At 42.8% G+C, this 71,575-nt stretch overlaps 1 protein-coding gene across 4 annotated transcripts; it reads left to right on the top strand.

Annotated features, from left to right (window-relative positions):
• Positions 1 to 18,351: 18,351 nt before the first annotated feature.
• On the top strand, positions 18,352 to 53,831 carry Azin1 (antizyme inhibitor 1). Of its 4 annotated transcripts, none has more exons than XM_090339174.1 (13): positions 18,353 to 18,723; positions 23,562 to 23,699; positions 33,207 to 33,352; positions 39,167 to 39,363; positions 42,195 to 42,368; positions 43,311 to 43,483; positions 44,616 to 44,750; positions 46,527 to 46,608; positions 47,427 to 47,501; positions 48,122 to 48,284; positions 49,466 to 49,581; positions 50,390 to 50,604; positions 51,486 to 53,831. In XM_090339174.1, exons 4-13 carry the CDS (start codon positions 39,262 to 39,264, stop codon positions 51,595 to 51,597), a joined length of 1,347 nt encoding a protein of 448 aa, XP_090195300.1. In that variant the 5' UTR covers positions 18,353 to 18,723; positions 23,562 to 23,699; positions 33,207 to 33,352; positions 39,167 to 39,261; the 3' UTR covers positions 51,598 to 53,831. The 4 variants fall into 4 exon arrangements, with proteins under 4 accessions (XP_090195302.1, XP_090195300.1, XP_090195301.1 ...); XM_090339175.1 differs by having other exon boundaries at positions 33,207 to 33,364; XM_090339176.1 differs by lacking the exon at positions 33,207 to 33,352 and having other exon boundaries at positions 18,352 to 18,723; positions 49,469 to 49,581.
• The last annotated feature ends 17,744 nt before the right edge of the window (positions 53,832 to 71,575 follow it).

Raw genomic sequence — 71,575 nt, 5'->3', positions numbered from 1 at the left:
TAGATGTTCTCTAGTGTATGTGTTTACGGGAGCGGGGAGGAAGGGGGAGGATCTGAAAGGGAGTAGGGGATTATAATGAAGGAATGTAGAAGGAAGACATCAGATCGGTTGGGTTTAAAAGCTGAGCATAGTGGTAGTAACTCATACCTGTAATCCTTAGCTACTTAAGAGGCCATGATCTGAGGTTTATGGTTCAAACCCAGCTTGAGCAGGAAAGTCCCTAAGGTTCTTTATCTACAGCACACACACACACACACATACATGCATGCACACACACGCACACAGAAGAAACTGGAAGTGGAACTGGGATTCATGTGGTAGAGCACTAGATCTTGAGCGAAAAAACTTAGGGACAGCACCCAGGTCCTGAGTTCAAGCCCCACGACTGACCAAAACAAAAAGGAAAAGAAAGGTTAGATTTTCCCTTTTTACAGATGCCAAAATTGAGTCTCCAAATTATTTAATCACTCCTTAGGAAAAGTTTAATAAGTACTTTCTATGTAACAAACATAAAATTAGATAATGAAGATAGGAAGTCGAATACTCTCCAGTCCTTGCTCTTAGGGAATCTGTGGTCTGCTGGAGGGAAGCCCAGCAAGATAAGAAAACAAAATATGGCACCTGATCAGCCTACGGTTGACATGGGAGTTGAGGACATGGGTTTCAGCTTGTTTGCTTCCTCCCCTCCCCATAGCACCACTTCCGGTTTTCTGAGGGTGGGGTGTTAATTGGAGGTAAGGGCGGGCTTTGAACTGCGATCCTCAGATCTCAGCCTCCTGAGTAGGTAGGATTACAGGGGTGAGCCGCCAGCACCCAGATGAAAACCTAACCTTCTTAGATTGTGAGGCAAGGAGATTGTTTATGAAAACTAGTCAGTGCTTGATTAGCAAATTGCTTCCTTGCATTATATTAAACGCTGTTGTTCATCATTTGGTCATTCTAAAGCAAGGCCTCATAAAACCAAGCAACACTCTCTGAGAACATTGCCAGCTCTATATTGAATATTTTTTCTTCTACAGATTGCCTCTGAAGTTCATTGTCACTGGGGTTCCGCTCCATGGGCTTGTGTGGTAGAAAGAGGAACACATAAGGTAATGTGTCCCAGCTTTCCCTGAAGTCATTAGTTCTTGCAAAATAAGGCAGATAAAATGAATGACCTGTAATCCCAACGCTTGGGGTATCTCTCCCTGTCATGATTGGTTAAAAAATGTAGGACAGGACTTCCCATGAAAAATGGGAAGTTCCAAGAGTACTGTGTACTATACAGCATTCCAAAGCCATGATGACTGCTCCTTTGTAATCCTTAGAAAGTCCTTTGAGTAGGCTGTTATTATCCTCCTTGGAAGGGTGGTTGTTAGGAAACTTATAGCTGCTGAGCAGTGGCAGCCTTCAAGTCTACCAAACCAAAGCTTATACACCCAGAACTGCCTTCCCATGGTGGTCTTGGTATGGAAAATAAGATCTGCAATGATGTAGTGTGATTGCCATCTCCTGATCTGACTTTAAGAGGCAGGACACCACTGGGATCACACAGGACCTGGGCCATAGCAGGCTACCAAACATGACTGAGCTCAGTTATATCCGCCATGGTGGTCCCCTCTTTGGCCCCAACAGATGCTGATGCCTTACATTCAGCCTGACTATTTTGTACAGAGCAGCTTCACTGCTCACAAAGTTTCCTGTGTACCACCTATTCAGTTTTTTCCACTCTTCCTGAACCTCTGGCACAACTTTTCATGTATAAAGAACAAAAGAATTTTTTTTAACAAAACATACCAAGGGTATTATTTCATGAGACTTTTGTTTTAAAAATGTGTGGATTTTTCTTTTTTTGCCAGTCCTGGGGCTTCAATTCAGAGCCTAGGCACTGTCCTGGGCTTTCTCTACTCTAGTACTCTACTTGAGCCAGAGCACCACTTCTGGCTTTTTCTGTGTATGCTGTACTGAGGGATTGAACCCAGGGTATCATGTATGCAACACAAGCACTCTATCACTAGGACATGCTCCCAGCCCCTGTGTTAAAATTTTTAAAAATATATTTTTAAAAATCTATGTATAGGGCCGGGAGTTTGGCCTAGTGGTTAAAAGTGTTTGCCTAGCATGCATGAAGACCCGGGTTCGATTCCTTGGTACCACATAGATAGAAAAAAGCCGGAAGTGGTGCTGAGGCTCAAGTGGTAGAGCTCTAGCCTTGAGAAAGTCCAAGGACAGTGTTCAGGCCCTGAGCTCAAGCCCAGGCCTGGCAAAAAAATAAATAAAAAATAAAAATAAATAAAAATAAAAATCTATGTGTAGTTAGGATAACATATAATGTGTATTTTTCTTTTTCTTTCTTTTTTTTTGGTGGGTCATAGTGCTTGAACTCTGGACCTGGGCACTGTCCCTGACCTCTTCAGCTCAAGGCTACAGCCCAACCCCTTGGGCCACAGCTCCACTTCACATTTTGTAGTAATTGGAGATAAGAGTCTCTTGTTCTTTAGTGCCAAGCTGGCTTGACTTTGAACCATGCGACTTTGAATGGCTATGAACCTCGATCCTCAGATCTCAGCCTCTTGAGTAGTTAGGATTACAGGTGTGAGCCACCACGCCCGGCATAACATGTATTTTTCTTTTATTATGTATTTTTCTTATTGTTGGAATGCAACGAAGACTTTTACAGTTCTAGAAAATCCTCAAAGTAAATAAACAGATGTAACATTTCATATATGAAACCAAAACAAGAAAAAGAAAACATAACCAAGACACTAAATAAACAAACCAACCCACAACAATTTTCTAGAGTTACAAGAAGGTTAGAAGGTTAATGTTTTTTTTCCCTAAAAATCACTTTTCAGGGGCTGGGAGTTTGGTCTAGTGGTAAGAGTGCTTGCCTAGCATGCATGAAGACCCGGGTTTGATTCCTCGGTACCACATACATAGAAAAAAGCTGGAAATGGTGCTGAGGCTCAAGTGATAGAGCTCCAGCCTTGAGAAAGTCCAAGGACAGTGCTCAGGCCCTGAGTTCAAGCCCAGGACTGGCAAAAAAAAAATAACTTTTGATTTTGGCCTCTTCATTGGGCCTGTAAATCAAAACCCTCAAAGCTACCTTTAAAAGTCTCACAGTACAAGAAATGAAAAGTTTGTGGTGGGAGGAGGAGGAGGAGTGAGGGTTTCATCGCATATACCGAGTATGCTCAGAATTTCCAAAAATGTTGTCTCTGGATGGTAATCTACAAAGAAACATTTTCTAGACAGTTTGTTTGGGGGTTTTTGTTTGTTTTTAGATCTGCTTGGCTGTATGGATTCTTCTCACTTTTTCATCTGAAATGTCATGGAACTAAGAAGGATGCTATTGTATTTAATTTCACATTATGCCAAATATCTGAGAAACACTGAATGATTTTTCATTTATTCTTGTTATATTCAAGTTTTTGAAATCCCTCTTTTGTATATGGCAGGCCCTCACTAATCCAGGAGAGATTGTGAGTTCTGGCTGTCTAGTATTCAGAGAAACCCTGACTTCAAGCTATGGATCTCACTGGCCATTCATAATAACAATCTGCTCTGATAATTTCTCCAGGTATTGAATTCCCAGTTGTATTGCTGATCCTTTTGAGGTCCTGGAAAGAGATTTTTTTTCTTTGTGCCCCTTTCCAAGAATGATATAGAAAATGTGTGAATTAAATGAAGATCAAATTATTAGGAGCTTCTCTTTGTATGAATAATGCACTGGGTCCTATGAACATGTTTCTAATTCTATCAGTAATTCCATGGCATATAATCATTTTACCCAATTTAACAGATGAATACATTTAGGTCCAGAAAACAGAAAAGCAAATCATTGAGCAAGATTAGTTATACCAGATTGAAAATCATATCTAAAAGAGCATAGGTGTGTCCCCCCAAATCTGACATAGTGCAAGTTATGCAGTACATGCTCAATAAATCCTGGGTACTTAGTCATTTTTGCAGGATGACTGAAAAATAAAGGCTCAGCACAGGCCACTGGATAACAGTACTACATTTTTCTCTAATTCAATAAGTACTTCCTTAGAGCCAGCTATTATATAAAAGGCTTTACATATATTATCTTCCAGACACACAAAAGATGTAATACCAGGTTATGGTAATAAAAAGACTTCAGTGTTACCAATATCATTACCTATCAGTGTAATGGCAACATTATAATAAAAGAACATAACAATATTATTTTTTCTGATACCCTTAATACTTTTTTGTCAGTCCTGGCTTGAACTCAGGGCCTGAGCACTGTCCTTGGACTTTCTCAAGGCTAGAGCTCTACCATTTGAGTCACACTACCACTTACAGCTTTTAATATATATATATATGTGGTACTGAGGAATCGAACCTAGGTCTTCGTGCATGCTAGGCACGCACTCTACCACTAGGCCAAATTCTTGGTCTCCTACCCTTAATACTTTTGAGACTTACTGAATAACCCCTTCAGCAGTGAACCAGCTTCAAACTTGGTCCCTCCTTTCATATTCCTTTCACAGTATTGTTATCTCTAGATTACATAAGGAGCCCCCAGTGTACTTTTAGGTGGGAGGGAGAAAGGAGGTGGTGTTCTTGAGTTGGAAGTTTGCATAACACACTCTTCTCTTTCAGAGTGGATTCAGATAGGAGACCTGTGTTATGGTGGCTGCATCTGGAGGAGGGAGCCATGATTTAGCAGAGCTCTATGTAACAGTGCAGAACTGTTCTGGTGGCCAGCAAAGATCAGCTTGCCACAGACTATGAGGAAGATATAAGGTGTAAAGGAAGGAAGGGCCACAGGGGACCCGTGGTGGGACATGATAAGGCTTGGAGGAAGTGGGAAGACATCGTCCTGGTGCACTGGGCCATGTGGTACCACCCCAGCATTCTTTAAAGTGAGAAAGCACTGTATTGTCCACGGCATAGGAAAGATCTTAGGCTCACAGCCTTGAAATTAAATTTCCCATGCCCAGAGTTGTTCATAAAGCCCATGTTGCAGGCGTATGATGCATATTTTTAGGAATGTATTCTATAATGGGGCTGTGCCTCAGCCCCTATATTTGTGAGAAAGACAGCACTTTATTACAGCTGCAAATCTTCAATCCAGTGGTTCTACTACTGATCTCAGTATCAGTATATTTTGAGTAGGCCAGTGTGGTGGGACACACTTATAAATCTCACACTTAGGAGACTGCTGCGGGTGGACTGAGCGTTTACATCAGCCTGGGTGTATATAGTACAAATCGGTCTCAATTTTTTTTAAAGTTTCTCTTTGGATTTATTTTTAAGTATCTCTCAAGTTAACATAGATAAATGTTTTTTAAATGTAGTCTTATTGTGGTTACCATTAAAGTGTTGTACAGAGGGGGTTGCAATTCCATAGGTTAGATAATGAGTACAATTTCTTTTTTGGACAATATCATCTGTTCCTTTGCTTTCCCCCAGAGCGTGCGTGCGTGTGTGTGTGTGTGTGTGTGTGTGTGTGTGTGTGTGTGTGTCTCTCTCTCTCTCTCTCTCTCTCTCTCTCTCTCTCTCTCTCTCTCTCTCTCTCTCTCTCTCACTAGTTCTGGGGCTTGAACTCAGGGCCTGAATGCTATCCTTCGGCTTTTTCAATGCTAGAGCTCTGCCACTTGAGCCACAGCACCACTTCCAGCTTTTACTTTGTATGTGGTACAAAGAAATAGAATCTGGGTCTTCGTGCATGCTAGGCAAGCACTCTACCACTAGGCCAAACTCCCAGCCCCCTGTTTCTCCTTTCTGACCCTATCCAAAATGGGGGGGGGGGGGGAACCAGGGCACAGAAATGGAAGGAGGATGGGTAAAAAAATGCATCATGGTATTTAATATATACTGTATATAAAGGGACTGTGGTTAGGATTACAGGTGTGAGCCTCCAGTGCCCACTTTACCAAAAATAAGGTATTGTAGAGTTTATTTTTTTTGCCAGTAAAAAAGCTCAGAACCTGAGCACTGTCCTTGTGTCCTTGGGTTTTTTGCCTCAAGGCCAGAACCCTACCACTTGAGCCACAGCACTACTTCTGGCTTTTTCTATGTATGTGGTATGAGGACTTGAACCTGGGTCTTCATGCATGCTAGGCAAACACTCTAACACCAGGCCAAACTCCTGGCCCCTCATTCATCTTTTTTTTATCTATGCTTTCAGCTGATCTGCAAATATTTACCTTTTTTTTTCTTTTTGGTTGGTTGTGGGACTTGAACTGTGGGCTAAACTAAAAGTACCATTGTGGCTCAAAGTGGTAGCGTGCTAGTCTTGAGCAAAAAAGCTCAGGCACAATGCCTAGGCCCTGAGTTCAAGCCCCATGAGTGACAAAATAAGCACAGTGGCTCATTTGTGTAACAACAACTTTTCAGGAAGTGGAGATCAGAAGGAACATGGCTCAAAGCCAATGTCAGCAAAACATTAATATGACCCCCACCATCTCAATCAAGTACAATCAATATGATGTGATCTTAGCTACTATGAGAGGCCACAGTTAGGAGGCTCTTGGATTGAGGTGGCATCAGGACAAAAACTTGACCAACACAAATAACCAATAACAAAGCAAAAAAAAAGGGGGAGTGGGGTGGGGGGGGCAGAAGGCATAGGTCAAGGAATAGAGTCTGCCTTAGTTACTAAGCACAACTTCATGAGTTCAGACCTTAGTATTACCTCTTTAAAAGTTTTAATTTGAATCAGAAATTGTTTAAACACCTCAAATGTTGTTTTGGGTATTCAAAGTTCCTTGAGATTTTAAATTAATTCTAAGATAAGTTTTCCTATTTCTAAAAACAAAATAAAATGAACTATTACAGGGATTTTGATAGGTTTGCTATATGAGGCTATAGTCAGAGGGAGTGATATGGAGGTTGCCTCTCTAATCCAGAATAGTGGAGGGAGCAAAGGTCCTTGCAGTTAAGCATATAAAAGTGAGAATGCGAGGTGGGAGGAGGTGCTTTCCAGGTAACCCACAAGCACACTGATTTCACAGAAGACTCAGGACTGTGGTTCTGAAAGAACACACCCTGAGCGATAAATGGTGACATCACTGGAATGGGTGGGGATAGGTAGGCTTAGTATTATAGTACCTTTAAAGAAGAAAGGATAATAAAATTATTGGTTTAACTCTGTAATTTGGGAGAGAAAGATATAAACTAGATGTTCATAATGCTCATGAGAATGGCATGAATATGCTGGGTTGGTTGACACAGCACGGAAGTAATGGAGTAAGCAACCACACCTGTGTTGACAGGTCCATCCTTCCTTCCTCTGTCCTCTGTCCTTCCTTCCTTCTGTCCTTCCTCCCTCTCTGTTTTTTTTCCTTTTCCTTTAAAAAAAAAAAAATTTGTCATGAGGTTTGGACTCTGGGCCTGGATGTTGTCCCTGAGCTCTTCAGCTCAGGGCTACCGCCCTACCCTTGAGCCACACCACTACTTCTAGTTTTCTGGCGGTTAAATGGAGATAAGCGTTTCATGGTCTTTGTGCCCAAGGTGGCTTTGAACCATGATCCTCAGATCTCAGCCTCCTGAGTAGCTAATATTCTATGTGCCACCTCACCCAGCATCCTTCTTTTCTTCTTCCTCCGCCTCCTCTTCCTCCTTCCCCCTCCCCCCCCCACTCCCCGCTTCTCCTCCTCCTCCTCCTTGTCCTGTGTGTGCTAGTTCTGGGCTTCAATTCTGAGCATGGGTATTGTCCCTGAGCTTTATGCTCAGGGCTGGCACTCTATTGAGCCATAACTTTATTTTTGGCTTTTTGGTGGTTAACTGGTGTTAAGAGTCTCATAGACTCTTCTGCCTGGGCTGGCTTCTCAGCCTCCTGAGTAGCTAGGATTATCAGTGTAAATCACCAGCACCTGGCTTGTCTATTAATTTTTACATCAATGATCTGGCAGTAGCTTTGGGCAGGAGCCCAGGCTAGGCCAACCCTGCTTCTGAACCTTGCAGACTAGAAGTAAAAGAGCAAACACTACTCAGAGACAGTGGCAGGGGGAAGCTACATTTTTATTAGATAGCTACATTTTAGCTAAGGGAAGGAGAGATGGGCTAGCGATTAAGTGGGTTTGCTAACTGTGAATGGGTGGGTAGGAGATCACAGAAGACACAGAAGATGGATGTGACAAGGAGAAGTGGGGGGGGGAGGATGATACTGTATGAGGATTGCTTTAAAAATGCTATCCATGGAAGTGGAGCTGTGGCTCAGGGGTAGGGCAGTAGCCTTGAGCTATAGAGCTCAGGAACAACACCCATGCCCAGAGTTCAAGACCTACAAACTACCAAAAAGAAAAAAAATTTTGCAACAAACTCACCTACACTGAGTAATTCAGTAAGTATTGAGTTCACTAAGCTAGATAAACAATTGGGCACAACAAGGTCAGAAAATAATTTTACCTGACAAAAAAACAATTTTATCTAGAAGAAAAAAAACCATGTAAATTTCCAGAAGAAAATTATGCTTGCGCTGATTCTTAAAGAATAAACAATAATCTATCCACAGACAAGATATTGACATTTAAAGTTTATCAAATGATTGTAATTTGGAGTTTGTACTGGTGTAAACTCTGAGAGAGCTGGGTGTGGTGGCTCCCGCCTGTAACCCTAGCTGCTCAGGAGGTTAAGATCTGAGGAACAGGATTCAAAAGCCAGCCTGGACACTAAAGACCTGAGACTCTTATCTCCAATTAACCACTAGAAAACCTGAAGTGGCGCTGTGGCTCAAGGGGTAAGGTGGTGCACAGGGACAGTGCCCAGGACCAGAGTCCAAGCTCCACAACTGACAAAAAGACTGAGGGACGGGCTGGGAGTTTGGCCTAGTGGTTAAAGTGCTTGCCTAGCATGCACGAAGACCTGGGTCTGATTCCTTGGTACCACATACATAGAAAAAAGCCGGAAGTGGTGCTGAGACTCAAGTGGTAGAACTCTAGCCTTGAGAAAGTCCAAGGACAGTGCTCAGGTCCTGAGTACAAGGTCAGGACTGGCAAAACAATAATAATAATAATAATAATAATAATAATAATAATAATAATAATAATAAAAGATTGAGGGAAAATATGAAAGGCTTGGATCAATCTATTTTAAATATGATGAAAAATTGATGGGGCTACGAATGTGGCTTAGTGGTAGAGTGCTTGCCTAACACGAGTTCAATTCCTCAGTACCACATAAACAGAAAGCGCCAGAAGGAGTACTGTGGTAAGAGTGGTAGATTTATGGAAAGAAGCTCAGGGACAATGCCCAAGCCTTGAGTTAAAAAAAAAAATTGAGACACCATTTATAGCTCAGACTGGACTGGAACACACTAAGTAGCCTGGTCTAGTGTCAAATTTACAATATTCCTGCCTATGCCTCTTAAGTGCTCAGATTACATAAGTGTGTGCCCTGCTTAGTTCTATTTTTACTAATTCTGTGGGGTTTTCTTCTTACTCTAGTGCCTTTCTTCTTTCTTCAACTACACATTTGGTAATCTGGATGCTTAAGGTAAACAATATGAATGAATTCCCAGTAAGCACTTTAGCAATTTCCCAAAGTGACAATGAAGACAGAAATCTGTAGGTTTTCTTTTTTTTCCAGTCCTGGGGTTTGAATCCTGAGATCAAGACTCTAAGCCTGAACACTGCTCTTGGACTTTCTCAAGGTTGCAGCCCTACCACTTGAGCCACAGCACTACTTCTAGCTTTTTCTATGTATGTGGTACTCAACCGAGTCTTAGTGAATGGTAGGCAAGCACTCTACCACTAGACCTCCAAGCCCCAAATGTGTAGGTTTTCTAAGGGTTTCTCTTCCCCATCACTATAGAATATAATTGTCCCATAACCTTTACTGCATATCTGACTCTCTCTCTGAAGCTGTCAGATTGTCCAGGCTTTGACCCTATTTAACTGGGCTCCCCAACACCTAAGTAACCAGAAAGCAAAACCAAGGATCAGGAGGAGAACTTAAGGCAGCTAACAGTGTTTGAAGAATATTGTCATTCATTTTCTATTCATTTACTTTCTTTGAAAGCAAATACTTTTCTTAGTAATTAGGAACAAAAATAAACATGAAACACCCAGTAGGTTTTTTGTTTTTGTTTTCTTGCTGTTGTTTGATACTGGTGCTAAGGATCAACTGTAGGGCCCTGTACATTCTGAGCATCTGCTCTACCACTAAGCCACACCTCAGCCATGAAACACCCTATATTTTCTGTTTGACAGTTCATTCTCATTATATGATTAAAATTTAAAACTTATTAAAAAAAGAATGCTAGTTGTTCTCAAATTAGATCCAAGTTTTTTCCCTAATATAAGCAGTTAATTTATCTAGAAAGAAGTAGAAATCAATTAAATGGCCAATCACAGTTTAAAAGAATACTAGCAGGGCCAGGAGTTTGACCTAGTAATAGAGTGCTTGCCTAGCAAGCACGAACCCTTGGGTTGGACTCCTCGGTACCACATACATTGAAAAAAGCTGGAAATGGGTCCAGTGTGGCCTAGTGGTGGAGTGCTTGCCTAGCATGCACGAAGACCCAGGTTTGATTCCTCAGTACCACATATATAGAAAAAGCCAGAAGTGGTGTTGTGGCCCAAGTGAGGTGCTAGCCTTGAGGAACGCCCAAAGACAGTGATCAGGTCCTGAGTCCAACCCCTGGGACTGGCAAAACAAAACAAAACAAAACAAAAAAAGCAGCTGAAAGTGGTGCTGTGGCTCAAGTGGTAAAGTGTTAGCCTTGAGAACGCCCAAGGTCAGAGCCAGGTCTTCCAGGTTCGAAGGCAGCCCTGGCACAAAAGACCTGGAGACTCTTATCTTCAATTAACCTCTAGAAAACGGGAAGTAGGGCTCAAGGGGTAGGGAAGTAGTCTTGAGCTCAGGGACAGTGCCCAGGCCCAGAGTTCAAGTCCCAGGACCAACAACAATAAAATACATATATATATAATTATATATATGTATATTATATATATATATATATATAATTAGCTGGCTACCAGTGGCTCATACCTATAATAATGGTAACTCAGGAGACTGAGATCTAAGGATCATGGTTAAAAGCTATCCTAGGCAGAAAAGTCTATGAAACTCTTATCTCCTACTAATCAGGATGAAATGGTAGAGCATCAGGCTTGAGTGAAAAAGCTAAGGGATAGTACCCAATCCCTCAGTTCAAGCCCCAGTACCAGCACCTGCATACACATACACACACACACACACACACACACACACACACACACACACACACACGTGTGTATATGTATATGTATATATATATACACACATATGTGTATCTATATACGTATGTGTGTATGTGTATGTCACCATTCAAGGAGAAAAGGGTCTAAGGGACCCTCTGTGGTCCAGCATGCTCCCAATACAATTGTTGCCACTTCCCCAAGCAATATACCGTCTATTCTATATCATTGCTGGTAACACCACTGTTAGGAAGTCATTAGAGATTTGTGTGTAGGACACTGTACTGTGTGATTAAACAAAAACAAAACAATAACAAAAAAAAAAACAAGAAACTGAAGTCCTTATTTAAAGAGCCCAATATCTTGTTCAGAAAGTTCAGACAAAATTTTTAGAACTAGTGGTCCACAGGAAGGTACAAATCAAACAAATCTGATAAAAACTTAAGGGAGGGCCAGAAGTTTGGTCTCCTGGTGGAGTGCTTGCCTAGCATGCATGAAGGCCTGGGTTCGATTCTTCAGTACCACATACATAGACAAAAGCCAGAAGTGGTGCTGTGGCTCAAGTGTTACAGCTCTAGCCTTGAGAAAACCAAGGACAGTGCTCAGGCCCTGAGTTCAAGTCCAGGACTGCAAAAACAAAAACAAAAACAACAACAACAACAACAAACAAGGGAGATCAGATCATCTGTTTGACTGAGGAAGCCAACCTGTACCCTGCCTGTTTCTGACACTATAATTTTTTTGGGGGGGTGGGTCATGGGGCTTGAACTTGGCCTGGGCGCTGTCCCTGAGTTCTTCAGCTCAAGGCTACCAACCTACCCTTGAGTCAAGCCCCAATGCCTGTTTTCTAGAGGTTAATTGGAGATCAAGAGTCTCAGGTCCTTTTATTCCGGGGCTGGCTTTGAACCTTGATTCTCAGATCTCACCTCCTGAGTAGCTACAACTTTATCTACAACAAAACTTTACCCCAAACAGAAAAAACTACTGTTGGAGTCTGACCAACCATAGCAAGCTGCTACCTCCACCACTCTTCTGACTTGTTTACTAATGCAATCTAAACATTATTAAAGTGTTTCTCTCCCCCACTTCAGCAATTTTATGCTATGGTTAGCTCACAGCAAATCAGTGGTCCACATCTCTACCATCCCTAGGAACTTATGAAAGAATGAGGGTTGTTTTTTCCTGCCAAAGGTCATCTGGTATTTGTGACATCATTTGTGAGCCATACATAATTATCTATAAGGAGGTGGTTGAGGGCAGCCAACTGGAGGCATAAGGAAAGCACACTGATTTCTAGGGCTTTCTATGTCCCACAAGCCAGGTTTTTCCTATCATCTCTGTGTTTCTCTTGTACTTGTGCAACTGACCTTTTAAGCCCAAGGAAAGATCTTTTTCTGTTTGTGTAGTCCTGAACTCTTGGTTACAAGTAGTAACAGAAAGCTAGCTGAAACTATTTTCAGTAAGAAGTATAACTGGGCTAGGGTACATTCAAGCTTTTTGCTCAGTGGCAAAGCACTTGCCTATCAAGTGCAACACCCTGGGTTCTATCCTTAGTACCAAAAAAAGGAAAAGATACAGTTTAAAAGAAAAAGAAGGAAGGGGCACTGTGGCTCAAGTGGTAGAGTGCTAGTCTTGAGCTGAAGAGTTCAGGGACAGCACCTAGGCCCAGGGTTCAAGCCCCATGACCAACAATGACAAAAAATAAAGAAGATAGAAAGAAAGAGTATAACTGATGAACATGAAGAATGGAACAAGTGGTATACTATCTCTTTATCGCAAGCATGGCTTCATTGCTGCACATAGGTTTCTTCTGAGAATGTGGTCACTGGCAGACCCTAGGTCAAATTGTTTTAACTTCAATTCCTCACTTATAAATCAAAACATTTATACAAATTCCTATGACTGGAGGAGCTAAAGAAGATAGTAACTCTCAACAGATGTGAGTGTTAGCCAGGGGAAAGTTCTTCTAAAGTACTGGAGAATACGTTTTGTAAAGCAAATGGAGGTAGTTAAGAATTAAGTCACTGAGCTAACTAAGTAGAGATATGAAATAAACACTTTACTTCTTAGTTACATCCATCCATGACCATGTTACTATAGAATAGGTAGCTGACTAATCTTTTATTTTTCTGGTCCTGGGGCTTGAACTCGGGGCCTCGATGCTGCCCCTGAGCTTCTTTTTGTTCAAGGCTTTTTGCCACAGTGCTACTTTACCCTTTTTCTGAGTAGTTTATTGGGGTAAGTGTCTCATAGACTTTTCTGCCTGGGTTGATGAACTGTAATCCTCAAATCTAGCCTTCTGAGTAGCTAGGCTTATAGGTATGAGCCACAGTGCCACTTCCAGTTTTCTGGTGATTACTTGGAGATAAGAGTTTCGTGGACTAAAAATTTTTAGTGTGAGGACTGGCTTTGAACCTTAATCCTCATAATTCAGCCTCCTGAGTAGCTAGGCTTATAGGTATGAGCCACCACACCTAGCCAGGTTCGTCCTTCCTTCCTTCCTTTTTCTTTTCTTTTCCTTTCCCTTCCCTTCCCTTCCCTTTCCTTCCTTCCCTTTCTTTCTTTCTTTCTTTCTTTCTTTCTTTCTTTCTTTCTTTCTTTCTTTCTTTCTTTCTTTCTTTTTGTAGGTCTTGGGGCTTGAACTCTGGGCCTGGGTGCTGTCCCTGAGCTCCTCAGCTCAAGACTAGCCCCCTACCCCTGGACCTGGGTGTTGTCCCTGAGCTCCTCAGCTCAAGACTAGCCCCCTACCCCTGGACCTGGGTGTTGTCCCTGAGCTCTTCAGCTCAAGGGTTCCCATTTTCTAGAGGTTAATTGGAGATAAGAGTCTCAGGTTCTTTTGTGCTCAGGCTGGCTTTGAACCTTGATCCTCAGATCTCAGCCACCAGAGTAGCTAGGATTAAAGGCATGAGCCACCACACCCGGCTGCCAGGTTTCTTTTTGAGACCTTATCACATACCAAAAAAATGTGGTAACCTTAAATGTCATAGTTTTGGTTTGGTTTGGGGGCTGCTGGCAATCAAACTGAGGGCTTGTCACATGGCTAGGCAAGCATACTATCAATGAGTTATACCCCAAATGCTCATCATGTTTCAAAATATAAACTATTTAAAACAAAAATTTTATTCTTCTGTGTAATGGGTACTCTAGGAGATCATTTTAGCAATACAAATTCACATGATGCTATCTTTAACCAGGTGCCAATTGTTCAAGCTTATAATCCTAGCTAGTCAGGAAGCTGAGAAGTGAAGACTCTAGCAGTTCAAAGCCAGACTGGGCAGGAAAGTTTGTGAAGTCCTCATCTCCAATTAACCAGCAAAAAGCTGGAAGTTAAGGTGTGGCTTAAATGGAATGCTAGCCTAAGAAAAGGCTAAGCAAGAGAGGCAGACTCTGAGTTCATGCCCAATACCAGCGCCATTTTTTTTCAATTGTTCTAGTCCATCTGTTTTGTGTTGCAACAGAATAACACAGATTATATAATTTATAATAAATTTATTGTACTCACAAGGCAGAGATCTGAGGATCAGTGGTTTGAAGACTGTTCAGGCAGAAAACTCCTTGAGACTCATATCTGATTAAGCAGTAAAAAGCCAGAAGTGAAGGTATGGGTCAAATGGTAGAGCAGCAGCCTTGAATTAAAAAGCTAAGCAGCATGAAGACTCTGAGTTCATGTACTAGTATCAGCATGCACATACATGTGCACACACAGACACACACAGAAAAAGAAATTTATTAGCTCACAGTTCTGGAATCTGGAAGATCAACACTAAGGGGTTAGGATCTGATGAGGACATCCTTGTCCTGTCATCTCATGATAGAAGGGCAAAGAGAGAAGAGAGGGCTAAAGAACAAGAGGGTCAGAGGTACAGACTCTGGTTGTCCTTTGGTAAGGAGTGCCCTCCCTCCACAATGGCATTCATCCATATACTTTGCCCTCAGGACCTAACGATCTCTTATTAGGCCTCCCCTCCTAACACTGTTGCACTGAAATGGAAAAGCTTTTGAGCAGAAACACGGAAACCATAGCTCCCATTATATTGGGATATTTAATTCTATACCATCAGTTCATTTACCACGTTTATATCCATGACTATATGAAATTTCTAGTGAAGATGGTGATTTCAAATTTATCTGTTATTTCTGAATGACTTAGCTGTATCAATAATTGAATTAATTCAATCTTTTTGTTTTGTTTTGCTTTTTGCCAGTCCTGGTGCTTGAACTCAGGGTCTGGGCACTGTCCTTGGGCTTTCTGAGGGCTAACACTCTACCTTGAGCCACAGCACCACTTCCAACTTTTTCTGTGTATGTGGTACAGAGGAACTGAACCCAGGGCTTCATGCATGCTAGCTAGGCAAGCACTCTACAATTAGGTCACACTCCCCGCATAATTCAATGTTATATCTATTGGCAAGAAAGAAAATAGTTTAGAATGAACCAGGATGAGCTAAAGGTGAATGCTATTCTATCATTTAATCTTTGGGTTCTATTTTAATGATAATATTTTTGCTGGCAGTGGCTATGCATTTGTGTATGAGTAACCTGACTTGGCAAAATAACCAAAACCCCAAACCTCAAACGTAATTAAATATGCTGTTCTCATTAGGTAGCTATCACTCTGTTACAGTTATTACAGCATTGTCTGTTCCAGTGTAGTACAAGTTTCAAGGTTCTATTGTATTCATTAGAAGCCTGCATTATTCTTTCCTTTTGAATACATGAAAATAATACTCATCAAATTGCTAAACTGCTTCACAGTGTACATGATGTTGGGGTAGGCCTCGTCCTGTGCCCTCCACTTAAAGGGAGGTCAATGTTCCTCACTTCACTTCCCTGCTCCTCACTTGACCTCTACCACCTCATGCCTTTTACTCCACAGAAATTGTTTAATGGTCTTAGATAACTTATCTGGCCTTTAGCATTGTCCCTGAATGACTACAACTGCTTCTCAATGTACAAATACCCCAAATTCAAGTCTTTTCTTTCCCAACTCTATATTCTCCCCCCTTTTTAAAAAAAATAAAAATCACTCCCTCACTTGTCCCAATAACTTCAGGTTAAAAGCCCAAATATAACATAAGATTGGAGTTTACCAACTTGCTAAAATCAAAATCCCCTTTTCATCTTGTGTGAAGGATATGAATCTTGCTTGTTGATTCTATCTTTGATTTGACTTTTACTACATTGGTCAATAATCTTGGTCTTCTCTGCCAGCCTCTTATTCCTCTTATTTTTCTAGGTCCATTTTACATTCCTTTTTCCACCTATACACATTAGCAATTCCTTAATTATCATGTCTGCCAGAAAAACTCCCAAACTCATACCCAAAGAGCCCTGGATTTCTCCATCTCCTAGGAGGGCTTTACCTGGATTTCATCAATTGCTCAGATGAAGACATTTCCAACTGGATATTTTTTAATTTGGTTCATGGCTCCAGAACTCTTTTTTGGTAAGCTTAACAGCCCCAAGTCACTTGGCATTGTCTTATCTCCCTTCAGTCATCAGCAGTAATTCACCTTTTTATGTCCCCCCCCTCCATTATGCTTTCTGAAACCTTGGCACTTTTAAATTGTTCTAAGAATCTACCTCACTGTTTTTACCAAGCCATCTACCTTTTTTCAGGCCCTTTCACTGATGAGGGAGTCATCTTTTAAAACCTACCTTGGGCTAGGAGTTTGGCCTAGTGGTAGAGTGCTTGCTCAGCATGCACCAAGACCCAGATTCAATACACAGAAAAAGTCAAAGGTGGTGCTGCGGCTCAAGTGGTAGAGCTCTAGGCTTGAGAAAGCCCAAGGACTGTGTCCAGGCCCTGAGTTTAAGCCCCAAGACTGGCAAAACAAAACAAAAACCCCCACAAAAACAAAAAAACTACCTTTAGTTGGGCCTGTAATCTCAGTCCTAGGGAGGCTGCCAGCAGGAGTGTGGCAAGCTCCACACTAGCCTGGCTAGTGTGTGACAGAGTTATAGTCAACATGGACTGAAACCCTGTGTTAAAATTAACAATAGTAATAAATTCCACATGCGCTGCTCAATCTGAGTTGCAAATTATAGAGAGGACTGGATCGGATTGCATAAGACATATGTGCTGGGTGCCAGTGGCTCACACCTGTAATCCTAGCTATTCTAGAAGTCGAAGCTGAGATCTGAGAATCACGGTTCAAGGCCAGCCGGAGCAGGAAAGTCCGCAAGACTCTTCAATTAAGTACCAGAAAACCGGAAGTAGCACTGTGGCTCAAGGGGTCGGGCGGTAGCCCCTGAGCTGAAGAGCTCAGGAACAGCGCCCAGACCTGGAGTTCAAGCCCCACGACCGACAAAAATAAAATGTAGCACAGATATCTATGATGTCTACAATATACACAACATATGCTATGTATTCTGGGTATATAAGATCTAGGTGATGAAAAATAAATGTTACTAGGTCACTACCTTAGACAAGTTTGCTATAGAGTAGAAAAATCAAAATGATTAGGACAGTGAGAAATGGTGAAGACTGGTTCTGCATAAACAGGAATTGGTGTGATGGCAGCAGTGCTTTTTAAAAGGATATAAAACCGCCATTCCTTAAAAAAAAAAAAAAAAAAGAAAAGAAAATTTCCTGCTTTACCATATTGCCCTCTAAGGCGGTCACAGCCTCTAGCCAGACGACCACACCGGATCGGTTCTTCCAGGCCACGGGAATTCACTTTCTTCGCGTCTAAAGAAGCTCTGCACCCCTCTGGGGTTAGACATCGCCCGGGAACTGCAGTTCCCAGGCGTCTACCCAGTCCTAGAGAAAATAACGACAGAGGCGCCACGGACCGCCCCTACCGAGCAGGTGTCCCCGGGCCCGGGGCCCGTCATCAGGGCGGCGACGGCAGGGAAGCGAGCCGTGTCCAGCTCGCAGAAGACTTGGACCGCCGTGGACGTTGAGCGCAGGCGCCTCAGGGGCGCGGGACCGGAGCCGCGCGGCAGCCCAGGACCCAGCCCTTACCCTCGCCCTGGTCCGCGCGGCCACCGTCCGCCCACCGTCAAACTGAGAACTGCTCGAGAGCGGGAAGCCTGTCGTCCGCCCGCACCTGCGAGGCCTGCCCCGCCCCGCCCCGGTCCTCTCCAGCCCGCCTCGCGGAGCTCCTTCCTCTTCCGCCCCTCCCATCTCCTGAAGCGGCAGCGGGCCCCGCCCAGCTCGCGCGGCTGCCGGGCCGGCTATGACGTAACTAGACCACGCCCCCTCACTATAAATACTGGCATCTCCGGCGCCGCCTTCCCACACTCTCTGGCTCGTCTCTCGGTTCTAACGTTTCCCTTTTTCTCTTCCGCCCTTTTCGGTTTCTCTGCCTCTTCTCATCCCTCTCTGCTGCTCTGCGGTGTGACGAGGCCCGAATCCTCTTCCCGCCCAGCCCGCGCCTTTCTCCTCACGTAGCTCCATTTCTCTCCGGCCGCCGCCGCCACTGTTGCTCAGCTGGTGTCGGTGCCGCGCTTTACCTCCCACGTCGTCCCCGCAGCCTATGGCCCAGGCCGCCTTGGGTATTTCTGCTCAAGGTAACCACATCCCTCTTTAAAAATTCCGCCGAAAAAGAGAAGACGCTTTACCCGACTCTTTGGGCCGTTATCTCACGTGAGTACCGGGCTGAGGGGCGCGGGAGGGGCGGGCCTCGGGCGGCCGGGAGCCTTCGCTGGGCCGCGCCGTCCTCGGAGCTCCCCGCAGCGGCCGGCCGCCGCGAACATGGCGGACGGCGGCGTGTGTGGCGGCTGTCGGTGCCTCGGGCGGTGGGGCTGGGGCAGCGGGCAGCGCCTCCGGGCCCGCAGGCGTCGGCTCGGCGGAGCCCGAGCCGCCGAGGTGTCGGCCCGGAGGCTGGGGCGCGCGCGGGGGGTCTGGTCGCCGGGGGCGGGGAGGGGGTCTTCGCCTCTGCGGGCGGCGTGCGGCCCCCACCCCTCTCCCGTGGTGCTTTGCTGTTTCCAGGGAGGGGGCCCGGCCGCGAGCCATGAGGGGCTGGGGTCCCGCAGCCCCGGCACGCGCGGCGCCGCCGCTTCGGGCTCGAGAGCCGGCGTGCGGGCACGCTGCGAGACGGGCTGCAGCTGCGGGTGCGCTGGGTATGAATGGAGCGGGGAGGACCTCGCGCCGGCCTCGGGTGACAGCTGGGAGGAAGCCGGATTCTTGGGGCAGCGGGAGCGCGGTCCCCCTCTGGCGGAGGAAAGTTGACCTCACTCGGGGCCAGGCGGCGGGGAAGCCCCCGTGTCAAGTAGCGACCAGGAAGCCTTCGGCCCCTTCTGGAAACCTCTTGGCTGGTGCTCCGCCCCTGCGGCGCTCCTGATTGGGCCAAGTCGCCTTCACTCACCTCAGTCACCTCCTGAAGTCTGAGGATTAGTCACCATGGCTTCGTTTTCTGGTCCGTACCGAGATTCCGAGGCCTAAAGAGGGAGTGGGATGGACCTGAGTGGCTTACTTATCAAGTACTGCCTTGGTTGTCAACAGTTAATGGGGGTGACCACTTTTAACCCCGAAGCAGTGAGTTTTATCCTCTTAAACAGTCGAGGAAACTCGATTCCTAGCCCCATGCTGTTTCAGCAGATTTAACTGAATTTTGTGGTTGCTCCTGGGTGGTTTCGTTTAAGCTCTTGTCCTGCTGGAGCAAAGGGCACTGAAGGGAGCGCCTTCCCTCTGTGTGATAAAGAAAAGGTTGTTGCGGCCTGTAGACCAACCCGGTTAGTCTACTAGAATTGTGGTTAGTGGTTGGCTGGTGAGACCCTCTCCCCTGTTATCTATTTGTCTTTCACACACATTATATTGTACACTGTAGGGGATATTTTCATCCATGCATATAATGTACTTTGATTAAAATCACTCTCTCATGTTGTCTTAATTTTTTATACATTTGAGAACATGAACATGCTAATATGAAAACACTCCCCGAGGAGTTTAAATAGGAAATATTTAACTGCTTAAATTATCACAGGTGATAAAGATAACTGAAATCAAATAATCAGTGTCATTTTCCCAAGAGGTTCTACTATGTAAGTAATCAAATACAAGGCTTTCCTCCATTATCCATATTGTCTATCCATCTTACTGTTCCATGTAAATTTGAGACATCATAATGCTTCACTTCTTAATACGTCATTAAAGCTCTGTATGCTTACAGATTTTTTAAATTACAAATCAAATTTACAAATCTTAAGTATGCCCCTTTGACGGGTCTTGACAAAAATAAACTTTCTGTTGTCACACACACCTACACCTGTAAACTTTGCACATCTGGGAAGGTGAGGCAAGAGAGAATTGGAAGCCAAGGCTGGGCTAAGCAAGACCTTGTCAAAAACCAAGAACAGACAAAACAAAACCAACCGCTGTGTAACCTAAACCTCTGTCAAGATATTGATCATTGCTAACATCCCAGATAGCTCTCTTTTGGTTGTTACTGTCTCCTGTTTCCCTCAGAATACTCCCTGATTTTTTAAAAACGCTAAGCAATAGAATATTCTCTTTGGTGCTATTTATCAGTCCATTGTATGAATACCTTGCCTGATTTTTGGAAAAAGGAGCTTTAGTTCAGAATATTTTGTTATTTCCCTGCAAGCATACTGGCTGACCTTATTAGCATCTTGCTAATATTTTGAATTTAACCAATTTCTCTTTAATGTCTTGTTTGTTTTTGTTTTTGTTTTTTTTTTTAATAACCAGTTCTGGGGCTTGAGCTCAGGGCCTAAGTACTGTCATTGGGCTTTTTCCTCAAAGCTAGCACTCTGCCACTTGAGCCACAGCACCCCTTCTGGCTTTTTCTATGTATGTAGTACCAAGGAATCAAACCCAGGTCTTGTGCATGCTAGGCAAGCACTCTACCACTAGGCCAAACTCCCGGCCCTAATGTCCTTTTTTTTAATGCCAGAATTTGTTCCATGGTACCACATTGTATTTAGTTATAATGTCTCTCACAGCCTCAGCCTTCTCTGCCAATTCCCCAGTCTTTCCTTGCTTTGCAAGGCCTTCACAGTCTTAGAAGTATAGTGTTGGCTGTATATCTAGTAGAATACCCTTCAATTGACTTCTAATTACTAGACTGAGGTTTTGAATTTTTTAGAAATAGTATCATGGAGAAACTTTAGAATAGTTGGTAAAGACCTTGTGTTCAGATAAAAGATAAATTTCAGTTACTTTCAAGTGTGACTGTAAAAGTTTCTTGTGTCTGACTAGTAGTGAACATTTTCAGTCCAGTTCTGTCCTTACTATTATTCTCTTGAAGTGATTAAATGAAGGAACTTGGTTGAAGTATTGTTCCTGATCTAGGGGATTTACACAAACCATTCAAAATGAGAATAATTTATCTACATTTTAATTTCATCTTTATGCTTTCTCTCTTCTCCCTTTCTCTCCCCTTCTCCCCACACCGTTCCCCTCTCCCTTTTTCTTCTCTCTCTCCCATCTCTTCCCTCTGTTCTTTCTCTCTCTCTTCTCTCTCGCTTATCTTGGTGCTTGAACTCAGGGGCTGGCCTAGATACTCTCTCAGCTTTTCTGTTCAAGGGCAGTGTGCTCTACCAATTCAGCTACATCTCTGTTTGCAGCTTTTTCCGAGATAAGAAAATCTCACAGGTTTTTCTTACCTGGCTGGCTTTGAACATCCATCCTCAGATCTCAGACTCCTGAGTAGATAGGATTGCATATGTAAGCCACTGGTACCAGCCTTCATTCTTTTATTTAGTAGTAAAAGTTGTGAGATGCCTCTGGCTCACTTAGCTGCTCAGGAGGCTGATATTTAAGGGTCATGGTTCAAAGCCAGCCAGCCAAAGCAAGTTGTCCACGCGACCCTTTTCTCCAATTAGAAAAGGCCCTGGTGGTTCAAGTGGTAGAGTACTAGCTTTGAGCAAAAGGAGCCCAGGGACAGCACCCTGGCCCAGAATTCAACCCCTAGGCTGACAGAAAGAAAAACAACAAAGATAAACCTTTCATCTATCCTGTATGTAACTGTCTTCCTCTACTCCTATTAGTATCTCTGTGACATTGTTTCTTTCACATTTAGGGGGACCTTAATACTTTAAGAATGAATGCTTTCACTTTAAAACATTCTTGAATGTCTAAAGTTTAATGCCCTGAATATTTCACAACACTGGGTTTTTGGGTTATTTGAAGCAACAAAACTTTAGAGCAGGATAATTATCCTACTTAGGATAATTGATGAATTGTTCCCAACACAAGTAGTCATTTTGTTTCTTATAAATCAGCAAGGTTTGGGAAGAATTAGAATGTTTCGAGAGTGATATGTTATTTGAAATCTGGGATCATAATCCTTATTGAACATTGCTATAAGTTACTTTTTTTATGTGTGCACACAGCACACAACTGGTCTTGTATGGGGACATGACTAGGGCTTGAACTCAGTACCTCCAGTACTCTCAGCTTTTTCTATTCATACCTAGTGCTCTACCATGCATCAGCCTTTTGCTGATTAATTGGAGAAAAGAATCTCATGGATTTGGGATTTGTCTGCCCAGACTGGCTTTAGCCTCCTGAGTAGGGTTGTAAGTGTGTGCCCACCAGCTCAATTGTTAGGTTTTGTTTGTTTTTGCCAGTCCTGGGCTTAAGCTCAGAGCTTAAGCACTCTCCTTGAACTTTTTCAAGGCTTTACCACTTGAACCTCAGTACCACTTCTGGCTTTTTTCTATGTATGTGGTACTGCAGAATCGAACTTGGGTCTTTGTGCATGCTAGGCAAGCACTCTACCACTAGACCAAACTCCCGCCTCAATTGTTAGTTTTTATTCATGACTCTTGAGTGTCTTTAGGAGTGGTCTGTTTTTTCCTCCTAGATGAAACATTTTACTTCCCTTAACTAGGGGTAGCACCTTGGTTCTGGTTGAGGTAATAATAGGATTTAGGTACAAGAGTAGGTTTGAATCCTACAAACTCTTTTATTTCTAGTTTTATATTTCTCACTACTCATAATTCCAGCAGATACTCTGGTTATAATACTGTAAAGCAATAATCATTGAATTTAAATAGAAATGTAGGTGTAGCTAAAGCCTGTAACTTTTTTTTAGTGTTACAATAGGAATTCTAAGCTTTATTAAAAACATTTTGTTTATTTCCTAAGTTGGTGAGGATACTTAGTTTCAAATGTTAGCCAGAATAACAAATTTCTGTTTTGGATGGCAAAAAAATAGAATTAGATGAAAGCTGGAAACCCTTAAGTATGTAGATAAAGTAGGTGACTGAAGTCACATTCTGTGAATTTTGTAGCACAGCAGTTAGAAATGTTACCCACATTAAAAAGGTAATGAGGGGAGGGGGATAATTGGTACTTCAGTAGTAGTAAATGTTTTGAAAACATTTTTTAGAATGACCTTAAACAAAAATACTATTTCCACAAAAAAATTGTATAAGTTCATCTTTAAGTTAGTCTAAATAAATCGCAGCCTAAGTTTTTAAACATAGAATTATAATTCTGCTTTGACTTCCTCTTAGGGCGAACTTTCTGACCAAGTATACAACTACCCAGAGGGCCTAGGAGAAGTGCTGTATAGAGAGCAGTTCGACTTCAACGCTGAGCCACCTTGGGAACCTAGCTGATGATAGGGGGGTTCCATCTCCTAACTTGTCCATGTAAGTATCTTCATGTTGGACCAGATCTTAATAAAACTGAAGTAAACAAAATTCTGTGTTGATAGTGTTGTTCAAAATTTGAAATTGTATATTTATGTCTTTATACCTCTGAAATAGTCTTCAGCCTGAAGATGTTGAAATGGAGTGCCTGCCTGACAAATACAAGGCCTGTCAATGGTTTCCCTCGTTTGTAATAATTAGTACAAACTTTGGGCTCTCCTAACAGAGGATTGCAATAGCTCAGAACCTAGATACATAAGGCCATACAGGATGAGGCTAAAGGACCTCCAGGATATGGAAAAAAGAACTATATAATATGTGATTGTTCTTAATGTAATATGTTATTTCTCATCTCTTTTGTTGTCTCGGTTATTCTCATTGTTACAGTATCTTACCTTGTTATCTGGTATATTGTATATATGTTTTGTTTATTTGAAATAGGAGAGGGAAAGGGGAAAAACAAGATGGGGGGTGGAGGGAGGGAAATGGGGACAAAAAACATGAGGAAGGTGTATCAATGTGTGTGAAAGTAATGCATCTTCTATCTGGTGAATATAATTGTAACCCCTCTATTAATTACAATAAAAATATGAGAAAAGCAAACAACAAAAAAATCCAATACAAGGCCTGAGTGTAGACCTCAGGACTGCAAAAAAATAAACCACATTTTAGAATAGAATCAAGTGTTAGCCTTGACTGTTTTATGCATTATTAGTAACTATAAGTATTGGGGTTTGAAAAAAAGTAAACAACTTGATTATTGATTGCTTCTAGAGATCAAACCTAGGAATCCTTATATGCTAAGCATATGCTCCTGTACTGCAACTTCATCACTCAGCTACAAAAGACTTTTTTTTTTTTTTTTGTGGGTCATGGGACTTGTACTCTGCCTGGATGCTGTCTCTGAGCTGAAGAGCTCAGGGCTACCACACTACCCTTGAGCCAAGCCCCACTTGCCATTTTCTAGAGGTTAATTAGAGATAAAAATCTCAGGTCCTGAGCCGGGAGTTTGGCTTAGTGGTAGAGGGCTTGCCTAGCATGCATGAAGACCCGGGTTCGACGCCTCGGTACCACATATGTAGAAAAAAGCCAGAAGTGGTGCTGTGGCTCAAGTGGTAGAGCCCTAACCTTGAGAAAAATCCAGGGACAGTGCTCAGGCCCTGAGCCCAAGCCCAGGACTGGCAAAAAAGAAAGAAAAAAAAAATCTCAGGTCCTTTTGTTCCAGGGCTGGCTTTGAAACTTGACTCTCAGATCTCAGCCTCCTGAGTAGCTAGGATAATAGGTGTGAGCCACAGTGCCCAGCTAAAAGACATTCTTAATAGAGCAAAAAAATAATCTGCTGTCATTTCACTCACTGAAGCTGTACATAGGAATGGGAAATGAAGGGTGAGTCTGAGGATTTTTTTTTTGTTTTTTTTTTCCCCAGTTAGGAACATATTGCCAGACTAAATATGATTCTTCAGGAGTTGATGTTTCCACCAGCTAAGTACTTTTAAAGAAATAACTGGTTCTTGTTAAAGGATTTGCTGAAAAATCCTTTCTTTGCCTCCCAGTAAGCCACTGTCCAAAAAACAATTTTCAAGGACAGTTTTTATGTACTTAATATTCTATGTATGGATTAACTTCAGAATTGTGCAAAATGTAATTTGTCAATAAGCTATTTGTGTTGCTAGGTTTTGTGGTTGATTTTTTTTTTTTAAATGCATTGCATGGGAACTTATTACTGTTTATTATGTTGAAACTTAGGTGTTTTTCAGTTGGCTAGAGACTTTGAGAGAATAGCATTAGAAAGTGGAGAATATCAATTGAATATTTCCTTAGTGTATGTCAGAGGAAATCCTTAAAATGAATTTGATGCTTAACTCAAAATGGAAGTTTAGGCTCATTTTTAAGATGTAAAGAGAAGAAAAAAACATATAAACAGGATTTCTTGGAAGTTCTACGACCTAGAACCCTGATGGAAGGCCCTCATAACCCTGTAATGTTCTCTTACCTGTGTAAATTTGACCAAATTACTTACTTGAGTCACAGCTACAACATATAGGTAGTCCTGAACAGGCACAGTGATTTTTCTTTTCTGGGTGTACTTTTGCTTGGCATATATTACAGTCTTGGATGAGGAATGCAAATCCTATCCATTAACAGGAATCATAATTTGCATTATTTCCCCAGCTGGTTTGTGTGCATATTATAGTAGTATTGCCACCATTTTTAAAACCATGTTATTTTCATTTAGTATTTTGTTTTTGTTTTTGTTGTTGTTGTTGTTCTCCTTTTTATTAAGTAGATTTGTTAGTTTTGCAGGGGAGTTTTCATTGTGACATTTCCATAGAATACCCCACTCAAACTCACTTCTCCCATTCAAACTCCTCTCTTCTCATCTCCCTTCTCCCCTTAATATATGCATATAAAGTATTCCCCTTTTATTGGCTACTCTCCCTGCTTCCTTTAGCACTTGCTTGTTTTACTTTACCCCATATAAAAAATTTTTTTTGTTGTATGTATTAAAATTAAAAAAGGATTCCACCATTGTATTTCACATTTGTGCATTGTAATTTAGTCGGATTCATTTTATTCTCTTTCCGTTGTCTCTTGTACTTTGAACATATCAAGTATTTCCTTCCAGTTTGGCTTGAAGATTCAAAATCTTTTGAGGTGGGGTTTGGTTGACATAGTCATTAGTAGAGTCTTAAGGTAGAAATAAGAACAAGTTTGGAGAGGTGTGATAACTCATGCCTGTAATCCTAGTTACTCAGGAGTCTGAGATCCAAAAATCTTGGTTCAAAGCCAGCCTGGGCACTCAAGAACAGATTTAACTTAGAAAATGAGAAGTGGGGCTGTGGCTCCAGGGCTAGGGCGGTAGCCTTGAGATGAAGAGCTCAGGGACAGTGTGCAGGCCTAGAGTTCAAGCCACAAGACCCACAAAAAAAAAAAAAGGAGCAAGTTTGATCTTTAGGCAGACAGATCCATAGTCAGAGGTAACCTTTTTAGTTAAGTCTTATGTATTTAATATTTCTAGTGGTTTTTCTCTTAGACATTTGAAATTGACATCAGTAAGGTGGTATGTTTATGAATGATATTAACCAAATTTGGAAAACATGTCTTCATAATAATACTGTTGGGTGCAAGAGGCTTGCACCTGTAATTCCTACTCACTCAGGAGCCTGAGATCTGAGAATAGTGGTTTGAAGCCAGTCCAAGCATGACTCCCTTTTGCTCTCTTGCAGGGCCTGGGCACTGTCCTTGAGCTTCTTTGACTCAACATGTACTAACACTTGAGCTGCCCCAGTGCCACTTGCAGCTTTTTCTGGGTAGTTAATTGGAGATGAGTCTCATGGACTTCCCTGCCTTGACTGGCTTTGAACCACCGTCCTCAGATCTCAGCTTCCTGAATAGATAGGATTACAGGCATAAGCCACAGGTGCCCGGCTTAGGCTCTTATCCCCAACAAACTACTCAGAAAAAGCTGTATGTGGCTCAGGTAATAGAATGCTACCCTTGATCAAAAGAAGCATAAGGAGGGGCCAAGAGCATGGCCTAGTGGTAGAGTGCATGCCTAGCATGCATGAAGCTCTGGGTTCCATTCCTTGGTACCACATACACAGAAAAAGCCAGAAGTGGTACTGTGCTCAAGTGGTAGAAGCACTAGACATGAGAAAGCCCAAGGATAGTGCCCAGGCCCTGAGTTCAACCCCCAGGAGCAATACGCAACACACGCAAGCATAATACTGTAGAAGTTAGAACGTGTATGTGTCTCCTCCTTTAGGGAGTGGGGGAGGGGGGAAATGGGAACAGATGACATACAAAAATCATCTATTAATTCTGATAGCCTGAGTGACTTATTTCAGGGGGTAGAGTGCTAACCTTGAGGTAGCCCAAGGACAGTTCCCAGGCCCTGAGTTCAGGCGCCAGAACTGGCAAAAAAAAAAACCTCTATTACTTGAAACTTTGATTTAAAGCTACAGTTTTAATCCTTTATTCATACAAGTCTGAAATCCAAAAAGCTCTTAAAAATACTTTTATTACTTCTCTGATAATGATCTAAACTAATTAGGAAAAAAACTTGACCTGAATCTATATTCCTTTAGGCTTTTTTTGTCCTATTCCATTTAGTATTAATGTTTCAAGATTTTTCTATAAAATATTGTGATTATAGATAAATAACAAAATAACAGAAGAGAACGTTAAATAATATGTACCCAAAGAGAGAGGAGAGAAGGAGAGAATAGCTTTAAAAATTGCCAAGAGCCGGGCACAGTGACTCATGCCTGTACTGTAATCGTAGCTATTCAGGAGGCTGAGATCTGAGGATCACGGTTCAAAGCCAGTCCAGGCACTAAAGTTGGAAAGACTCATCTCCAATTAACTACCAAAAAACTGGAAGTGGCACTGTGTATGTGAGTGGCTCAAGGGGTAGGGCGGTTGTAGCCTTGAGCTAAAGATTTAGCTCAGGGACAATGCCCAGGCCCAGAGTTCAGGTGACAGGAAGCATGTAGCTATAGGGACTGTTTGAATTAAGTAATACTCTAGCACCCCAGTAGAATTTATTGGCAGGTGAGTTGGACAAACAAATGCCATTAGCTGACTTTGTTTAGGTAGGGACATTAAAGCATTTTAAATATTTGTGTAACCGCTTATACATGATTTTAATAGGACCTGCCCTACCTAATTTTAACTAGGAAAGTGTTCTTTATGAATTTGCTAATATGATTTTTTCCTCACATTGTCAGAAACATGTTGATTGACGGGGGACAAAGGATTTGGTAATTTAAGTACTGTGATATAAGCAAGCTAAATAGAACATTAATAGTGGTTGGTTCTCTTGGATGAAAAATATGATTAAAATGAGTCAGGCACTAGTAGCTCATATATGGAATCCTAGCTATTCAGGATGCTTGAGATCTAAGGTTTAAAGTAAGCCCAGACAGAAGTCCATGAGGCTCTTAACTCCAGTTCACCACTGAAAAGCAGGAAGTGGAGCTTTGGCTTCAGAGGTGGAGCTCTAGTCTTGAAGGAAAAAGCTAAGAGACAGTGCTCAGATCCAGAGTTCAAACCCCAGTAGTGGCAAACATACATAACCATAATTAAGCATACTTCTATAATCCTAGCTATTTCAGAAGGCTGAATATAATGTTAACTACTCCAGGAGTCGGTGCTCTGAAGATTAAAGTTTTGTAGCTATCCCAGACAGACAAATCTGAAAGATACCTTCCATTAAGCAGTAAGAAGCCAGATATGAAGACATGGCTCAAGTGGCAAGAGTACCTGCTGTCAGTGAAAGAGCTGAGCAAAAGCATGAGTCTTGAGTTCAAGCTCCCCTTTCAGTACCCCCCCCAACCAAAAAACCCCTCAAATATTAAGTATTTTAAGTACACTGATCATACATAAAGCAATTATGCCTTTCTTATTATATATAAACATAAAGGAAATGAATAGCATATTGATATATAACAAATTATTTAAGGCAAGATATTTTTTTTTTCTCCCCAGAGAAATAGTACTTTTATTTGTTGCTATTTTAATTTTAAATGGATTCTTGGACTGGTGGGTCCTATCTTACCAGTTTGTTTGCCTTTATAGCGTACTGCTTTTGTCCCTAGTAGCTGTTCTAGAGCTACCGCCTTCACCATGGAGCTGTATGAGTGTTCCCAGTTCAAATTTGGGCTTCTTCAGCATTTTTACTTTCATAACAAAGACATCAATTTACTAACTACCTTTTCAAATCATTTGTCTTTCTCTGGTCATGATTTCCATCAGCTTCTGAATTTGGTAGAACTGTTGATGCTGAGCCTAAGAGGTCTTACATATCTGATGGTTACATTTTTTAAGTAAAACCAGTACAGACAAAGCATCAATATGAGCTTCAATCGTGGTCTGCCACTTTTTTTTTTTTTTGGTTGGTCAGGGGGCTTGAAACGGCCTGGTGCTGTGCCTGAGCTCTTCAGCTCAAGCCGCCCTACCCCTTGAGCCACAGTGCCACATTCCATTTTCTGATGATTAATTGGAGAAGAGAGCCTCAACTGTGAGTTCATTTTGTCTCTGGTGAGATTCATGGAAATAGTTCTTGCCCTGATCATTCTTAGTAGTTAGCTTGAATTTTCTAAAGGCAGTTTTATAATTCTGCAGATCAGCAAGACTCATCAAACATTCAGCCCTTGAGGTCATCAAATGTGATTTCCATGAGTCTTTGTGACTAGTGTGTTTTCCCAGTATTTATGTTGGACATGGCCAGTGCTTTCATATAATACAGTCTTTCTTAGAAAATGAGTCAACCACTTTCTTCTTGGCTCCTTCCTTTTGTAAAGTGCTTGTTCTTGCCAACTGCAAGGTGATGCTCACAGAGACAAAAGGGCAGGATATTCTTTCCTTGAGAAAATTTTTCCCTCTCTAGGAGGACCAGAAAGATTACAACAAATAGTGTAATTTTGGGGATAGTTCTTGGATTTATTAGAGGAGAGCTGGGCTGAGAGAACTACCAATTTGTGTTTAATCATACTTCATCCAGTTTGGTCTTGTTCAGGTTTTTTAATTTGAAGTATCCCTATACTCCTCCCTGAAGAAAAATACCATTGTGGTAAAGTATTGACAGATAAAGTCGAGGAAACACGGACGTTTTGTCCTTCTACTTCATTAGAGGGTCATCTTTTTTTTTTTTTTTTTTTCTTTTTTGCCAGTCCTGGGCTTGAGCTCAGGGCCTGAGCACTGTCCTTGGACTTTCTCAAGGCTAGAGCTCTACCACTTGAGCCACAGCACCACTTCGGGGGTTTTTTCTATGTGTGTGGTACTGAGGAATCAAACCCAGGTCTTCTTGCAGGCTAGGCAAGCACTCTACCACTAGGCTAGGCTCCAGGGATGACCCCAGGGTCATCTTTTTAAAGCAAATGTCTACTAACTGAAGCAGACATTTAATAACTATGCTTTTTTTTATTAAAGAATTTATTAACATTGATTTTTACATCATATTTCAAATGACATGTTTAACGAATGAGTGTTCAAGAAGGGAATCTCATAATCACTGGCACTTAGTTTTTAGAACATAATCAAAATTAGGCTAAGGGTTTGTATATCATAGATACATATTAGTTTATGTAGTACAACATTATGTCTATAGAGTCATAGGTTTTTATGTCTTTGTAGTTATATTTATATTTCCAATACCATGTCCATAGCATTGGATATGCAAATATTGATGGTCGTGGGGCTTCAACTTTGGGCCTGGGTGCTTCCCTGGCCTACCTCTGGAGCCACAGTGCCACTTCCAGTTTTCTGGAAATAAGAGTCTCACGGACTTTAGTGCCAGAGCTGGCTTTGAACCAAGGTCCTCAGATCTCAGCTTCCTGAGTAGCTAAGATTACAGCACCCAGCTCCATGATTTTCTTTGATCCAATGGTCTCTCTTCATGACATGAATAGAATGGATTTGTTGTATCCAATATACTGAGTTACAAGAAGTAGACTGCCCAAGCAGTACTAGCTTCTATAAGGTTTAAAACGCCTGTAATAAATGACTTGCAGAAGTAGAACAAACTCCAGTGACTTGTTCTCTTTTTTTTCCCCTTATATGTAGAACCCCATACTTCAAATATTTATTCTGGACTTTTATTTGCTGTTAAATTTTGTTACTTTTTGATCATTTACTATTTAGCTTTGTCAGCTTATAAACTGCGATTTGTTACCTTTGTTACTCATTGTTACCTCCAGTAGACTTTTGGAGGATTTTATTGTTTCTTTTGCCGGTCCCAAGGCTTGAACTCAGGCCCTGAGCACTGTCTCAATGCTAATGCTTTGCCACTTGAGCTACAAGACCGCTTCCAGCTTTTTTTCTATGTATGTGGTACCAAGGAATTGAACTTGGGCCTTTTTTTTCTTTTTTCTTTTTTTTTTTTTGCCAGTTCTGGGGCTTGAACTCAGGGCCTATGCACTGTCCTTGAGCTTTCCTCAAGACCTGCACTCTATGACTTGAGCTGCAGCACCACTTCCAGCTTTTTTGTGTGTGTATGTGGTACCAAGGGATTGAACCCAGGGCTTCGTGCATGGAAGGCAAGCACTCTGCCACTAGGCTACATTTCTGATCCTCAAACCTGGGTCTTTGTGCATGCTAGGCAAGCACTCTGCCATTCTGCCAAAGCTCCCCCAGCCCCTTGGCGGATGTTTTATTTAATCTGTGAGGTGTGTGGAAAACAATATTTTCTAAAACTGCTCTGTTCAGAATAGTAGCCATTTGATAGGTGGCTATTTCAGTTTAATAAATTAGAACTAAACTAAATAAAAATTAGAGTCTGGGGTTGTAGTTTTGTAGTAGACTGCTTGTGTTGACTAGGTGAAGCTGCCCTGATTTAGATTTCACCAGCTCTGGGTGGTGGGGTAGGCAGTGTTATTAGTCATACTGGGATTTGAACTCAGGGCTCTACACTTGCTAATTATTTGCCATTCTGTTTAAACCATGCTTTGTACCCTTTTTGCTGTGTTTTTGTTTTACCAGTCCTGGGCTTGAGCTCAGGGCTTTTTCTTGGACTTTGTCAAAGCTAGAGCTCTGCCACTTGAGTCTCAGCACCACCTCCAGCTTTTTTCTATGTATATGGTACCGAGGAATCTAACCAGGAATCTAACCCATGTCTTCATTCATGCTAGGCAAGCATTCTACCACTAGGCAAAACTCCCAGCCCTGGTTATTTTTTTAAATTATTATTATTGTTACTATTATTATTATTACTATTATTGTAGGTAATGGGGCTTGAACTCTGGGCCTGGGAGTTGTCCCTGAGTTCTTCAGCTCAAGGCTACCGTCCTGCCCCTTGAGCCACAGCCCCACTTTCACTATTCTAGTGATTAATTGGAAATAAAAGTCTCAGGGTTTTCAGTGCCCCGGCTGGCTTTGAACCGTGATCCTTAGATCTCAGCCTCCTGAATATCTGACTAAAGGCATGAGCCTCCTCACCTGACAGCTCTGGTTATTTTTGAGATAGTCTTAATTTGGGCTAGCCTTGTGAGGACCCTCCCAATCTCAGCTTTCTGAGTAGCTGGGGTTATAAGCATTGCTTGGATAAAACTTACTATTTTCACTTTTTAAAAAAGTCAGAAAGTTTACTACAACTACTATACAGCTTCCTGTTGCTTTTTTTTTAAGCTGTTTAAAACACTTTTGGGCTTCATCTGTAGTGCCAGAGATCATCCTTTGGAAGCCTTTTCTAGAGGGCTTCTGGCCAAGTCTAAAGTTACTCTGTGTGGTAAGTAACTTTTTTTGTTGTTGAAGGTAGGATGTAAAGGGGGCTTTGAAATCATTTTCTTTTTTTAAAGTTGTGAGTTAACTGCTGAGTCATCCTTTGCTTGTATAAAAGTAAAGATAGAAATGCATCATCAGAATAAGTGTACATTTCAAAATATTTTTCATTTCTAGTGAGTAAAAGTCCTGTTAGAAACAAGGTTAATTTATTGAGGTTGCATTTCCTGCTTAGGTGTTTCTGAAACAATACTCTCAACCGTTCAGCTCTCCCTGTTCTACTTCCAGGGAGGTCTTCACTTCAGAAACCCAAGACTCATATTCATCCAGCTTGGTGTCAAGTGGGCTGTTGCTGCCAGAATTATCTTGTGATTATTTGAGAGATGTGTCAGTTTCTTCTGAAGTACATTCAACTGTAGAAGCCTTTGTAGCAGGTGTGTAACAAGGCAAGTGCCCAGCTGCTGCAGCCACTACTCTTGGAGCTACCTTCCCAGTGAACATGAGGACCCCACTGCCTCATGAAAGGCTCCAGGGAGCATTGTGGTTCTTGGGAACCTTTGTTTCTTTTGGCAGCTCTTCATGGAAAACTTATCAAAAACACCAATATAAAGGTGTAAATGAGGAATGCTACATATTTTTTTAACAGCTGTGAGTCCAAAAAGAAATGATTAATGAACATAGTATTGTGGTCACAGAAACTCCTACTAGTGTTAATTCCAAGTCTCTTAGCTATATATCAACATGGTGTTTGGTTGTTTAAATAGCTTTGAAAGTGCTTGTGAATAGACACAGCTTCTTTGTAATTATAACAAACATTGGGGCTTTTATTAATAAATTTGCTAGGATTTAGATGAAATAGTCAAAGCCTAACAACATGACTATTTCAAGGTCCAACAGAGGCCCATTAGAGCTAGTAAATCAGGCTTATTTCTGATGTGTGTATATGTAAACCAGACTTTCAGGAATTACTGCCACCCATCATTTCTAGAAACCCATGTAATACTTTCTTTTGAGATCTCATTCTTAGTGGTGAAGATGGAAAGGTTTGTGGAACGGGGAGTTTGGCCTAGTGGTAGAGTGCTTGCCTAGCATGCAAAGACCTGAAGAAAAGAAAACGCAAGGGCCCATAAAGGCCCGAAGTTTGGCCTAGTGGTTGAGTGCTTGCCTAGCATGCCCGAAGACCCGGGTTTGATTCCTCAGTACCACATACATAGAAAGAAGCCAGAAGTGGTGCTGAGGCTCAAGAGGTAAAGCTCTAGCCTTGAGAAAGTCCAAGGACAGTGCTCAGGCCCTGAGCTCAAGCCCAGGACTGCCAAAAAAAAAACCAACAAAAAACGCAAGCAGAGGCTGGGAGCATGAATGCTTGCCTAGCATGCACAAAGCCTTGGATTCGATTCCTTGGTACCACATACACAAAAAAGGCTGGAGGTAGCGCTGTGGCTCAAGTGGTAGTAGCCTTGAGAGAGTCTCGGAGACAGTGCCCAGGCCCTGAGTTCAGGTTGCAGAACTGGCAAAAAAAAAAAAAAAAAAAATACAAGCAGAGATTTCTGGAGTTTTTTTTACTCCTCTCTAGCACTACTTTAGTGAAATAGACATATATAATAGTGAAGGGTGGGAAGGGTTCCAGGTAAGCCTACCTTTACTTGTCTCTCTTTGATTGTTGGAAATATTGGGTTTCCACATTGCATTTCGTTTGAGTTTGATGGCTCGAAATATCTTAGAAAATGTGTATCTAACTTTTAGCTCTTTTTTTTTTTTCCCCTCTGTCTTGGGCTTGAGCTCAGGGCCTGAGCACTGTCCTTGGGCTTTCTCAAGGCTAGAGCTCTACCACTTGAGCCTCAGCACCACTTCCAGCTTTTTTCTATGTATGTTGTACCAAGGAATTGAACAAGGGTCTTCATGCATGCTAGGCAAGCACTCTTCCACTAGGCCTAACTCTCAGCCCTGCTTTTAGCTCTTTTAATTCAATTTGTAGTTCAGGTTTACATTTGCATGTGGATTACTTGGGTATAAAGATTTTTAGCTGTCTTTAAAAAAAATTATGTAATACAAAGAATTCTATAAGTTAGGTGATGAGTAGAGTGCATCTTGAGCAAGTAATGTAACCCTTTGGAACAACTTTGTATGTGTCTGTGTCTCCTGGGGGCTTGAACTCAGTTTCTGGGCATTGGTCCCTGAACTTGTGTGGTCAAGGCTCTACCACTTGAGCCACAGCTTCACTTCTGGCTTTTTTGGTAGTGTAGTAGAGATAAGAGTCTTCATAGCCATGTTGGCTTCAAAGCGCAGTGCTCAGATCTCAGTCTCCTAAGTAGCTAGGATTACAGGTGTGAGTTACTGATACCTGGCTTCTTTCAGCTGCTTTAAGAATGTGGTATCTCATAGCACAAGCCTAGTATCCTAGCTATTCAGGAGGCTGAGATCTAAGGAGCAGGGGGTAAAGTGGGTATTTATTAGTACAGGACCATGTAAGCTGTCTAATTAGATACAAAATGAAAAAAATACAACATTAGGGTCTCTAAGAATAAACTTCTTAATAAATATAGGAGTTTATATCAGAGTCATTATTTGACTGTGGAGATAAAGTCCTGTTAAAGAGATCTGCATTGTATTTCCACAAAGAGAGAGTACTGTGTTTTATAGGGATGAAGTACAGGGGAGACGGGCTTTTTGTGTTTTGTTTGAACTCAGTGTGATCACAAGAGTTTTTTGAGGGGAAGAACTGGGCTGTCGGGGGCGGGGGGAGGGAGTCAGTGGGTCATGGGACTTGAACTCTGGGCCTGGATGCTGTCCCTGAGCTCTTCAGCTCAAAACCACTGCCCTATCTCTTGAGCCACAGCCCACTTCCTGTTTTCTATTTTCTAGTGATTAATTGGAGATAAGTCTCACGTTCTTTAGTGTTCTTTAGTGCTCACTTGCGCTGGCTTTGAACCACGATCCTCCTCAGATCTCAGTCTTCTGAGTAGCTATGATTGCAGGCACGAGCCACTGCACCCACCTGGCTACACAAGAGTTTTTTAAGCAGTTCCTGGCATACTCCTTACTATAAATGCCTTTTAGATTTAAGCTACTTAAACTGACTACTAAAACTAAGTGTAGTAAGTCAGAACTGAATCTAGTAGATTATTTAGATAGCCTGAAAATATTGGAAAGAATGTTTTTCCCTATGGTGGTATTGTGGAAAAACTGAAAAGGGCTGAGTGTGTGGCCTACTGGTAGAGTGCTTGGCTTGCCTAGCATGCATGAAGCTCTGGATTCCATTCCTTGGAATGGAAAAAAAAAAAAAAAAAGCCAGAAATGGTGCTGTGGCTCAGATGTTAGAGCACTAGCCTTGAGAAAGCTGGGGGACAGTGTTCAAGCCCCAGGACTGGGGGGGGGGGGGGATTCTTCTCTTCTGGAGCTACCAGAAGTCCTGATTTTAAAAGCAGACCTTTTGCATTTAGCAGCAGTGGTGGTCCACAGTCAATACCCAATCAATACCCAAGGTTTTTAAGTACGTGCTACATGTAGAATAGAATACATTTTAAAAGACTTATGAACTGAGATTAGGGTTTTTTAAAAGTAGGTTGCATTTCAAAGTAAATTTTATTTTAAGGTAAAGATGTGGTTTTGAGAAAGTCTTATATTTAGCCTGGGCTGGCCTCAAACTCGTAATCCTCCCTCAGTCTCCTTAGAGTTCTGGAATTGCACACATGGACCCCTATATCTCTCTCTGCCAGAGATTTTGATGATTTTTTTCATCTAGTTGATAAAATAAATGAAAACTGATGCTTTTAGAACAGTTAGTAGTACTAAACTTAACAGGAAGTTCCTCCCTTACTCCTTCTTAATATTTACCATGGCATATTTATCTTTTCAGGTGATTTTCTTTTTATTACTAAGTGCCTCATTCAGTATCTAAAATGATGATTATATTGCTTGAAATAAGTCTTTATTCTTACCCTGCAATGTACTTTGGGGGCACAAAATAACAATCTAGCTATTGCATTTAAGAATATTTAGTCATTTGGGCAAAGAGTTTGACCTAGTGGTAGAGTGCTTGCCTAACATGCACGAAGACCCAAGTTCAATTCCTTGGTACCACATACATAGAAAAAGCTGGCAGTGGTGCTGTGGCTTAAGTGGTAGAGCTCTAGCCTTGAGAAAGTCCAAGGACAGTGTTCAGGCTTTAAGTTCAAGGCCCAGAACTGACAAGAAAAATTAGTGATTTGACCTCTTTATGTATTAGGTCTCATACAAACAGACCTAAATCACCCCCCACCTCCATAATGTAAATATTTTCAACATTTTAGTATGATATAGATTTGGTGAATTGAACAGAATGTAATTGGTTTCTTGGGAATTAAACTGTTACTTGAATAAAATCCCTTGGTGCATTTAGTACACATTAAAGAAAAAAATGAAAAGTAAAAAAGGGATCTGTTTGGGGAACTTGGGAAAAGGTATCAGTGGAAGGGAGGAGGTAGCAAGAGGAGAGCCTAAATAACAGTGAATTTCCCACTTCCAAGAAGAGAGTAAATAAGAGAGGAGGAGAAGTAAATTTGATTGTAATACATTGTATGCGTTATGGAAATGTTAAAATGATAGTTCTCTCTTGCATAACTAATATAAGCTAATTGCTTTTTAATTTAGTAGCTAGTTCAGGACATACAGTACCTAGCTTATACCTAGTTTCCATGTATGTCGCTTTTTGCAATTCTGGCAGTTGATAGCTCAGTTTTAACTATTAGGCTTTTTAATTCCTATTGTATATGGTGTTTTTACAAGAACCACTTGTTGCAAATTGGTTTGACTATGTTGCCTGGACTGGTCTCAAACTCCTGGGTTCAAGTAGATCTCCTATCTCACATTTTCCTGGCTACTGGGACTGCAGGTAAACATTCAGCCAACAACAGTTTGAGGACTTAAGGGAAGTTTAGAGATGTCTACTTTACTAGAAGGAATAGCCCTTAATCAGGTCTCATTTCTGTTTCAGTAATAGTAAGCAGTAGATTGTCTCCTAAAGTCACTCTCACTTTCCATCACTCTGACTTTCCATCCTGACCCATTTCAACTCTTTTTTTTGTTTGTTTTTGGTTGGTCATGGACCTTAAACTCTGGGCGTGGGCACTGTCCCTAAGATCTTCAGTTCTGAGATCTTCAGCTCAAGGCTCCCACCCTGCCTCTTGAGCCACAGCCCCACTTCCAGTTTTCTAATGGTTAATTGGATTTTTTTTTTAATCAGTCCCAAGGCTTGAACTCAGGGCCTGAGCACTGCCCTTGGATTTTCTCAAGGTTAGAACTCTACCACTTGAACCACAGTACCACTTCTGGCTTTTTCTACGTATGTGATACCAAGGAATCAAACCCCGGTCTTGGGGCATGCTAGGCAAACACTCTAGGCTAACCTCCTGGCCCCATTTAGTGGTTAATTGGAGATAACAGTCTCAAGGACTTTAGTGCCTGGGGGGCTGGCTTTGAACCACAATCACCAGTAGCTAGGATTACAGGCATAAGCCACTACCCCCAGCTTCTGCTTCTTTTTTGTGTGTTTGTTTAGTCAGTTGGGGGGCTTGAACTCTGGTCCTGGCTATCCCTGTGCTTCTTCAGCTCTAGGTTACCGCTCTACCCGTTGAGCCACAGCGCCACTTCTGGTTTTCTTGTGGTTGAACCTCACTCCTCAAATCTGAGCCTCCTGAGTAGATAGGATTATAGGTGTGAGCCCCACTGGTGCCTGGCCTATTTCTGCTTCTTTGACTTAAAAATTTATGAGACAGGGACCAGGAGTTTGGCCTAGTGATAGAGTGCTTGCCTAGGATATACAAAGACCCACGTAAGATTCCTTGGTACCACATACATAAAAAAGCCAGAAGCTATGACTAAGTGGTAGAGTTGTAGCCTTGAGAAAGCCCAAGGACCGTGCTCAAGCCATAACCTTACTTCCGGCTATTTTTTACATGTGCTAGGTTAGCATTCTCCCACTAAGCCACATTCCCAGCCCTGAGCTTTTTTTAAAAAAAAAAATTCAGAGACATACTTTTGATGGATGAGGGTGGCTCATATAAGCCCACCTACTAGAATGCTGAGTTCCAGACAATTGAAGTTTGAGCCCAGCCTATGGTTGCAGGAGGGGGATCCATCAAAGTAGAATCAGCAAAAGCAAGGCTGGAGGCATGGCTCAAGTGGTATGGAACACAAACTGAGTAAGTTCAAAGTCCTGAGTTTTAACTACTGAAATAATACAGACTTTGATATAACTTCTATTTTGACAGTTTGTTGCATATTCTGAGGACCCAGACATAGGCTTGGTGGCCCGTCTCTTGTTTTTCCTGGTTTATGACTTTCGGCTTTGTGGAATACGGCTGAGATGAAAGGATTTATTGACGATGCAAACTACTCCGTTGGCCTGTTGGATGAAGGAACAAACCTTGGAAATGTTATTGATAACTATGTTTATGAACATTCCCTGGTAAGTGTGCCACCTCAGACATTACAAATTGAAACATCAGTGTGTTAATTAGCACCAAAGCCTGGTCCCTATGTGTTTTTCTTTCTATACCACATTTTTTTTTTTTTTGTCAGTCGAGGGACTTGAATTCTGGGCCTGGGCACTGTCGTTGAGCTCTCATCACAAGGCTACCACCCTACCTACAGCTTGAGCCACAACCTTACTTCCAGTTTTCTAGTGGCTAATTGAAGATAAAAGTCTCACAGACTTTTTAGTGCCCAGGCTGGCTTTGAACCACAATTCTCAAATGTCAGTCTCCTGAGTAGCTAGGATTACAGGCATGAGCCACCATGTCCGACTAGACCATGTTACTTTTAAAAAATCATTATAATAAAGATAATATACAGAGAGGAATTAAAAATGTCAAGGCTGGGAATGTGGTTTAGTGATAAAAGTGCTTGCCTAACATGTATGAAGCCCTGTGTTTAATTCCTCAGTACCACATAAACAGAAAAAAACAAGTGGTGCTGTGGCTCAAATGGTAGAGTGTTAGCCTTGAGCAAAAGAAGCTTAAGGACGGTGTCCAGGCCCTGAGTTCAAGCCCCAGGACTACTCTCCCCCAACAATGTGCATTCTTTTTTGGAAGATGAATTTTAACTATTGAAATAATACACAGGATGTAACCCCTCTCTCCCAGTTTTTCCCCTCGAATCCAAACCACAAGTTATATAGTTCATTTTCTTTTTCTTTTTTTATCGCTTAAAGGACTTGAACTCTGGGCCTGGGCGCTGTCCCTGAGCTCTTCAGCTCAAGACTACTTCCCTACCCCTTGAGCCCTACTTCCCGTTTTCTAGAGGTTAATTGAAGATAAGTGTCTCCAGGTCTTTTGTGCCAGGGCTGCCTATGAACCTTGGTCCTCAGATTTCAGCCTCCTGAGTAGCTAGGATTACAGATGTGAGCCACTGCCCCCAGCTTGATATAGATCATTTTCAATGTAACAATTTATTTCCCTAAATTTATTCAGAAGTTGCTTTCATGTTGCTCTTATCTTTTTTTTTTCCCCCTGTTTATATGGTACCCAGGAATCAAACCCTGGTCTTTGTGCATGGTAGACAAGCACTCTACTACTAGGCCAAACTCCTGGTTCCTCATGTTGCTCCTATCTTTAGTAATAATGTACTCAAAATACTTAACATGTCCTTTAATTTTTTTTTTTTTCTTTTTGCCAGTCCTGGGCTTGAGCTCAGGGCCTAAGCCCTGTCCTTGGACTTTCTCAAGGCTAGAGCTCTTTTTTTCTATGCATGAGGTACCGAGGAATCGAACCCAGGTCTTCGTGCATGCTTCCCTAGGCAAGCACTCTACCACTAGGCAAAATTCCCGGCCCCAACATGTCCTCCTTTGGACTGTCAATTAGTAAATATTCGCATTGTTATCAAACTTGAATAAAAATGATACCACCTGGAAAGCCATTCTTTTTTTTTTTTCTGGTCTTGGGCTTGAACTCGTAGCCTGGGCTCTGCCTGAGCCACAGTGCCCCTTCTGACTTTTTCTATGTATAATAGTACAAGGAATCAAACCCAGGACTTTGTGCATGTTAGGCGAGCATTCTACCACTAGGCCAAACACCTGGCCCTGGAAAGCCATTCTGCAATGGATTCCTTCATACCTTCATAATATTGGGAAGCTCCTGGTCAATTTTTTCCCTCCATGGTCAGATTTTGGTAGACTTCTTTCTTTTTGTTCCTTTAAGATTTTATTGGCATTGGTTTGTTTGTTTTTTGGGTTTTTTTGATGGGTCATGGGGCTTGAACTGACCTGGGCGCTGTCCCTGTGCTCTTAGGAAGAAAACATTATCAGTTGAAGTTCTGTTTATTCTTTGATTGATTGATTGATTGATTGTGTGCATGGGTTATGGGGCTTGAACTTGGCCTGGGCGTTATCCTTGAGCTCTTTAAGCACTGTGCTACCCTTGAGCTAAGTCCCACTTCCTGTTTTTCTGGAGATTAATTGGAGTTGAGTGGTCCTTTTTGTGCCTTTGAACCTGGATCCTTAGATCTTAGCCTCCTGAGTAGCTACAGTTACAGACTTGAGCCACCACTATGGCAGAATATATCTTATTTGTTTTTTGTTTTTTGTTTTTTTTGGCTCTTCAGCCCAAGGCTAGCACTCTATCACTTAAGCCTAAGAGTTTGGGTGGGTGTGTGCTACTTCCAATTTTCAGGTGGTTAATTGGAGATTGTACCTGGAGTGGCTTTGAACCTTGACCCTTGGATCTTAGTCTGCTGAATAAGATTACAGGCATGAGCCACCATCACCCAGATTGTTTCCTCTTTTAACTCTTCCAGAACAGATAAAACCTTAGACTTAGCCCGGAGCTGGTAGTTGATGTCCTTAGTCCTTGTTATTCAGGAGGCTTAAGAGCTAAGGATCTCCATTCAAAACAGCCTAGGCAGAAAAGTCTTGGACACTGCAATTAACCAGCCAGAAAGCTGAAAGTGGAGCTGTGGCTCAAAGTGGTACAGCACTAGATTTGAGAGAAAAAGCTAAGGAACAATATTCAGGCTCTGAATTCAAGCCTTGATATTGGCACTCATGTACTTGTGCATACATGTCCACATACACATCTGTCTTTCTTTATTAAATACTTTACCTTAATTTTTTGAAGGAGTGGAGTTTGAGATCGGGACTCAAACTTGATACCTGATTGTTTCTCATATTGGCTACCAACTGAACCACACCTTTAATTTCTCTTAAGCTTTAAAAGTTAATGTAAATAGGAAGGGACTGGCCTTTTTCCTACTTATGGTAATCTATTTTCAATGTTTCTTTGGGTTTTTCCTCCCTTATGACAGACAGGGAAAAATGCATTTTTTGTGGGGGATCTTGGAAAGATTGTGAAGAAACACAGTCAGTGGCAGAATGTGGTGGCTCAGATAAAGCCATTTTACACTGTGAAGTGCAACTCTACTCCAGCTGTACTTGAGATTTTGGCAGCTCTTGGAACTGGGTTTGCTTGTTCTAGCAAAGTAAGTACTTTTTATTATTCTTTCTTGAGTAACAATGTATTAGAATTCATTCTTCTAGCTACTCCCCACCAATAGAATATGTGCAAGAGGCTTGGTTGGTATTTTTTATTTTTAAATAATTAAATGTTAGTCTAGTATTAATGAAAGCTTGTTTTTAAGTTTCAATATGACAAGTTTTTGAGTAGACTTTTTACTAAACAAAAACATAGTGGTTTATTTCTATAACCCTAGAGATGGGAGATTTCAGGCTAATCTTTGCCAAAATGATTAGGAAACCACATCTCAACTAATTAAACACTCTAGCTAAACCAGAAGCCAAAGTAGAACCAGTCTAGCCCCTCCCAGTTATAAACACAAGAGACTGTCCAAACAATAAAAGAGAAAAGGAGTGCTGCACAAGTGGTGGAGCACTTGCCTAGCAAGCAAAGTACCCGAGTTCCAACCCAAGACCACAATTTAGAAAGCTTTCGTTCTCTTTAGTAGCTGAAAACTTGAATTTATTTTTTCTTAGGCTTTAGCTAGCTATAAAACTAAGCTCCTGCTATAACAAATATTTAAGCAAAGTAGAAAAGCATTACTAGACTTTATCAAGTTGTATTTTTTTTTTTTTTTTTTTTGCCAGTCTTGGGCTTGAGCTCAGGGTCTGAGTACTGTCCTCGGACTTTTATCAAGGCCAGAGCTCTACCACTTGAGCCTCAGAACCACTTCTGGCTTTTTTCTATGTATGTGGTACGGAGGAATCAAACTAAGGTCTTTGTGCATGCTAGGCAAGCACTCTGCCACTAGGCCAAACTCCTGGCCCCAGGTGTAATCTAAATCTATTCAAGATGACTTGCAAGGCTCAAGGTAATTCAATGGTAGAGCCCCCCAGCACTGAGGGGTAGAAGGTATAGTGATGAAATTCTGCCTTTATATCACAGTATTCAAAATCCTTTTTAACAGAGTGAAATGGCTTTAGTACAAGAATTGGGTGTATCTCCGGAAAACATCATTTACATAAGTCCTTGCAAGCAAATCTCTCAGATAAAATATGCAGCAAAAGTTGGAGTAAATATCATGACATGTGACAATGAAATTGAATTGAAGAAAATTGCACGTAATCATCCAAATGCCAAGTAAGTTTAAGTACTTCAGAATATTACCACTACTACTTACTTAAGGGTTCAGTTTATCTTTAGCCTCAAAAATTAGTTTTGTAAGCCAGATGCTGGGGGCTCACACCTATAATCCTAGATACTCAGGAGATTGAGATCTAAGGATGAGATCTGAGGGTAATGGTTCGAAGTCAGCTCAGGCAGGGAAAATCCTTGAGACACTTATCTCTAGTATACTCAGGAAAAGCTGGAAATGGCACTATGGCCACTGCCCAGGCTCAGAGTTCAAGCCCCAGGACCTATAAAATATAAATAACTAAATCAGTATCCAGGTGGGTTTATGGAATAGCAGTGGTATATATTGTAATTATAAGTTAATCATATCTAGAGTTCCTAATTAGAAAATGCTAACTACAATCTATTGATTGCGTGCTTCTGATCCTTTATATGGAAGCTGGGTAAAGTAAGGGCAGTATGTTAATACCTTGTAATCTAACTTGAAAGAATTTGATGTGATCACCAAATTAGGGCTCTAGCTATATTATGAGTTACATGGTCTTACAATATATGTATTTATTCCCCTAAATTTCTTTGTATATCTATCATTTCTTACTAACTTTACTGGTGTTCTTAAGTTGTCCTTACAGCATAGCTATAAAGCTAATTTAAGCCCCAGAACTGGCACATACTAAAAACGATGGTGATAATGAGATCTAAGCAATTAATAAAAGAATGTTGAAAGTAGTGATTAAAAGTTATCTAGAAAGATCTAGGAAAAAGCCCTGGTATTTTTTTTTATTGAAAGACATCAATGACATTGCTATTCAATTTAGTCTTTCTAGGTGGATTTATGGACTGATGGACTTCATTTGAAAGTAATGTCGTCTTTCATTACAGAGCCCAACTGACTCTTCCAGCTACAACAGAGTCTTAACTTGCTGCATTTTCCAAAATCCCATCCTTGTAAGCTTCATGCCTTAGGCCCTAATTGCTAGTTTTTTCTCTATACAGGATTGTTTTTCATTAGGTTCATCCATCGCTGGATTTGGAGCACTGGCAACATAATCAACCCACTTCCACAATCTTCAGGCTTCACATGTGCTGATGATGATGTAAACCAACCTCTGCCCCAATCATCTTCCCCTTCTCTTAGGGTCTTACTTCATATTGCAACAGAAGAAAATATTGGAGGTGAAGAGGGTAACATGAAGTTTGGCACTACATTGAAGAACTGTAGGCATCTTTTGGAATGTGCTAAAGAACTTGCTGTCCAAATAATTGGGGTTAAGTGAGTATTTTTATATTTAAAATTTTGCAGTGATAAATCTGCTTATTAATGCTTGATGTGCATGAAATACAAAGGCAACTTCTTTTTGTTGTTGCTGCTGCTGCCGGTCATTGGGCTTAAACTCAGGGCCTATATGCTGAGCTTTTGTGCTCATGGCTAGTGCTCTACCACGTGAGCCACAACTCCATTGCTGGGGTTTGGTTTTGTTTTTTTTTTGATGTTTAATTGGAGATAATAGTTGCAGGGGTTTTCTGCCTGGGGTTGGTTTGGAACTATGATCTGGTAGTCTCCTCAGTAGCTAGAATTACAGAAATGAACGAGTGCCTGGTTTCTTTTGTTTTTATAAACATACAAGTTTATTTAGAAAAGACAAATTATACTTTGTCCTTTTTCATACTGATTTGTAAATTAGTAGTATATTCTCTCCTAGTAGACAAAATAATAAATGCAAAGCAATTTTACATTTCTTTTGTCGAGGGTAACGGGGTTGCTGGAACTTGACAATTGATAGGTATTAAAATTAAAGTGGCATTCAACATCTAGGCTACAGGCATCATTTTTTTTTTCATTTTTCCCCCCTTCTCCTTAATTCCTGCATTTTCAATAGATCAAACTTTGTTTTACCTTTATTATGTGAGGAAACCAGTACCTAAAGAGGTTTAATGATTTGATCATGGTCTCAACTAATGTGACACATTAATATCACATCCCAAATCCTCCAGATTGCATCCCAAAAAATTAATGGAAAGCCTGACTTGGTGGTTCATGCCTGTAATCCTAGTTACTCAGCAGGCTGAGATCTGAGGATTGAGATTCAAAGCCATCTGTGCACTAAAGTCCATGAGACTCTTACCAGAAAACCTGAAGTAGAGTTGGGGTTCAAGGGGCAGGGTGGTAGCCTTGAGCTAAACAGCTCAGGTACAGTGCCCAGGCCCAGAATTCAAGCCCCAAGACCAACCAAAAAAAGAAGAAAAAAAATGGAGGGCCAGGAGCATGGCCTCATGGTAGAGTGCTTTGCCTACACAAAGCCCTGGGTTCGATTCTATGGTACCACATACACAGAAAAATGCCAGAAGTAGTGCTTTGGCTAATGGAGCAGTTGGAGATACAGCCTATTTGGGTAGAGTGCAAAAGCATCAGGTACTGATTTTAATTCCTAGTCTAGGAACAAAAACAAAATTAATGGCAGCTATTCAGTTGAATTGATGTCTATTTGTTCAATAGACACATTTTTGTATTTGGTCAGATAGCATTCAGTGTTTAAAGATTTGGGGCTGGAGGCATAGCTTAGTGATGGAACACCTATCTAAACAAGCATGAGGGAGGCTGGGAGCATGGCCTAGTGATAGAATGCTTGCCCAACATGCACAGAGCCCTGGGGCTCTGAAGCCGGAAATGGTGCTGTGGCTCATATGGCAGAGTACTAGCCTTGAGCAAAAGTGACCAAGGACAGTGCCCAGGCCTTGTTCAAGCCCCAAAACTGGCTGGCACAAAGGAAAAAAAAAAAGTGTGAGGCCCTGAGTTAACAAAATCCAGAACTTCCAAGAAAAGAAATTCAAAGATATTGTGTCCTATTTTATAGCTATGAAGAATAGCTGACATTTTGCTTGTAACATTGGAGTATTAAAACCTTGCCATTTACAATAAAGCTGGTGTTGAAACTTGATAGTTGCTACTGTTCTATTAAATATTTGGTGATGTGAACATGTATAATTATGTCAGTGTAGCGAATAATTTAAAGGGAATTACAGGAAGTACCTTGTTATTCTATTGCAGATTTCATGTTTCAAGTGCTTGCAAAGAACCTCAAGTATATGTACATGCTCTGTCTGATGCTCGATGTGTGTTTGATATGGCTGTAAGTTGTTTACTTAAATCATTTCGATGTTTTAAGCCAGGATACTGTTTTAAGATCATGACTAGTATTCTACCAGTGTGAATTACCCTTACTGCATCTAATATAATATATAGCTCATTTTTAGTAATTGCATGATTCAGATCTCATACTTCCACATACTCTTTTATGCCCTTTTTTAGGTAGATGAAGGAATGAAATAGTAATTTACATCTCTATGTAAAAGACAGCCTGGAAAGGTGAAGACAATAGTATATATAACATTGAGCTAATATACTGTTTTGGGGGGTTTTTTTTGTATGTCATGGGCTTGAACTTGGCCTGGGCGTTGTCCCTGAATCTCAAGGCTGCCACCCTACCCTGTTTTGTAGAGGTTGGAGATAAGAGTCTCAGGTCCTTTTGAACCTTGATCCTCAGATCTCAGCCTCCTGAGTAGCTAGGATTACAGGCATGACACCATGCTCAGCTGTACTGTTACTTTAAAAACAAAAGCAACAGACTCCCAGTAAGACCCTTTCAAAAAACAAAACAAAAGCTGGATCCCAATTACTCATACCTATAATCCTAGGAGGCTGAGATGTGAGGATCACAGTTCATAGCCATCCAGTGTAGGAAAATCGTGAGACTCTTATCTCCATTTAACTACCAGAAAACTAGAAATGGAGCTGTGGCTCAGAGCTAAAAGCTCAGGAACAATGCCCAGCCCCTGAATTCATAAAATCTAAAGTATCTGATGACTAAAAGTTGGTTTGGTTTTGTTTTTTAAAAATCCTTAGAGGTTTTATGGTTTGGAAACACTTCAGTATTTTTTTTACTTCTAGGGAGAACTTGGCTTTACGATGAACATGTTAGACATTGGTGGAGGCTTCACAGGCACTGAATTTCAGCTGGAAGAGGTAACATTATTTCAATGGACTTGTTTTCTTCTGAGTTGAAGGGGATTTAGACTGTGACTTTTGCAATAGCAGAAAATAAAAGCCTGAAACATCTATCCTAGAACATCTAAAAATTACTTAGAACATGATCTAGTAACTAAAAGGCTTGAAATTTTTTGAAGTCTGTCAGATCATCACAGGACTTATTTATGTAGTGCTGAACACAAAACTCGGAACCTTACTCTGCACTTGGCCAGCCAAGTGTTCTATCACTGAGATATAATCCCTAGCTCCACCCAAAAAGAAAAAAAAATTTCCGCACCTTAGACTGAGTTTTCAAGCCCCAAGACAGACCAGAAAAAAAAAAAAAGAAGTTTGAAATTTTGTCCCACTGCTAAGCATTCTGGAACAGGGTTAGAGTTAAGTGGGGATTATGTGTATATCTATCTGTTTCTGTCATTGAGATAGTTCCAAAATAAGCTTTGACTTGAAAGCCTACCTAATTTCTTGGAGATACCTACCAAAATAGCTAGGCATTGTGCCACTTAATATTCCTGAGAAATTCCATTAATAGTTATCTCTTGGTGCTGAGAATTCTGTAATCCCATATTGAAACCGTAATATGAAATTTTAAACCATAGGTTAATCATGTTATCAGCCCTCTGTTGGATATCTACTTTCCTGAAAGCGCTGGCATTAAGATAATTTCAGAACCTGGGAGCTACTATGTGTCTTCTGCATTTACACTTGCAGTTAATATCATTGCTAAGAAAGTTGTTGAAAATGATAAATTTTCCTCTGGAGGTAAGTTACAACATTTTTGTTTTTGTTAATAGATAATAGCAATTAGTCAAAAAGTGATAGCAATTAGTCAAAAAGTGAATGAATAGGTGGTCATAAAGTTATTAGTAGTTTTTAGCCACTCTTGAGTTCAAGGTTTCATTTGATAAGACTTCATGAATTCAGCTGTTACTAATGTTTAGAGAATCCTCCAACAACAAAATATTTTTCATTGACCAGCACCACTGTAGGTTTGTGGAGTAATCACTGTGCATAGGAAAATTATTTACCTAATACTGTTCTACACAGCTTTTACCTGAATTAAAATCCAATCCTCTTGGCCCTTATTAAATAGCTTTCAGTGATACATCTTATGACTTTATAGACAATAGATTTCAATTCACCCTCCCATCATTCTTTATCTCTCATATGCACATACATGTATGTATAAATATATGTGGACACTTCATACTAAGGCTTGAGTTCCTGGCTGGAGTGGTCAAGTACCTGCCTAGCAAGCACTAAAACCTTTGTAGAAAGAAAAAGGGAAGTGAATAGAGGGAGAGAAATACATATCAGTTAATGCTGACTGAGGTCATAATGCTAACTGGTCGTACAACAGGCATTTCAAAGGTGTTGGTGTGTGGGCCGGGAGTTTGGCCTAGTGGTTAAAGTGCTTGCCTAGGATGCACAAAGACCCGGGTTCGATTCCTCGGTACCACATACATAGAAAAAAGCCGGAAGTGGTGCTGAGGCTCAAGTGGTAGAGCTCTAGCCTTGAGGAAGTCCAAGGACAGTGCTCAGGCCCTGAGCTCCAGCCCAGGACTGGCAAAAAAAAAAAAAAAAAAAAAGGTGTTGGTATATATTTTAACCCTCCCTCCAACTGGAGATGTGTACATCTCCCACTGGAAGTGTATACTTACCAGTTACTTTGTTTCCCCACTTTATATAATCAGTTTTTTATTACTATATATTTTATGTTTGATGTGGTAATATCACATTGAGGTTTTAAAATTATTTAGTGAACTGTCATGATACCAAACGTTTTTGTTTTTTTTAAGGTATATAAGGTCTCTAAATATTTTGAGAAGTATGAAAATCATGCTAATTGCTTTTACAGATGTTTTAGTCTATTTGAATAGTACCTTTTAAAAACTAACCATATATTAGGCATTTCACTGCAAATTCATCTTTCTTGTTTTCAGTAGGAGAAACCAGGAGTGATGAACCAGCCTTCATGTATTATATGAATGATGGTGTTTATGGTTCCTTTGCAAGTAAATTGTCTGAGGACTTAAATACCATCCCAGAGGTTCACAAGGCAAGTTTAATAATAATTAATATCAAATTTATTTGACAGTTTGTAAGAACAGACAAGCGAATTCAGTAGGAGAGCCTATTGTTTCCTTTGTGTAAGACCCTGAATTCGAGTCCAAGCAGACTCCCTCCCCCCACGGAAAAATAAAGCCAGACACTGGTGGCTTACACCTGTAACCCTTGCTACTCAGGAGGCTGAGATCTGAGGATCATGATTCAAAGCCAGTCCAGGCAGGAAAAGTACATGAGACTCATGGAAGTGGCACCTAAAACACTAGCCTTGAGCACAGAGACTCAGGGTCAGCAGCTAGACTCCGAGTTCAAGCCTCAAGACTGGCAAATACATGCATACTGCAGCCCTACAAGTGCCCCACTTTTTTGAGGAATATATCAAAATGGAAAGATCCTTTTAAATTTATATACTTTTCTGCCTGTGGCCCTTCAGTTTGTTGCCTTCATGTGGAATTAGTGATACTTGAGCCAGGAGTTTGGCTTAATGGTAGAGTGCTTGCCTAGCAATGCACCAAGACCCAGTTGGACCCGGTTGGATTCCTCAGTACCATATACATAGAAAAATCTGGAAGCGATGTTGTGACTCAAGTGGTAGAGCTCTAGCTTTGAAAAAGTCCAAGGACAGTGCTCAGGCCCTGAGTTCAAGTTCCAATACTGGCCAGACAAAAGGAAGAGGGAATTAGTAGTGTCATTGATGCTTAATAGTACTGTTTTCCTTGTGCCCATGAACATGTGAGATCTGAGATACTGAAAATTGCTTCTGAGTAAAGTTTTTAAATAACACATGATTTTTCTTTCAGAAGTACAAGGAAGATGAGCCTCTGTTTACAAGCAGCCTTTGGGGTCCATCCTGTGATGAGCTTGATCAAATTGTGGAACGCTGTCTTCTTCCTGAGCTGAATGTGGGAGACTGGCTTATCTTCGATAACATGGGAGCAGATTCCTTCCACGAACCATCTGCTTTTAATGATTTTCCGAGGCCAGCTATTTATTACATGATGTCATTCAGTGATTGGTAAGGTGTTTTTATTTTAACAACGATATGATGTTTGAAGGCACTTTCATTTTATTTTGTGGATCTGGGGCCTAGGTGCTGTCCCTGAGCTATCCCTGAGTGATTCAGCTCAAGACTACCACTCTATCCCTGGGCCTGGGTGTTGTCCCTGAGCTCTTCAGCTCAAGATTACCACCCTACCCTTGAGCCAAGCCTCACTTCTGTTTTCTAGAGGTTAATTAGAGATGAGTCTCCGGTCCTTTTGTGCCCAGACTGGCTTTGAACCTTGATCCTCAGATCTCAGCCTCCTGAGTAACTAGGATTACAGATGTGAGCCACCTGCCCAGCTTATACTTTTAAAATTAGCATATATTAGTTGCATGAGAACCACACATGTATGCAATGTATCTCATTCAACCTCAAACCCCTCCAGCTCTCATTTATAAATCCCTTCTATCCTTTTTGTTGCCAGTCCTGGGGCTTGAACTTGGGCCTGGGCTGCCCTTGGACACTTTTTGCTCAAGGCTAGGGTTCTGCCACTTGAGCCACAGCACCACTTCCAGCTTTTTCTGTGTATGTGGTATCCAGGAATCAAACCCAGGGTTTCATGCATACAAGGCAAGCACTCTACCAGTAGGCTACACTCCCAGCCCCTTCTACCCCTTCTTAAAACCATTTCAGCAAATTTCATTGTTCTCTTTTCATGCAAACAAGCTACTTCTGCCATATTCATTCTCTTCATTAGTTAATAACTTCTTAATATATGTAATTTAAGGTGGTAAAAATGATCATCTTTAAGGATTATTGCAAGGCTGGCTATTGCTTTAATCCATTGTTAATGTGGTTGTATGGTCTTTGCAAAGGCTCAACTTGAAACTGGCATATTTCTTCCTTACATGTAGGTATGAGATGCAAGATGCTGGAATTACTTCAGACACAATGATGAAGAACTTCTTCTTTGCACCGTCTTGCATTCAGCTAAGCCAAGAAGACAGCTTTTCCACTGAAGCTTAAACAGGCGTTAATGCTTCTTTAGATCTCAAATTTCAGGTTAAGCTTGTCTGGTCTACATTCCAGTTTGGGGGAAAAAATTCAATCTATTCTATTATTCTTGGAAACAAAATTTAATAGTAATCGCTATTTGGGACCAGACAAAATCAGCTTCATCTATAATTCATTGGGGCAAATGGGGAATTAGGTAATGTATCCAGATTTTAAACTTACCAGTTTGTCCTACCCCTTAAGAATTTAAAATAAAATATGCAACAAAATGGATGACTTAGTGGAGATGGAAGCCCACTAATTGGGTTCCCCAACCGTTTACATACAAGTACACAGTTTTTATACTAAGGATTCGTGTTAAAAAGTCTTGTAAAGTTAATGTCTTTCACCCAGATATATCCAGATGTCAGTGAAAGACCAGTGTGACTTCATTAGATACGTTTAGTGTATTTAGAATGTGTAAATTTGTGCTTTGAACTGTAGTTTAATAAATGTAAAATTGCATCATAGTATTTGTTGTATTTGACCTGATGTGACCCTTGTATGATTGCAATAAATTTTTGTGTAGGTTTTACTGTTTTTTCAGGTTAAAACTTGGAAAAGGGGCTAGCTAGCAAAGATAGTTTTGAAATAGATGTGTATATGGTCTGTTTTGAGGGTTGTTTTTCCTTATAGTCCACTTAAGTTTGGTTTGGCTCAGTATATTTTTCAGTTATTTAATTAGTAATTTAAGTAAAGTGTTTGGTAAATCATTGTGAAGTTCAGATTTATTACGGAGAGTTGATGTGCAGTAAGCATGATGTTTTAACAATTTTAACACCAAAAAATGTTAATCCTGCATAAGCCAATTGTAATAATTAATAGGTGTTTTCTGTATAGATAGAATGCATAGAGTACTTACCTTAGTAAATCTTTAAATCACAAGTCTTTGGCTGACATGGAAGACTCTATTAAATACTTAACTTGGTGGGGGGAGGGAAATAAAATTGCAGAAAATGCAGAGCACTAAAACTTAAAGAAGGGCTACATCTATATTCTGAAATCTGCTGCTCTTTTGCACAGAAAATTTAAATTCAGAATGTGGTAGGGATGGGTTAAAGCACACTTACTTTCTTCAGTTTCTCAATGCAATGATTTCAAGGTTAGGATTTTCTTTGGTTTGAGCTATTGCTATCCCATTAGTTTCTTGTTATTACCCATTTGTTCAGCTTAGCAATTATAATTCTTTTCATACTAGACTTTAGTGGTGGTTGGGGGGGTAGGGAGTTAGCATAACTAACCTGACAATTTTGTCAGGAATTTGCTTTGTTCACTGCTAGTATATTAGTAATCCTAGATCTCGGAATCACAATAGTAATAATAATAAACTACAGGGGTCATTGTTTCCTAATTTACTCTGTGTTCACATGTGGAATTTCTGTCTTCCAAGAGGAAATGTGACTTCACTTTGGTGCCAATGGACAGCAAATTCTACCTGTGCTACATAGAAGTTTGGAATGCACTTAAATATCTGGTTTTTACACCTTGATTTCAAGGTGGAGAGAAATTGATCATGAATCTCTAATTTAAATCTCAAACCAGTAGGTGCTTACTATTTTTTGATTTTATCAAAGCCCATTTGAATATCATGGGTTCTTTTAATTGAAAAATAAAAATTCAGGGCCCCAGTCCATTACCATCTCATTGCCCTTGGACTTTCCCAAGGAATAGTGTGGGGTTTTATGGAAAATTCCAAGCTACCATGTAACTTTGTTTTGTTTTTTTGTTGTTTTTTTTTTTTTAACCTTAATGAGGAGGAAATGTTTCCTACCTCCTTCATATGTTGTGCATTGTTGTGGTCCATAAATGCCAAACCTTTTCAAAGATGGTACAACTTTGAGCCCTTGGCTTGACTATCCAGGCTTGAGTTTCATGGCATTATCAGTTTTGCCATTTTCTTAGGAGGGCTGTTTTATGTGAAACAGCTCAGAATTGCAAATATTATATGGGAATGATACAGTAACTAAGAAATGTCTGTTGTATTTGGAGACTGCCATAAATCTGAAGTTTGAACCTATGTATTTCAATTTGGTATGCTAAAAAAAAATACTGAATTAATGTAAAATCTTTTTATATAATATTGTAATCTCAGTTCAAAATTTAACTGACAATTTAAAACCCTAATGATTTCTATATATAGTAAATTGAACTGTAAAGGCAACTTGTGTGTGATTCTGAATACGCAGATAAAATGTTTTTATTCCTCATGTTTTACTTTGGCTTCTATCATGAAATAGAGATGAAGTTTTACATAGCAGTTACTGTATATTAGGAACATTTCAGAATCTTTGTTATAAGGGAAACTGAATCTAGTAAGGTGACACTGGGAGTTATATATGGAACCGTGGTATTTTGGGTGAAATCAGTATACACTTAAAAATTAAGCTACAAACTACAGATTTCCACATGTTACACCATTCGGAAAGCCTTATTTACTTACTAAACCTGTCTTGGCTCTAAGAAGTTTTCTGAAATTCTTGTTTCAGTGTTTTGTAACACTTTGATGAGCTGGGTAACTTGATAGATTCATTGAACAATATTGTTGATCCTTGTTTTAACGTATTACTAGCAGATAACTCATTCTCCTTTGGCCTGCTGGAGTTAAATTGGTGGGTATTAGGGGATGGATGGCTACCAGTGCCAGCACTGCTGTCTTGCATTTAAGTCGTTGTCTATATTTTTTTAATGTTTTGTCTGTTGTGAGGCTTGAGGTTGGGTGCTTTCTCTGAGCTCTTTTGTCCAAAGCTAGCACTCTACCACTTTGAACCACACCTCCACTTCTGCTTTTCTCTTGGTTAATTAAGTAAGAGTCTCACAGACTTTCCTGCCCTGGCTGGAAGGTCTAATCATGATCCTTATATCTCAGCCTCTTAATTAGCTAGGATTATAGGTATGAGTCAGCAGTGCCTGGCATTATCTTTCATTATTATCTTAGAATTATAACAATTTGAGAACCACTTAAAACATGAAAAAAAGCCTTCCACATTGAAATTTGGGGAAATTACATTTTCTCACCTATCCATCCTCATGGTATACAAGGCATTTTGCAGGTGCAGACTTTCATAATATATATCTGGCCAGGAATAAGAAACAAAACTTTAGGTCTTGACTGGCAATGTGTATTATTTTATAACTGCATCTGGGGGCAGGGTTCAGCAGTCTAAGGCTTGGCTAGCAAGTGCATGGCTCTGAGTTTAAGCCTCCGTGCTGCAAAATCAAAGTTCAGTTTAAAAGAGCTGGCTGGGACCAGGAGTGTGACCTAGTGATAGAGTGCTTGCCTAGCATGCACAAAGCCCTGTGTTTGACTCCTTGGTACCACATACACAGGAAAAAGCCAAACGTCGTGCTCTGGTTCACTATTCTTGATGAGAAAGCTCAAGGACAGTGCCCAGACCCTGAGTTCAAGCCCCAAGACTAGCAAAAACAAACCTGAAAATAATTCAGGTTACATTTTCAGTTGCACTTCTGCTGTTAACATACAGAGAGGAATTGTTCCTTTGATTTTAATGTATGTGGATGCTATATACCTTTGTTACCCAGGAAAGAATATAAATTAAGAACTCTGAAACCATCTAGGCTCACAAAGCAGCCAGACTTTAGTATTAATAGCTGAGGGGTTTGTTCTGTCCCTTAGAAATCAGGGCTGGTCAAACTTAGTTTAAATTGGTGCTAATCTGCTCAACATTTCTCTGCCTGTCCTTGTCATGTACCCAAAGGGGAATGTAAGTCCCAACAAGGTCACTGTATAATGGTCCTATCCAAAGAGCCAAACTATGGAATCAATACTGTGTCTATCAGTTGAAGTGGTAAAGTGTGTCTGTGTATGTGTCTGTCTGTGTATTACATATATACATACTATGAAGGATTATCCATAGAGAAGGGAATTATAGGAAAATGGAAGGGGGAGGATGTTGTGATTGAAATAACTTCATTATATACATGTATGAAAATAGTGAAACCCATTGAAGGGGGCCAAAAAACCATAATGGGTGGATTGAAACTGTAGTACATAGATAGTGAAAACAAAAAAAGACTATAAAGAGACCAAACTACCCCTTAGGTCTAACTTTAGGAAGAATTTTAAAGGTATTTTTCTTTCTAGAATGCGTTTTAAAAGATCTGTAGGTATAGGCACTGGTGGCTTGCATCTGTAATTCTACTTACTAGGATATAAGATGCAGGGAATAGCAGTTTGAGGCAAGCCTAGAATGAAAAGCCTTGAGACTTTAACCCCAGAATAACCGGCAAAAAAGCTGAACTGGAGATAGAGCTCAAGTGGAGAGTACATTTGAGCACATAAGCCAACTAAGAGTACTCTTAAGTCCTTCATGTGATTTCCTGGAAGTGATGCAAATTCCCGGCCTAGTGGCTCACACCTGTGATCCTAGCTACTCAGGAGAGGGATTCTTATCTCCAAGTAACAACTAGGAAAGCTGAAGTGGCACTGTGGCTCAAAGGGGTGTAGGGTGGTAGTCTTGAGCTGAAGAGCTCAGGGACAATGCCAGGCCCAGAGTTCAAGGCCCAGGACCAACCACACACAAAAAGTCATGCAGATTTCACAATGGAAAGGGGTTGGAGACAATACTCAAGAGTCAGTACATCAGGAAACTAAAAGAAGTTAAAAATACAGACTATAGTAAGTGTAGCATCTTACATGGAAAAAGAAAGTGGAAAGTGAGCAATTTTTTGGTCAAGTAGCAATAAAATGTATCAAAGTTCAGAATCCATTTTGAGGCTCCTTTGCCCCCAGTCCTACCCTATCTTTTCCATCTCCCTCCCCCCACACACACACCCGTGTGCTTTATATTCTTCAGTGTAAAGCAGAGTTCTCCCCAGCAACTTAATTACAACTGTTATCTACCAACTGGCTTCCTTTGATAGAGTGCAAAGGCCCCAATTCAAAATGAGCTCTGGGCTTGGGCAGCTGTAGCGGGTCTTCCCACTAGATGGCACCCACAGATCTTTGTTCATATCTGGGAGAGTTGGAGAAACTGTTACTTGGTATACAGAGCTGATTTCACCTCTGAATTTCCCATGTCCCTGTCTCCCAGGCCTTGCATCACTACAGTGCATTTTGAGATAGGAAGGAGCTAGGATTACTGCCTCACTTTCTACTTCATCCCAGATTCCTGCACATTTCTAGTTCATGCTACCATATCCAAATCCAAAGTACTAGTTTCCAGCTACCAAGGAAACAACTCAGAATGAGGAGTGGAGACTGTAGAGGGATTCAGGTCTCAGTGTCACCAAAAACTAGAAAGTCAAAACTAGAAAAAAACAGGGTGTGTGCTTTTGGATGTAGTTCAGTGATACAGCATGTCCTTGACTTTAGTCCCTAATAGAGGAGGTGGGGGCCGGGGGGGGGGGGCAGGGTAGGGAATTAAAGCACTAGCTTTTTGCAGTGGCAATGTACTACTTAGTTTGATGCCATCAAAGCAACTCAGGTTCAGTACTTTTGATGGGACTGGGTGTGGGGCCCAGAGGTTGAGGTGCCAGAGCATATTGGTTGTCATTGCTTGTTGGGAGAAAGGGGGCTTTTACTGATTTCAGGCTTAAAACAGGGAACACTTGCTCTTGTATGACTGTTAGGCCTAGAAAAACCAGAGAACTACTATGAAGAGGGCAGAAAAAGTACCCTAACTGAGCAATCAAGGCAAAGGATCACTCCTAAAAAAGTCCTGCATCCCTTACCATTATCTGGGCCTGGGTGCTGTCCCTAAACTCTTCAACTCAAGGCTAGTGCTCTACCACTTGAGCCACAGCACCGCTTCCAGTTTTCCAGTGGTTAATTGGAGATAAGAGTCTCACAGACTAGTGCCCAGGCTGGCTTTGAACCATAATCCTCAGATCTCAGCCTCCTGAGTAGCTAGGATTATGGGAGCATGAACCTGGCTAATTGCTATTCTTGTGGGGTGGGGGAGTTGTGGGGCTTGAACTCTGGGCCTGGGCGCTGTCCCTGAGCTCTTCAGCTCAAGGCTACTGCCCTACTCCCTGGAGCCTCAGCACCACTTCTGGTTTTCTAGTGGTTAATTGGAACCTCAGAGTACCTGGGCTGCCTTTGAACTGTGATCCTTAGATCTCAGCCTCCTCAGTTCATTTAACAGTTGTACTTTATTGTTGTGGTGATGTATAGAGGGGTTACAGTTTGCCTTTTTTTTTTTGGTCAGTTCTGGGGCTTAAACTCAGGGCCTGAGCACTGTCCTTGGGCTTTCTCAAGGCCAGAGCTCTACCACTTAAGCCACAACACCACTTCTGGCTTTTTCTATGTATGTGGTATCAAGGAATCAAACCTGGGTCTTCGTGCATACTAGGCAAGCACTCTACCACTAGGCCAAACTTTCGGCCCCTTAATTACTATTCTTTCTTCTAAGAAATCTTTTTTTTTTTTTTGACTAGTGTATTAGTTTTGAGGGAAGGTTCATTTCTTAAGCTCCTTGGGTATTTTGGATATTAAGTCTTTTTCTGATTTATTGCTGCTAAAGCTTTGCCAGTCATAGCCAGATGCTGTGGCTCACACCACCAGAAAACTGGAAGTGGGTCGGTGGCTCAAGGGGTAGGGTGGTAGCTTTGAGCTAAAGAGCTCAAGGACAATTCCCATGCCCAGAGTTCAAGTCCTATGACCAACAACAGCAGCAAAAAGCTCTCCCAGTCTGTTAACTGTTTTTCTAGTGTAGTAATTATGATCTTTGCTGTGTAAAAACTTCTTTTTGATGTAACCCCATTTTGTCGTCTATTTGTTTTGAGCTTGGGACTCTTCAGAAAGTTCCTGCCTATGTCTATAAATTCTAATGTTTCTCCTACTCCATCTTGCACTAGATTCAAAGCTTCAGGTCTGCTATTGTCTTTGATCCACTTTGAGTTGATAATTGTTCATGGTGAGAAATAAGGATACAATAAGGATATCCACTTTTCCCAACACCAATTATTGAAGAAGCTATCTTACTTGGACCCCTTGTCAAGTGTCAGATAACTGCAAGTATATGGTTTTATTCAGAAATAAAGTCTTCTAGTCTGTGCCATGACCTTAGAGCCTATTTTTGTTGTGCTAGTACCAAGCTTTTTTTTTTTGTGGGTCGTGGGGCTTGAACTCAGCCTGGGGGTTGTCCCTGAGCTCTTCAGCTCAAGATTACCACCCCACCCAAGTGAGCCAAGCCTCACTTCCTGTTTTCTATAGGTTAATTAGAAGAGTCTTGGGTCCTTTTTTTTTTTTTTTTTTTTGCCAGTCCTGGGCTTGAGCTCAGGGCCTGAGCACTGTCCTTGGACTTTCTCAAGGCTAGCGCTCTACCACTTGAGCCTCAGCACCATTTTCAGCTTTTTTCTATGTGGTACCGAAGAATCGAACCCGGGTCTTCATGCATGCTAGGCAAGCACTCTACCACTAGGCCAAACTCCCGGCCCCTCTCAGGGGCTTTTGTTCCTGGGCTGACTTTGAACCTTGATCCTCAGATCTCAGCCTCCTGAGTAGCTAGGAGTAGCTCGTGCCTAGCCCAAGCTCTTTTTTTATAGTTCTGTAGCAAAGTCAAAGAATGTCTTAAATGATGTGTGCTTTTCCTCCCAAACAGCTTTCTGATTTACACCGAAAATAATAGATTTTACCAAAGTGAGTATTATCTCTTGTCCTCCATCTCCCAGAATGCATTGCATTCCCTTCCCACCCATGCTGGTTCTCTCTCCCTCCCTCCCCGCCCTGTAATCTCTATTCATCCTCCACATTTCCATTTGAATGTTCCTACTAGGTTTAGTCCTTTGCAGTCTTCCATTGATGGTTTTGAGATGAGGGTTATACCATGCCCAGGCTGGCCTCCAATTCCTAGGCTCAAGTGATCTTCTTGCCTTAGTGAATAGCTTGCACCACCATGTTCTGCTTTATGATTTTTGTTTTGCCATGCCAGGATTGGCCCAAGAGCCTTGTCCATGCCAGTCAGGTGCCTCACCCGCTGAGCTACACTGCTAACCCCTAGTTCTCCATTTTGAGAATCTGGGTGAGGCAGACCTTCCTTTTCTCTGATTTAAACTTACTGGAAATCATTGAGGTTCTAAAGTGAGAAGGTAATTTGCCTAGTCCTGAATCATCAAGTTCATATCACAAAAAAAGAATTTTGGAACCTCTTAGTCAGAAATTGAAAAAGTTGATTAATAAAGCAATAAAGCAAAGCAAAGCGAATATTATATGACCCAGACAGGCATGGTGCAGGTACGTCTGATAACAGGTGCAGTGAGTGCTCTAACATCTTAGGTATTTGGGTTTGGTTCAAATTTGCCTTTGGATAGGTGCTCCTTGTAATCACACCTCATGTATTTCATCCCTGCTGTTCTGTTCTACTGAGCTCAGAGGTGATGTCAAGGCTGGCCCATTCATTACATTGGGGTCATCATGATGTGGATGTCTGGACATTCCATAAAAAGGGTGGGTTCTGCCAGTTGCTCCATTCAGGGTGATGTCCATCCTTTAGTTTTCCTTTTCCTCAAGGTTGTGCATTATTGAAGAAATGTAAAGTTTTTTGTTTTTTTTAAATAGCACTGATGTGCTTTGGTGTGTGTGCTGGTACTGGAGCTTGAAGTCAGGACTTCTCATGCACTTGCTTTTTCACTCAAGGGTAGCACTCTTACCACTTAAGCCACAACTCTACTTCCAGCCTTTTCCTGATAAATTAGAAGAGTCTTGGATTTGTCAGCCTAGGCTGGCTTCCAACCAGCATCCTCAGATCTCAGCCCAATCAAGCTATTCATCAGTGCAGTGTTTGTCTTTTAATTTCTGACTGCCATTTCTCATGTCTAATTTTCTCTGACCTATCATGCCTTGAATTTACGCAAGCTCTGACTTTACAATATGTTGTATTTTAAGATGGATGCCAGTGGCTCTTGCATGTAATCCTAGCTACTCAGGAAACTGAAGTCTGGAAGATTAAAGGTTCAAAGCCAGGGCAGGCAGAAAAGTCCACAAGATGTCTCCAAAATAATGAGCAAAAAATGCTAAGCAGGAGACTTGGCTCAGATTAGAGTGACAGCCAAGTGAACAAGTGGAAGCCTTGAGTTCACATTTTTTTTTTTTTGCATGCTCTTCACGTTCTTTCCCTCCTCCCATTTAAATTAGCAGTGATCCTAGCCCTTCACCGTCTTCCAGGCTCCTGGCTGCCAGTCTCACCCACTCTCACCTTGCTCACTCAGGAAGCTGGGCTGCAGGGTGCTGTCCCTGGGTTTCAGGGAGAGCAGGGAACCTGGGGAGAAAGGATGGTGGATAGTCAGTTTTTGCTTTGCTGCCCCTGCCTGACCATCTTTCACATCTCTAGGTTCTAGCACAGAGCTGGGCACACATAGCAGATTTTTGTTGTTGTTAGATATGGAACTACCCTTGTTTCTATGATTTTACTGCTCCTGGTCTTGTCTTGAGATGAGGTGACCAGAACTACACACATTACCATAGCAACAAACAAGCAAAATAAACTCCCTTCCTCTCTTCCCCCCCCCTCACTCTCTCTCTCTCTTTTTTTTTTGCCTGTCCTGGGCTTGAGCTCAGGGCCTGAGCACTGTCCTTGGACTTTCTCAAGGTTAGAGCTCTACCACTTGAGCCTCAGCACCACTTCAGGCTTTTTTCTATGTATGTGGTACCGAGGAATTGAACCCGGGTCTTCATGCATGCTAGGCAAGCACTTTAACCACTAGGCCAAACTCCTGGCCCCTCTCTTTCTCTCTTTCTTTCTCTCTCTTTCTCTCTCTCAGCTCAGGGCCTGAGCCCTGTCCTTGGACTTTCTCAAGGCTAGAGCTCTAACACTTGAGCCTCAGGGTGGGGGGGAGGGAGGTGGTCATGGAGCTTGAACTCTGGGCCTGCCTGGGCGCTGTCCCTGAGCTCTTCAGCTCAAAGCTACCACCCTACCCTTGAGCCACTGCGTCACTTCCGGTTTTCTAGTGGTTAAGTGGAGATGAGAGTCTTACAGACTTTAGTACCCAAGCTGGCTTTGAACCATGATCCTCAGATCTCAGCCTCCTGAGTAGCTAGGATTACAGGCATGAGCCACCCAACCCAGCCATATTTTTCTTTCACACATTTACTAAATAACTTGTTTATAGAAGTTATGGAATATCCATGACAGTCCACCATGGCAGACAAGTCAGACATGACAATTTCTCGAAGTTGGCAAGTGTAAGACAGGAGGAAAGTGTAAGGAGGAAAGAGTGTAAGACAGAGTAACCCGGGGTGCTGACAAGCATAGGGTGGGGCCTTTGACCTGTATCAAGATTCCCTGGAGAAATGCCAACTGCACTGACTGAGTTATGAATGAAGAGCAGAATTAACAAGATGATATGGACAGAATGCCTGGTGCAAGGAGTATAACATGTGCAAAGGCCATGCCATGGCAATTGAGGAGCTTGAGAAAGTGGCTAGTATCAGAATGTGGAGATTCACAACGTGTGAAGACGACAGGCCAGGCATAATCCAGAGGGCTTTTTATCTCCCCCAAGAGAAACAGGAGCAGTGCTACTGCCTTGATGGCTGAGCTGGTGACTGCAAGTGTGTTTGAGGCAGTGTTGGAGGCGGAATTGTAGGGGTTGGGGGATGCTGGAGTCAGGCCCTGGCATTGGATCAGATGGGGGGAAGGAAGAGAAGGGCCACGCACTGGTGGCTCATACCTGCCATGCTAGCTACTTAGGAGCCTGAGATATGGAGGATCATTTTTCGAAGCAGTATGGACATAAAAGAACTAACCAACAAACGGAATGGAGGCGTGGCTCCAGTGATACAGTGCTAGCCTTGAATGAGGAAGCAGGCTACCGCCCTACCCCTTGAGCCACACAGCACTTCCGGTTTTCTAATGGTTAATTAGAGATGAGTCTCTCGGACTTGAGTGCCCGGGCTGGCTTTGAACCACGATCCACAGATCTCAGCCTCCTTAGTCGCTAGGATTACAGGCGTGTGCCATCGGCACTCGGCCTTTTTTTTTTTTTTAAGGTATGAGATGGGAACTCGAACCCGCTACCTGTCGCTCTCGCTCATCGGCTAGCACTCTACCAATGAGCCATGACTCCACCGCCAAATTTCCTTGTTCTAAGGAAATTGTGCCATTTACTGAACGGGTCCCTTCTGCTAGCCCTCCCCAGTGCGTCCTTGCTTATTAGTCCGGGTGCAGTCTCATGCAGCTCCGCGGACGCATCAGCAGGGGGCGCTGCGCCCTCGGGGCGGGGCCGCGGCCGGGTTTTTCTACCCTAGCAACAGGGGCCCGCGCTGTGTTCTCGGGCGCGGCGTGTCAGGGACGGGGCCTGGCGGCTTCCCCGCCGCGCCCACAGCGCTGGGGCCCCGCTGGGCGGTGGCTGCAAAGCCGAGTCACCGCCTGCGCCGAGCCTCGCCGCCCTGGGCGGACCCGGGGTTCCCCGCCCCCGCCCCGCCTCCGGCGCCGCTCTCCCCCTCCCCCGCCCCGCCTTTCCGGGAGCTGGAGCGGACCGGGGAGACGTGACCGCCGAGCCAACCCGCTGAGCCGGGAACGGTCCCGGGGGTGGGAGGGGGCCCGACTCTAGGGCACCTGGAGGTCGTGGGGGCCCGGCCGGGCTCCTGGGGGAGGAAGGGAAAGGGAACCAGGCGCCTGGGGACCCCGCCTGGCCACGTGCAGGCGGAGGCCGAGTCCTGGGGGGCTCCCTGGCGTGGCGCCAGGCCGCGTGGAGAGTCTGTTTCCAAGACCAGGGGAGCTGTATGCTTTGGAACAGATCCAGAATTCAACCCCAACCCTCTTCCTCCGAAAAATGGGGAAATGAATAGCCACTTCCCTGAAGCTCCAGGCCCTTGCCTCTGGACGCTGGGGATGCTTGCAAGCAAAGGGAAAGGGGACAGAATCTAGACCAAAATTACTAGTACTTGACTGTGCTGCAGCTTCCTAAGGGAGAGTCATTCCTAACTCCAGCAAGGACCTTTGAAGGTGCACACCTACCCCTCCCCAAAGCCCCGAGCTCATTTCCCAAGGCCTGTACAGTCATTTGCCTTTGTGTGCTGGCTCTAAGGCTAGAGCTCCCACATGGCTTTATTCCATTCAAGGCTGGCTCTCTACCACTTGGCTCTGGCTTTTTGGTGGTCAATTGAAGGTAAGAGGCTTGTGAACTTTTCTGATGGGGCTGGTTTTGAACTGTAATCCTCAGATTTCAGTCTCCTGAGTAGGATTACAGGCATGAACCCCATAGATGCCTAGCAACTTGCCTTTAATTTTTTTTTTCTTTTTAAGCCATGAACCTACTTCAGGCTGGATGCCCTAAGCTAAATTTTCTTTCCATGAGTAGGATTACAGGCATGAACCCCATAGATGCCTAGCAACTTGCCTTTAATTTTTTTTTTCTTTTTAAGCCATGAACCTACTTCAGGCTGGATGCCCTAAGCTAAATTTTCTTTCCATGAAAACGATTGAAAGTATACCCTCTCATCGATGCCCAAACTAGGATTAGAAACCTTGAGAGTCAGTCTTAAAAACACAAAATCCCAGCACCTCAGAACCAGGACTTGTCCACTGCTCTCCCTCCCCCACCCCTCTCTTTAGCTGTTGGTCTTTCTGCTTCCAGTCCCAGCTGTGGCCCTTTGCAAGCTGTTGTGGCCCAGATGTTAATGAATGGCTCTCAGCTGTTAAGTGGAAACCACATTGTTGATGACCACAGGGACTGGGTCTCAGGAGTGGGCTCCTGCTTTTACAAGCCTTCCAGAGTCCTTTCCATAGTATCATAGGTTAAGAAATGAGTCCTATAGTTCTCTAGATCCTTCCCAGGCTCAAGGCCAGAATTTCTGTTTTGCAGTCCTGGGAGAGGACAGCTGGTCACCCACTTGGTAGCCAGTGTCATTTCCCTGGCAGCATCTGGCATTGAGGCCACTGCCAAGTTTCTCTGCCAGGGTCCTCCACAAGCCCTGTTGAGTTGGGGGAGGGAAGGGAATTACTGAGAGAGAAGGTCTTCAGGCCCAGTTACAGCACAACAGGACGAAGGATGCAGTTACTGAAAATATCCTTGTGCTAGATTACATCTCAACACCTAGAGCCTTTGGGGTGGGAATCCTCAGAGGACCGGTTCTCTGACCTTAGCCTGGTCCTCATGCACTTCAGGCACTCTGTATAGTAGGTGGGAAAAGCCTGCAGCCCTCCTATGCCCCAGTTCTCCAGGCAGGAAGTCCCGGTGGTTATCACTAGCCTGAAAGGTCATTTAGCTCTAGGGAGCAGAGGCGTCACTCTCCCTTCCTGTCAGAACCTTTGGCCCTGGCTGCAGTGGATGCCTGGGAAAGACAGGACAACTAATCTCAGGGGAGTCCAGCTGGCCTTCAGAGGCTTTCCAACATGTGTGGCAGAGTGATGGGGATGAAGAATCTGAAGGCCAAGAGTCCTCCTGTGTAGCTCGGCCCAAGGGATAGTTTTGATTGTAGCCTTTTACATTTGGGGTGTCCACCCCCCAGATTTGTGAATTTGTATATCCGGGGAGATGTTTGTTCTCTACAGTAGTAATTCTCATTGCTGTTGGGGTTGAGAAACCTTGTTATACAGCAATATAAATAGTGATGAAAGGACAGAATTGGAAAGGTGACTGCAATCGGAATGGAAAATGGAGCTGCATTTTGGCATCAAGTAATAAAATGCCATCCAAGGCCAAGTCTCAGGCAGCTGTGAGTGAGCAGGACAGTGGAATCCTTGGAAGGAATCTTTCGGGGAGTTGGCATGACTCTGCGGCCGAGACCGGGGAGGAGGGAACTCATGACTCCAGGTCCTTCTGGGCCTGTGTGCCTGCTTAGAGCCACATCTGTTTGACTGAGCCAGGCAGGCAGCCTCAGTTCTTCCAGTCAAAGGGGCCTTCTTGCCATTCCCGGAATTTTCTCTGCTCTTTCCTGTTGACTCTCTCTGGAGGCCAGAGGGGGTGTGTGTGTATAGTCTACCTGCCCTCATGCCAGCCTCACCAGGGCTTCTGTATGTGACACCCCCTCTCCCCTTTTCCAAGTGTGCCAGGGTGACACGGGCCAGAGGGTAAACGAAGGCACCATGGATTCTACCAGCCCCATTTATGTGGCCTCCGTTCCCGCGGGTAGTGGGGGAGGCCTTGCACAGACGAGCCCCCCCCCCCAGTCCCTTGATTTTTATGGATTTTGTCCCCGCGGCAGACTGGGTGTCAGGCTGAGAACAACTCCAGGCCCACACCCCTTCCTGGGAATTCTCTGGTTCCTCTCGTGCATTTGCTGAGTGGGCTTCGTGACCCCTTAGCCATCAGTGACAGGAAAGCTCTGGAACCCAGCAGGTCTGCTGCCCCAGAGAGAGGCGGGGTGGAAAGGGCCGGGGGCACGGAGGAACGCAGCCGGGCCCGGGGAGGTGGGCCAGGGGTGGGGACCCAGCTCCCGGCGCCCCGGGCCGGCTTCCAGGACTTTTCCCGCGCGCCTCACACGACCCCGGGGCGGCGCACGGCGTCAGCCGCAGCCCCGAGCCCCGGGCCGCCGCCGGCAGCGGCTCCGTGACGCACCGTGAGTCACGGGCGGCCGCAGAGCGCGCGGCGCCGCCCCCACGGACACCGCGGCGCCCACCCGGCCGCCCGGCCCGGCGCCCGCAGCGGCCCGCGCGCCCGCCGCCCGGGCCCGGCTCCAGGCTGACCTCAGAACCGCGCGGCGCCCGGCCACCCTCCGAGCCAGCCGGCCCCGCCGCGCGGCCCGCAGCCGCCTCCCGGGCGGGCGGGGAGGAGCCGGGGGCGGCGCCCTTACCAGAAGTCACGGGGGACGGGGGAAGGGCGGGGGCCGCCACCCCGCAGAGCCGAGGAGCCCGCGCCCCACAGCCACGTGCTGGCCTGCCTCGGTGGCGGCTGGCCAGCAGGGGAGGCGGGGCGAGGCCTGGGCTGGGAAGGCCCCGGGCTAGAAGGCTGGGGGAGGACACGAACCCCTGGACCGCCCTCCGCTGCCTGGGCGCCGGGGGCCCACCCACCTAAGATCTGCACCGGCCTTCCCCCACTCCCCCTGCCACCACAGCTAGTGTGGTCACCCAGTGGGGAGGGAGGCCGGGGGAGAGTCCTCCCAGGCCTAGAGAGGATGCATGTCTAAGGATAAAGCAGTTCAACTGGAGCAAACTGCCAGGGGCCGACCTTCCAGAGGAGCTAGGAAAATGGGTGAAGAAAGGAGACATAGAAAAGAAGACACACACACACACACACACACACACACACACACACATCTGGGGCTTGGACAAGACTAGCTAGCACTCTACGGCTTGACCCACAGCTACACTTCCCAACTTTTATATGGTGGTTAATTGGAGATAAATCTCGCAACGTCCCAGGCTGGCTTTGAAGCGTAGTCTTCAGCTCTCAGCCTCCTGAGTAGCTAGGATTACAGGTGTCAGCACCAGGCTGCTAAAACACGTTTGAGTCCATGCAGAAAGGCCATGGGTAACTAACAGGAGGATATGACTCACCTTGGAAATGCTAGTGTCCAGAGGTGGGGGCCATGCAGCCCAGAGTAGAGAGCACTTTCCCAACATGCACCAAAGCCCCTGGTCCAGTATTCGAAACTGCAAAAACAAAACGAAATGCTAACACCCATGAGTAGAGAAAATGGATTGGTTGTAAGAAGGAAGGACATGAGAAATCAGCTTGTCCCCTTGGTGACAATAACAGGCTGGTGATTTCTGAGGGCAGTCCCTAGACCCTGAATTTGCTCAGGAATCGCTGGGAGAGGCTAAATCTGTTTAGGATAAAGACTCTCAGAAAGCATCCACCTTGGTGCTCTGTTGTTCTGTGGCAGAGGACTGGCCTGGTATGGTTAATATCCCAGGTTTGTTCCCCAACACCACAAAAACCACAGTGAAGACAGTAACTACTTCTATTGAACTAGACATCTAGAAGCTGCTTTAATACAACCCCTTCAAATAGAGAGGAAAGGTAAGGAGGAGTTGGGGTGCTTGCATTTCTTGACCCATCCATAACCCACTGAGTGAGCAAGACACAACTAACTCTTCTTACTGGGCCTCCAACTGGATTTCATTCTGGGCCTCTTCCTGGAATTTTTTAAAATATATATTTTTATTGTAATGAATAGAAGGGTTACATTATGTTTGCCAGGTAGAAGGTGCATTACTTAACAAACACTACCCCTTCTCATGTGTTTGTCCCCATTGCCCTCCCCCCACCCCCTCCCTCTCCTGGGATTTGACTTCTTGTTCTTTCCAAAGCCACTGCTCAACAAATGATGCCATTTGGAGCCAGGTGAGGAGGGGTGAGGAGGGGAGAGGAAGGGATGGAAAGGGAGAGGTCTGTGTCTAGGAACAACTGGGTTTACCAGCCCCATCTGGATCTGTTTTGTCTGCTAGAACAGCGTTGGCAGGAACTACATGAGCTCTGAGTTGCCCTGGGTGACTCCCATCCACACTTTTGCAGAATAATAACCCCAGGGTCCTTCTTGAGGGGCATCCTTTTCTCCATAACTCAATTGAACTCAAAATAGCATTGAACACGACTTCTGGGAAACCTAGGGCTCTTTTCTGAAGGAAAGAGTTTAAAAAAAAAAAAAAAAGGCAGCTCTTGGAGAACCAAGGGGTCTGTTTGCTGAGCTGCGACAGAGGCATGGCTCTGTGAGTCCTGGGATGGGTGAGGAGGGTATTAGGGTAGAAGCCTGGGGTCCTGCGTGGTTACTGCTCAGGAAGTCTGTGGGCTGGACGAGCCAGGGTTATCCTGGAGCTAAGGGCAGATGCTGGAGGAGGCTGTGGCCTAGTACTTATGCCACGAATACCACAGCCTCCTGGGTTCACCTTCTTCAGGCTGAGAACTTCCTGTGTCTTGACTGGGATTGTCTCCACCTCTTCTGCCCACCTACCACCTTCTCTGCTAAATCTGCTTCCTCCTATTGGTCTTTGAGTGCCTTCTGCTCTTGGCATCTCCACCACAACGTCTACTGTACCCAGGTACCTATCGAGGAGATGCTTTGCTTTTCCTATTCAGCACTCCCCCATATTTTAGAAGCCCTTTGGGAGGCAAAAACTTCATTTCTGCCACTCTGTCTTGCTGGAACTCAAGGGGAAGTGTTAGCTCTCAGCTCTGGGCTCCTTGACCTCTGTTCCTTTGTGTCTCAGTTTCCTGTTTGCTAAGGCTGCTTACCAGACAGCCTTATCTGAGTTTTGACCCTGCCAGCTCCTGCCTGAGTTTCAGCCCAGCGTTCTGGTTCAAGTCCTCATTGAACCTAGCAGCCAATCAGCAGGAAGAGCCCCAGTACCTTTCCCTCAAGCCTAAGAAGGCGTGGGGGCCAATGAGCTGTAAGTGAACCGCTGGGCTGGGAGTGGTAAAGTGCTTGCCTAGCTTGCATGAGGCTCTGGGTTTGAGTCATCACCACATAAGCAACAATAGCAACAAAAGCCACCACAAAGGAACTCAGGTGTACATTTTTAAACTACATTTACAGGGTATATGTGGGGGGGGGGGTCCTTGCAAAATTTTCCAGCTATTGAAAGTGAGATTATCAAAAATTACCAAGGAGTTTTATTTTAGTTTTTGCTCGTCTGGGGCTTGAACTCTGGGCATAAGCACTGTCTCTGCTCTTTGGCTGAAGTCTAGAGCTCTACCACCTGATCCACAGTGCCTTTTTGACTTTTCTGAGTAGTTTATTGAAGAGTCTCACGGACTTTCTTGTGCTGGTCAGCTTTGAACCATGATACTCAGATTTCAGCCTCCTGAGTAGCTATGATTACAGGCATGATCCAACAACACCCAGGTTGTTTTATTTTTATTAACATATGCTTATTTATTTATTCATTCTTTCATTTATTGCCAGTTCTGAGACTTGAACTCAGGGCCTGGGTGCTGTCCCTGAGCTTCTTTTGCTCAAGGCTATCACTCTATCACTTGAGCCACAATGACATTTTCAGCTTTTTCTGTTTATGTGGTACCAAGAAATCTAACCCAGGGTTTCATGCATGCTAGGCAAGTACTCTACCACTAAGCCACATTCCCAACCCTTTTTATTTTTATTTTATTTTGTGCAAGTCTTGGGGCTTGAACTAAGGGCTTGGGCACTTCCCTTTATTTAAGGCTAGCACTCTACCACTTGAGCCATAAGGCCACTTCTGGCTTTGTCTGTGTATGTGGTACTGAGGAATCAAACCCAGAGCCTTGTGCATGCTAGGTAAGCACTCTACCACTAAGCCACATTTCCAGTCCAGCTTTATTATTATTATTATTATTATTATTATTATTATTTATTAAAAGTCTCAAGTCCTTGTCCTGAGCACAGTAGAAGGAGACAAAGCTTCTATGTCTCTCCATGTACCACTCTGGAGCTCTCCACAACCCTCAGTGCATGAGGTTTTATGGAGGCTGTGTCCAACAGGACGCTACCTCCACTTCCGGTCCCTGTCCTACCTTGTGGCTCAATCTTTCTGGCAGCCAGCCCCATCTGGATGCAGAAAAAGAGTGTCTCCTTAGAACAGAGGACACTCTTATCGCCCAGGAAATCCTCAGGGATTAGGAGTTCTATGTCAGGAACTGAGGCCAAAGTCCAAATAGGAAAAGAAAACTATAGCTGGCAGCCCCCTGTCTTCAGGAAATGGTACAAGTTTCCAGGAGCTCTGTACCAGAAAGGAGGGACACAGACCAACAGACCAAATCTTTGTGTTTCTTTATGTGTGTGGGGGGAGGGAGGCAGTTACCGGGTTGGGGAGGGTAGAAAGGGTTCTGGGGCTTGAACTCAGGGCCTGGGTGATATCCCATATGCTTTTTTGCTCAAGGATAGCCCTCTACCATTTGGGCTACAGCTCCACTTTAGGCCTTTTTTCTGGTTAATTGGAGATGAGTGTCTCACGGACTTTCTACCCTGCACTGGCTTCAAAACAGGATCCTCAGATCTCAGCCTCCTGAGTAGCTAGGAACAAAGGTGTACGTGGGCATTACCTGGCCTCCGATCTCTATTTCTTACTGCATTTTCTGTGTTAACACAATCTGCTTTGTAAGAACTCTCGGGAGGTCAGGTGTGGTGGCTCATGCATATAATAACTTGAGCTATGCCTCTAGCTCAGCTTTTTGCAGGTTAATTGGAAATAGAGTCTCACAGACTTTTCTGCTTATGATGGCTTCAAACTGCAATCTTCACATCTCAGCCTCTTGTGTAGCTAGGATTATATTGAGTCACCAATGTCTGACTCCATGTACATTTTTGTTTTTGCCAGTCTTGGGGCTTGAACTCAAGGCCTGGACTATGTCTTTGAGCTTTCTCAAAGCTAACACTCTACCACTTTAGCCACAGCACCACTTCTGGCCTTTACTGTGTAAGTAGTACTGAGGAATTGAACCCAGGGCTTCATGCATGCTAAGCAAGCACTCTACCACTAGTCCATGCTCCTGGCCTTTTGTGTGCACTATTTAGACCCTAAATTTGCTCAGAAATTATAATGTCTCGTGTTCAACCTCTCTGAACCACTAGTGTAAAGTCTTTTTCTAAAAATCAACATTTTGGGGAAAGTAAGTCAGTTCTGAGTAGTACGACCTGTCAACCACCAGAGGCTCACGCTGAGACAGTCAGTAGGAAGAATATGGATCCATTTAGTGACAAAGGTGACTCACCTTAACACTAAGACATGCTGGAGCCATTGAAAGAAACTCTGCTCTAGAAGATGTTGAAAGAGCCTAATAAATCATTATTCTACTGTGGCATATCCAAGAGTTTTGCCAGACAAGGTGGCTCACACCTGTAATCTTAGTTATTCAGGAGGCTGAGATCTGAGGATCTCGGTTCAAAGCCAGCCCAGGCACTAAGGACCATGAGAATCTTATTTCCAATTAACCACTAGAATTGGAAGTGGCACTGTGGCTCAAGAGTAAGGTGGTAGGTAGCCTTGAGCTGAAGAGCTCAGGGATAGCTCCCAGGCCCAGAGTCCAAGCCTCACGACCACCACCACCACCAGCCCCTCCACACCCCGCCCAAAATCCAAGAGCTTGAAGAAATATGCTGTGTTTATGGAGGGTGTGTGTGTGTTAAAGATTG

This window comes from Megascapheus bottae, chromosome 9, assembly GCF_031878675.1.
Source record: "Megascapheus bottae isolate mThoBot1 chromosome 9, mThoBot2.hap1, whole genome shotgun sequence".
Lineage (NCBI taxonomy): Eukaryota > Metazoa > Chordata > Mammalia > Rodentia > Geomyidae > Megascapheus > Megascapheus bottae.
The sequence above is the reverse complement of the archived record's forward strand: the minus strand, read 5'-3'. Positions and strand labels throughout refer to the sequence as shown.

Excerpts from the sequence above, each read along its gene's own strand:
- Azin1 (XM_090339173.1), top strand. The coding sequence starts at position 39,262 with ATGAAAGGATTTATTGACGATGCAAACTACTCCGTTGGCCTGTTGGAT. Across the intron at positions 39,364-42,194 it reads ATGTTTATGAACATTCCCTG|ACAGGGAAAAATGCATTTTT; the intron begins GTAAGTGTGCCA and ends CCCTTATGACAG. Across the intron at positions 43,484-44,615 it reads CGTAATCATCCAAATGCCAA|GGTCTTACTTCATATTGCAA; the intron begins GTAAGTTTAAGT and ends CCCTTCTCTTAG.